Here is a 72,089-nt window from a genome sequence, read left to right on the forward strand (position 1 = left end):
AGATTTTTGAAAAAATGAGGAGAGAGAAAGTGGTTAGGAAGTTTTGAAAAAGATATGATTTTTTTTTTGAATTTAATGAGGAAAGAGAAAAACAATAAAATAACACAAGATCTAAAATTTTTAGATTTAATGCTCCTTGTTTTCGAAAATTTTGGAGGGAAAACACCAAGGAACACCAAACTTAAAAATTTTAAGATCAAGACACAGGGAAAACTCAAGAACGCCTTGAAGACTCACAAGAACAACAAGAACATGAAGAAGGAACACCAAACTTAAAATTTTTAGAAAACCAAACTAAAATTTTCGAAAAACAAAGGAAAATCAACAAGAAAACACCAAACTTAAAGTTTGGCACAAGATTTAATAGAAAAATTATTTTTGAAAAAGAAGATTTTGAAAAGAAAATTAAAGACTCTGACCCAAAAGACAAAAATTTCCTAATCTAAGCAACAAGATTCACCGTCAGTTGTTCAAACTCAAACAATCCCCGGCAACGGTGCCAAAAACTTGGTGCACGAAATTGTGATGTCAATGTTCACATTACTCTCTTACAACTTCGCACAACTAACAAGCAAGTGCACTGGGTCGTCCAAGTAATACCTTACGTGAGTAAGGGTCGATCCCACGGAGATTGTTGGCTTCAAGCAAGCTATGGTTATCTCGTAACTCTTAGTCAGGATATAATATCAATAATAATTTTTAGTTGAATTGTAAAAAGTAAAAAGGGCAGAACACAAATTATACTTGTATGCAGTAATGGAGAATATGTTGGAGTTTTGGAGATGCTTTGTCTTCTGAAATTCTGCTTTCCTCTGTCTTCATGTTCACGCACGCACGTCCTCCTATGGCAAGCTGTGTGTTGGTAGATCACTGTTGTCAATGGCTACAATCCTCCCTTTCAGTGAAAAGGGTCCAGGTGCGCTGTCACCGCATGGCTAATCATCTGCAGGTTCTCAATCGTACCGGAATAGGATTTACTATCCTTTTGCGTCTGTCACTACGCCCAGCACTCGCGAGTTTGAAGTTTGTCACAGCCATCCAATCCCCGAATCCTACTCGGAATACCACATACAAGGTTTAGACTTTCCAGATTCTCATGAATGTCGCCATCAATCTAGCTTATACCACGAAGATTCTGATTAAGGAATCTAAGAGATACTCATTCAATCAGATGTAGAACGGAGGTGATTGTCAGACACACGTTCATGGATTGAGGAAGGTGATGAGTGTCACAAATCATCACCTTCTCCATAATTAAGCGTGAATGGATATCTTAGATAGGAACGCGCATGTTTGAATGGAAAACAGAAATACTTACATTAATTCATCGAGACACAGCAGAGCTCCTCACCCCCAACAATGGAGTTTAGAGACTCATGCCGTCAAAGAGTACAAAGTTCAGATCTAAAATGTCATGAGATGCAAAATAAATCTCTAAAAGTTGTTTAAATACTAAACTAGTAACCTAGGTTTACAGAAAATGAGTAAACTATGATAGATAGTGCAGAAATCCACTTCTGAGGCCCACTTGGTGTGTGCTGGGGCTGAGACTAAAGCTTCTCACGTGCCTGGGCTGTTTTGGGCATTCAACGCCAGGCTGTAACCTGTTTCTGGCATTGAACTCCAACTTGTAACGTGTTTCTGGCGCTGGACGCCAGACTGCAACATGGAACTGGCGTTGAACGCCAGTTTACGTCGTCTATCCTTGAACAAAGTATGAACTATTATATATTTCTGGAAAGCCCTGGATGTCTACTTTCCTACGCAATTGGAAGCGTGTCAATTGGACTCTTGTAGCTCTAGAAATTCCATTCCGAGTGCAGAGAGGTCAGGATCCAACAGCATCAGCAGTCCTTTTTCAGCCTGAATCAGATTTTTGCTCAGCTCCCTCAATTTCAGCCAGAAAATACCTGAAATTACAGAAAAATACACAAACTCATAGTAAAGTCCAGAAATATGAATTTTTCCTAGAAACTAATGAAAATAAACTAAAAACTAACTAAAACATACTAAAAACTATATGAAATTAACCCCAAAAAGCGTATAAAGTATCCGCTCATCACACTAGTACAAAATCCGGCTCCTCCGTGATAACTTCCACCTCTTGACAACTTTCTTCAAGGGTCTCTCCTACCTCTATCTTTCGGGCCTCCTCTTGCTTCTTTTGAAGTATGAATTTGTGAAACCGATCTATTACGTCCCTAAGACAATCCCTTCTCTCTTGTTCCATGTCACTAGCATAATTGGGATCGTGTTGCTCTTGGATTGATGGATATGGGTATTTTTGCACGGAGGGTGGTGGTGTGGTAAAGCTTGAGGGTTGAATATTGGAGGTAGAGGGTTGGTCCACGTGGGATATAAGATTTCGGAGTTTAGAGGCGAGACCAATGAGAGTAGAGATAAGTATGGTTTGACGCTCTCTTTGCCCTTGGCAAATAACATTAAAGGTATCATTTATGGGAGCTTGGGGTGGATAGGAGGGTTCATTTGTTGAGAGAAAGGGATCATGATAGGAAGGTGGTTCATCTTGATAAGGATATGGAGATGGTGTATATTGAGGTGGTGGTTCTTAGAAATATGGCTCGTAAAGCTCTTGGTATGGTGGGTAAGGATTAGGGTCATATGGGGGTGTTTGGTAGTAAGGGGCTTGTGAGTATGGTCATTCAAAATTATGTTGAGGAGGGGGCTCATAGGTATAGTGTGACTCATAACCATTGTCCTAGTATGTCTCTTGGAATGGCTCTTGGTCATAGTATGTTGGTGGAGGTTGTTGCCAAGAGGGTTGATCAAATCTTTGTGGCTCCTCCCATCTTTGAGTCTCCCATCCTTGATGCATATTCTCATTGTAGCTTCCATTCCCTACAACATAATTTGAACTAAACTCGTAGCCAAAGGGGTGAGAATTCATGGTAACAAAAGAAAATAAAAACAAAAACTAATAAAAATTAAGCAACAAATTCCTAAAACTAACAAAAACTAACAAATAAGCAAAAAGCAAATATTTATAATAATCAATAATAAGGCACACGTTTGCAATTCCTTGGCAACGACGCCATTTTTGACGAACGAATTTTTTTTAGTAAAGAATTCACAAAATAAACTCTCGTTGCTAATATAGTTTCTAAACCAACAAAGAATCCTTTCGTACAAAAATTTGGTTGTCACTTTAGCAAACCCAATAAAAATAATAACCGAAGTATTCAAACATCGGGTCGTCTCTTAAGGAATTGCAGGGAGGTGTATTTATTATTGGTTATGGAAAAGTATCTTTTTGGGTTTTTGAATAAGGAACAAGGAAGGTAAATTGGCAAGAAGTAAATTAATAACTAGAAAATCTCTTGGAAAGGTATGAAAACTAGACGTCCTATCCTAGTTATCCTTATCAATTGTGATGAGAATTGTTCATTGCTCCCACTTAGTTAACCTCTAACTATGGAGGAAAGTCAAGTGGACTAATCAATTTGATTCCTCAAGTCCTAGTTAACTCCTAAGGAAAGACTAGCTTTAGAGGGATCCAAATCAACCAGCAACTTTCAATTAACAATCAACAAAGGAGTTTGATAACTCAAGAGTCTCTAATTACTCAACCAAATCCAAGAATATAAAAACCTAACTTAACAAATAAACATAAAATACCTCAAATTGCATTAAATATAAGAAATCAAATCTAACATGGAGTTCATAAACCAAATTGGAAAAATAAACAAATCAACAAGAGAAATAAGTAAACTAAAGTGCTAGACTAAATAAGAGTAGAAGTGAAACTAAATTAAAGGAACATTGAACCTGGAATTGGGAAGAAATAAACCTAAAACTAAGAGAAATCCTAAAACCTAGAGAGAAGAGAGAGCCTCTCTCTCTAGAAACTACATCTAAAACCTAAAATTTTGTGAATGATTGTTGTGTATTGAGTCTCTGCTTGTCCCCTGGCTTTAGTCTGCGTTTCTAGGCCGAAAAATGGGTCCAAACTCAGCCAAAAATTGCCCCCAGTATTTTCTGCGATTTCTGCAGGTAGCGCATGTCACTCGTACGCGTCAGTCATGCGTACGCGTCGATTGACAAAAATCCTGGTTACGCATACGCGTCAGTCACGCGTACGCGTCGCTTGTCTTCTGCGCTAGTCACGTGTACGCATCAGGTACGCGCACACGTCATCGTGCAAACTCCAATTCATGCGTACGCATCAGGTACGCGCACGCGTCGATCCTCGCTGGTTGTCTCCTTTATTTCTTGTGTTCCTTCCATTTTTTGCAAGCTTCCTTTCTATCCTCTAAGCCATTCCTGCCTCCATAAAGCCTGAAAACACTTAACGCACAGATCACGGCATCGATTGGTAATGAGAAAGGATTAATAATTAACAATTTTAAGGCCAAAGAAGCATGTTTTCAATCATAGCACAGAATTAGGAAGGAAAATGTAAAACATGCGAATTATATGAATAAGTGTGAGTTTAGTGGATAAAATCCACTCAATTAAGTACAAAATGTACCACGAAATAGTAGTGCATCATCCACCCTTGCATCTAGTTCTTGAAGTATCAACCTTGATGAGCCTTGATTTGCAACTCCAACCACTAAACATCCTTCTCTTACGCTTTATGCCACAAAGCTTCCTAAGTTGGCCATCCGTTTCAAGAATACCATATTCAAGTGGAATAGTAAAGCGAATAGAGATAAGGCTTACCCACTTAAATGAAGGACTAGATGGCCACCTAGGTGGAGAAGTCTCCAATGTTCTTGACAAAGTGTACTCAACTCCCGTCCAACCCTTGCGAAGGACTTCCACTATCAGAGAAGAGTCTTCATATTCAAGGAGTTCATTTGCGGATGTAGATTCATCACTAGGAGGACTTTATTCATGATCCTCATCACCAAGGGAGCTTGCTTCTTGATCTATCCTATCAAAGTCTTCATAAGGAATATGCCATGGAGGTTGTGCACTGGCCTCCTTGACATCAATTTCAATCTTCTTGGAGGAATACTCTGCAACTCTAGATTCCCATGGAGGTTTAGCATCTCCTAGGTCTTCAACCACTTCTTCCTCTTCAACTATTACGACTTCCTCCACTTGTTCCAATACAAAGCCACGTTCCTCATTGTCCACCGAAGTTTCTAGTGTCTCCTTCATGCTACGCTCTTCTAATGATTCTCCACATGTAGCCATGGGAGTGCTTTAAGTATCAAAGCGCAGAGAGGCTAAATTACCTACTACCTCGATCAAGGTAGCTACGAACTCTTGTGTTGTCCTTTGCATCTCTCTTTGCCCTTAAAGAAGAACACTTAGAGTGTCATTCATTGAAGATTGGGGTGGATATGAGTGTTCATTACTTGGGAGGAAAGGTTCATGATAAGAGGCTGGTTCATCATAATAAGGATGTGGTGGGTCAACACTCTCCATCTTTTCTACTTGTTGCACAACACACTTCAATTTCTTGTTCTCAGGTTAAGATGCTTTAGCCATGGGAGCTTCATGTACTTTCCGGATTTCCACTTGCTCTAATTGATGAAGGGTTGCTTGAAATTTTTCCAGTGTTTTCTTGAGACGATCCCTTGACTCTTGTTCTGCTTGGATAAAATGATTAGGATCATATGCCTCTTGGGTTGATGGATATGGACAAGGAGTGTATGGAGGTGGTGGTTCTTGGAAGTAATTGGGGTGGTTCTATATATGGTTCATATGGCTCATAAGGTGGTTGGTATGGTGGATAAGGGTTAGAATCATATGAGGGTGTTTGGTAGTAGGGGGCTTGTGAGTATGGTAGTTTAAAGCTATGTTGAGGAGGGGGTTCATAGGCATATGGTGGGGCTTGTTGGTAATTACAAAGGGGTCTACCATATCCATTGTCTTGGTATGCACCTTGGAATGGCTCTTACTCATAGTAAGTTGGAGGGGGTTGTTGCCAAGAGGGTTGATCGAATCCTTGTGGCTCCTCCCATCTCTGATTATTCCAACCTTGATGTATGTTCTCATTATAGCTTCCATTTCTTACAACATAATTTGAACTAAACACATAGCCAAAGGGGTGAGAATTCATAGTAACAAAAGAAAGTAAAAACGAAAAGTAATAAGAAAATAATGAGAATAAACTCCTAAAACTAGAAACAACTAACAAAGAAATGAAAAAGCAAAATTATTCACAATATTCACAATAATCAATAATAAGGCACATGTTTGCAATATCCCCAGCAACGGCGCCATTCTGATGAACGGATTTTTGCCAGTCAAGAATTCACAATAAATCCTCGTTGTTAGTATAGTTTCTAAACCAACAAAGAATCCTTTCATACAAAAATTTGTTTGTCACTAAAGCAAACCCAATAAAATCAAACCGAAGTATTTAAACCTCAGGTCGTCTCTCAAGGAATTGCAGGGAGGTGTATTTATTATTGGTTACGGAAAAGTATCTTTTTGGGTTTTTGAAAGGTTGAACAAGGAATGTAAATGATAAGAAAATAAACTAATAGTTAAGAAAGGCTCTTGGCGAGGTATGAGAACTAGAAGTCCTATCCTAGTTATCCTTATCAATTGTGATGAGAATTGTCCATTGCTCCCACTTAGTTAACCTCTAACTATGGAGGAAAGTCAAGTAGATGAATCAATTTGATTCCTCAAGTCCTAGTCAACTCCTAAGGAAAGACTAACTTTAGAGGGATCCAAATCAACTAGCAACTTTAATTTATCAATCAACAAAGGAGTTTGATAACTCAAGAGTCTCCAATTACTCAACCAAAGCCAAGAATATAAAAGTCTACCTTAAAACCCTCCCAAGAATTTTGTCAAACACTTGGAAGGTATAACATAAAAACATAGAAAACTAGCAAGGAATATTAAATCCAAACAACCAATTTCAAACATCAATAGCTCAAAAGTAATAGAAGAAGCAATAAATATGAAATACCTCAAATTGCATTAAATAGAAAATCAAATCTAACATGAGAATTCATAAACTAAAGTGGCAACATAAAGTAATCAATAAGGGAACCAAATAAACCAGGATGCTAGAACAAATAAGAGTAGAAGAGAAACTAAATTAAAGCAAAGTAGAAATTTAAAATTGAAAATAGCTAAACCTAAGAATCCTAAAACCTAGAGAGAGGAGAGATCTCTCCTCTCTCTCTAGAAAACTACATCTAAAACCTAAAATTATGTGAATCAATGTTGTATGAATGAATGAATGCTTTCCCCTACTCTGCAGCCTCTAGTCTGTGTTCTCAGGATTGGAATTAGGCCAAAAAGGAGCCCAGAAATCGCTCCCAGCGCTTTCTGCAATTTCTGCACGTGGCGCATGTCACGCGTACGCGTTGGTCACGCGTACGCGTCGCTTGGCAAAATTTTTTGTCACGCGTACGCATCAGTCACGCATACGCGTCGCTTGTCTTCTGCACTACTCACGTGTACGCGTCGCTGCCAGCTTCTCAAAACTTCATTTTCTTATGTTCTTTCCACTTTTTTATGCTTCCTTTCCATCCTCCAAGCCATTCCTGTCCTATAAAGCCTGACAACAATTAACACAGATCACGGCATCAAATGGTAATAAAGGGTAATTAAAATTGACAGTTTAAAGGCATAGGAAACATGTTTTCAACTATATCACAGAATTAGGAAGGATTTGTAAAACCATGCAAATTATATGAATAAGTGTGCAAAGAATTGATAAAAACCATTCAATTTAGCACAAGATAAACCATAAAATAGTGGTTTATCAATGAGCAAAGGGGTACGGCGACTTGCCGGATAGCCACCTTCAGCTGGTGGATCAACCGGTTGCTGCGTGTTTTTTTTTTTCGCTTCCATTTTTGCTTATGGTGCATCCTCCAGAAAAGTAGAAATCAGATAAGAAAACAAGTAAATGCAAAAGCAAGGAAGCATAAATTGTTGGAATGAGGTAATAATCACTAGAATCAAGTGAGTGACCCAATGTGTGACATTAATGAAACAAGTGTGTGAGTTCAAAGATGCATGCGGTCTAGAACACACACTAGCATAAAAAGAACTATGTCACGTTTACACAAAAAGGAACATGCACTTCACTCATCCTAATGTGCTTGAGATGCTCTAAACTCGTAGGTTAAGATAACCAAACAAGCAATAAAGAAGCATGAAAGCATTCAAGCCAAAAACATATGAATGCATATGATTAAGAAATACAACGCATTAAGGTAAATGCTCAACATCCATCAAGAAATTGTCTAATCAAAGGAAAGAATTCAAATCACATGGTGGCCAAATCATGCAATTCAAAATGATCAAGAAGCTTGAAGGTAATATCATTCACTTGGTGTTCACAAACATTAAGCATGAAAAAATTCAAAACTAAGCAATGAATTATAACCTCAACAAATAATCCAACAATGACAAATAACAACAACGATGTTAAACTAACATCGCATCAACAATCAGCAGCAAGAGATAGTAAATAAGATTAATAATCCAACATTTATAATAAAAAACAGAAAATTGAAAAAAATTAAACTAACTAAACAACTAATTATCTAAAAGGAATGGTTATAAATGGTGTTTGGAAGTGTTGGATCATGGAAAGAGAAGGGGAAGAAAAGAGAAGAAGACAGAAGAGGGAAAGAAATGGAAAGAAGAGAAGAAAAGAAGTGTGTGAAGCAAGGCTTTCCATGCGTGCGCGTGCAGCGACACGTGCGCGTGGAATGGTGAAATGGAAGCGACGCGTACGCGTGGGTCACGCGTGCACATTGATGGGTTATTTAGAGAGCGACGCATACGCGTGTGTCACGTGTACGCTTGGGTGAAGGCATAAAGTTGGCACACTTCACGCACAACTCTCAGGTTTTCGGCTGGGAGGTGAAAATTTTGAATCCATGCGTACGCGTGGGTGACGCGTGCGCGTGGATGATTGAAAAAGCTTGGGTCACGCGTGCGCATGGAGCACGCGTACGCATGGGTTGGTGTTCTGTTTATCAAAATTTTTCTATGTTCTTGCACCAAACCAAGCATTCCAAACCTCCAAACAGCTACCAAAACACCATAAAACCTTATTTAACATACTAGACTATCAACAAAACTCAAAAAATCAATAAAAACATGAAATTAAACTAATTCTACCAATATTTACAAAAGAGAAAAAGGAAAGATGTTACCATGGTGGGGTGTCTCCCACCTAGCACTTTTGTTTATTGTCTTTAAGTTGGACTTATGGGGAGCTCCTCATCAAGGTGGCTTGTTCTTGAAGCTATCCTTGAACATCCACCAATGCTTGAGTCTCCAATAAGCTCCATTCTTCAAAATTAATGCCGTCAAGCTTTGATGGAGTTCTTCCCAAACCATGACTCCCAAAATTGATTATCCTTGTGCGATCCGGGATCCCACACTTTGTTTTGACACCCGTCTTCAAGTTGATCATCATTAGTCTATCTGGGTGGTGAGTAAGATGAAGAAGTGCCAAACATCCTTCTAGACCCCTCTAATTGAGCACTAATCCAACCTTTGTATCTCATCTTTGATATGTCAACCAAAATGAGCCTTGATTTGCAACGCCAACCACGAAACATCCTTTTTTTACGCTTCATCCCACGAAGTTCCCTAAGTTGACCATCTGTTTCAAGCAAGCCATATTCGAGTGGGACAATAAAGCTAATAGAAATGAATTTCACCAACTCAAATGTAGGAGTAGATGCCAACCTAGTTAAAGAAGCTTCCAAGGATCTTAACAAAGCGTATTCAACTCCTGTCCTCCTTTTACTAAGGACCTCCATTTCTCCACAAGAGTTTTCAAATTCAATCCTTTGTTCATCAATTCCATCCAACTCTTCTCCCTTATTAAAACCATCATTGGGAGGATGAGAGAAGTCTAACTCCACTTTGCTTTCTACTTCACCGGGAGAAGGTTCTTTAAGTTCAAAGGATTCTTCACCACTAAGATTTGATGCATGATCTTCCTCCCCAAGGGAACTCAATTCTTGCTCTATCCCATCCAATTATTCATATGGAATATGCCTTGGAGGTTATGCACTTTCCTCCTCAACGTCAAATTCAATCTTCTTGGAGGGGTTTTCTATGATTCTAGATTCTCATGGAGTTTTCGCATCTCCTAAGTCTTCAACAAATTCTTCCTCTTCTTCAACAATCATAGCTTCCTCCAATTATTCTAACACAAAGCAACATTCTTCATTTTCCACCGGAGTTTCCAATCTCTTTTTCATGCTATGTGCTTCAATTGATTCTCCACATGTGGCCTTGGGAGTGCTTTGAGGGTTAAAGCATTGGGAGGCTAATCGGTTTACTACCTCATCTAAGCGGCCGTGAATCCTAACACCTACCTTTGCATTTCTTCTTGCCCTTGACGTAGCAAAGTGAGATAATCATCCATTGGGCCTTGGGGTGGATAGGAGGGTTCATCAGTTTGGAGAAAGGGTTCATAATAGAAAGATGGTTCTTCTTGATAGGGGTGTGACGGTTCAACACTCTCCAATTTTTGCACTTGTTGCACAACACACTCCACGGTTGCTCCTCCACAATCATCCTTGAACATGTTTTGCTTGTGGCATGAATCCCATGAGTCTATCTTTTGACAGATAGATGCTTGAAGCCGGTCCATTGTTTCCTTAAGGCGATCTCTTGATTCTTGTTCCAAATTTCTAGCATAAGTAAGATCATGTTGCTCTTGGATCGATGGACATGAATATTCTTCCATGGAGGGTTGTGGTGGGAAGTAAAAATTCATCTTGTGGGTGAAAATTTGCATACATTAGAGGTGGTTCATCTTGATAATAGTATGGAGGAGGGGGGTCTATGTGTGGTTCATATGGCTCATATGGTTGTTGGTATGGTGGGTAAGGATTAGGTTCATATGAAGGTGTTTGGTAAAACGGGGCTTGTGAGTATGGTTAAGGGTTTTGTTGAGGATGAGGTTCATAAGCATATGGTGGGGCTTGTTAGTAACTACAAGGAGATCTATCATAGCTGTTGGATTGATATGCATTAGGAGTGAAATTATACCTATAAGAGACCGAAGGAGGTTGTTGCCAAGAAGGTTGACCATAAGCTTGAGACTCCTCCCAACCTTGATTGTTCCATCTTTAATGCATATCCTTATTGAAGCTTTCATTCCCTACAACATAATTGTAACCAAACTCATAGCTAAAGTGATGAGAATTCATGATAGCAAGAGCAAATGAAAACAAAAGCAAATAAGAAACAAAGAAAACTAAATCCTAAAACTAGCAAAAACTAACAAAGAGACAAAAAGCAAACATATTCATAATATTCACATATATACAATAACCAATAACAAGCACATATTTGCAATTCCCCGGCAACGAAGCCATTTTGATGAATGGATTTTTCGTGGTTTAGAATTTCACAAATAAATTCTCATTGCAAGTATAGTTTATAAACCAACAAATAATACTTTCATGCAAAAAATTGTTTGTCACAAGTACAAACCTCAATAAAAATAATCGAAGTATATATTCAAACCTCGGGTCATCTCTCAAAGGAATTGCAGGGAAGTATTCTTGTTATTGGTTATGGGACAAGTATTTTGGGGTTTTGGATAAGAAACATGAAAGATAAATTGCAAGAAAGTAACTAACAACTAAGAAAGCTCTTGGCAAGGGATGAGAACTAGAAGTCCTATCCTCATTATCATCATCAATTGTAATGAGAATTGTCCATTGCTCCACTTAGTTAACCTCTAACTATGAAGAAAAGTCAAGTAGAGATAATCAATTTGAGTCCACAAGTCCTAGTCAAATCCTACGGAAAGATTAGAGTCAGTGTCATTCAAATCAATTAGTAATTTCCAATTATCAATCAACAAAAGAGTTTGATAACTCAAGAGTCTCTAATTACTCAACCAAAGCTAAGAGGAGAAGAATCTACTCTAACATCCTTCCAAGCATTTTATCAAACACTTGGAAGGCATAAAAGGAAAGCAAGATAAAATTGCAAGAAATATAAATCTACACTATTAATTGCAAGGAAATTTACAACAATAAAGCAAATCAACAATAAAGGAAATCAAACATAAATTTTATTAAAAGGAAAATAGGAGAAACAAGAGTGCATCAACAACAAAGTAACCAAATACATGGAATGAAATACAAAACTAAGAAAGCAAGAGTAGAAGAACAAGAATTTATAAAGGAAAAATGAATCAAAGCATGAATTAAACCTAGATCTAAAAAATCCTAATCTACATCTAACCTAATCCTAGAGAGAAGAGAGAGCTTCTCTCTCTAAAAACTAACTAAAGCATGGTGTAAACTAAACTATGTCTTCCCCCCCCCCCTTTGACTCCTCTTGATTTCTGCATGTAATAGGCTTAGAAATGAGTTAGATTTGGGCTTGGGAAGCACATAAATCACCCCCAGCGTTTTCACTTTAATGAGGTTACATGCGAGCATCGACGCGTACGAATGGGTCACGCGTACGCGTCGTTTGGCATTTTTTGCTATCCACACGTACGCGTCATTGATGAGGGAAAAACAAATTTCCACACAAACTCACCGGCAAGTATACCGAGTCGCATCAAGTAGTAATAACTCACAAGAGTGAGGTCGATCCCACAGGGATTGATGGATCAAGCAACTTTAGTGAATGGTCAGTTTAGTCAAGCAGACATTGATGAATTGAATGAAAATTGGAGCAACAGAAAGTAAATTGCAGAGAATTGTAAATTGCAGAATGTAAATTGCCAGAAGCTTAAAGAACAAGAAAAATAAATTGCAGTAAATGTAAAGGGAATTGGGTGCAGGGAATTTAAAAAAAGCAGTAAATCAGAACTTAAAACAATTGCAGAATAATTAAATTGCATGAAAAGTAAATTCAGATCACAACAAACTCAAATGTATAGTTGCAGAAAGTAAAATTGCAGAAAAGGAAATTGTAGCAGAGGATTGCAAAAACTGAAATTTCATAAACAACACTGAAATATAGAAAGTGCAGAAAAATAAAAGTGTATCAAAGATAGCCTTCTATTCTACTCCTACTCCTACTCCTACTGCTGCCTACCACTACTGCATCCTAATATCCGCGTCCTAATGAAATGAAACTGATGCCTTTATATAACCTTTACAAAATGAAAATGAAATTTCAAACATATTACAAATCAAATGAAATTCCTAATCTAACTATCTCTTGTGCCTTTGAGTGATGATACTGGGCTCTACTTGCTTTGAATTTTCAATTGGGTTTGGAATCAGACAAATTGAGCAGAGTTGCAGCTTCCAGGAGAGCGTAGCGTTCATTTAGAGAACGGAGCGTTCGGGCACCCACTGATGACAAGTCATCTTAGCCTAGTTTCACTAGCCTTTTTCTTTTGTTTTCAATTGATTTATGCACTTTCTTGAGCCATAAGCAAGCCAATTGGGTAGATTTCCATGTTTCCTTTGATTTAATCAACCATGGATGAATTAATGCAATTTCATGAGATTTTATGCTATAATTGTCATATAATATGAAAGAATAACAAACTCATGATTTTGAGCAAAGCTTTGATGTGTTTGGTTGATTGATGATAGGTGAAAAGAGTTTTGAAGAAGGTTGAAGAAAGAAGGAATGGCTAGGAGCAAGAGAGAACAAAAAGTTTGAGCCAAAGTTTGCCTCAAACATTAGCTCAAACTTTTAAAAGAGTTGAAAACATACCAGAGGAAAAAAGCTTGAGCCAAAGTTTGCCTCAAACTTTAGCTCAAACTTTTGGAAGAATTGAAAACACTCCAGAGGAAAAAAAGCTTGAGCAAAAGTTTGCCTCAAACTTTAGCTCAAACTTTTGGGAGAAAAGCTTGAGCCAACGTTTGCCTCAAACTTTTTGGCAAATGTTGGCATCACAAAACCAACACCCTGGAGGAGAAAAGCTTGCGCCAACGTTTGCCTTAAACTTTTTGGCAAACGTTGGCACCACACTTGCACACCCTGGAGGAGAAAAGTTTGCGCCAACGTTTGCCTCAAGCTTTTTGGCAAACGTTGGCGCCACACACATTTACAAGGGGGCCAACGTTTGAGCAAAAGTTTGACCTCAAACTTTGGCTCAAACGTTGGTAGCAGCAAGCTTAAGCCATCTGGTATAAAAAGTTTGAGAAAAAGTTTGCCTCAAACTTTTACTCAAACTTTTACTCAAACTTTTATGATTTCAACCCGGTTCACAATGGATCTTTCTCCAACTCCAAGAGCAATCAACCAAGGCCTTTATCAACCCAATTCCATCAAGAACAAAGGCCCAATTCAAGGCTTGAAGACCATTTGAAGAAAGTGTATAAATAGCTTAGGATTTAAGTTTTAGGAAAGTTTTTTTTCCTTGGGGGAGCTTTCCTTTTAGTTTTGCTGAGTAGTTTTTGGAGAGCTTTTGGTTTTGAATTATTTTGAGTTTCTGAGTTTCGGAGAGGAGAATTGAATTCTCTTCCTCTTAGTTTTCTTGTTTTCAATTTCAATTACACTTGTCTTGAGTCTTGGGTGATTAGAATTGGGGAAATTCTGTCTCAATCTCACCTTGAGATCTCTTTCTGTTTCTTTTACTGCACCATTGGAGAATTGAGATCTACATTCAAGCTTTCTTCTGTTTTGTTCTTTAATTTCTTGCAATTGAATTCTACATTTGGATCTAGGAAGGCATTGAGATCTAGACTCGGTTATCTAGTCTCTTGGGTCCTGAGATCTGGAGTTTGCATTTTAAATTCTCTGTTTAAAGCTTTTCAAGTTCATTTACATTTCCGTTTGAGATCCGGTTCAATTCAAGTCACTTTCTACTTGTCTGATTAATGCAATTTACTTTTCTTTGTTTAATTTCTGCAAATTCACTTCCCAATTCCCTTTACCATTCAAGCCATTTACATTTCTTGCACTTTAAGATTCTGCAATTTACATTTCTTGCAATCTAAGTTTCTGCAATTTACATTACTTGTTCTTTAAGATTCAGCTTATTTACTTTCTTTGCTCTTTAATTTTCTGCAATCTACCCTTCTCCCTTTTAATTTCATGCAATTTAGCTTCTGTCGAATACAAACCACTCAAATCAACTCTCGATTCGCTTGACTAAATCAACCACTAAACTAAAATTGCTCAATCCTTCAATCCCTGTGGGATCGACCTCACTCCCATGAGTTTTATTACTTGATACGACCCGGTGCACTTGCCGGTTAGTTTTGTGTGTTTGGAATTCATTTTTCGTTTTCCGAAAATACGCATCAAGTTTTTGGTGCCGTTGCCGGGGATTGAAATAGATTGACAATGATTACGTGAAGTGGAGATCTAGATCAAGCACTTTTTATTTTTTGTTTCTCTAACTTTGGACTAACCCACTAACTGTTTGAATTTTTGCTTAAGCTAACTAAAACTTCATTCTAGCAACAGATCGAAGTGTTACTGGTGGTGTTTCTTTTGTTTTGTTTGTATGTCAGGTACAGGGAGAACCACTTCTGTTTTATCTGAAACTGACCAGAGAACTCTTAGAAGGCTAAGAAGAGCTGAAAGAGGGAAAAATATTGTTGGAGAGGAAGAATCTGAGGAAGAATATCACGAGATGGAAGGAGATCCATCTAATCCTGAAGGAGCAGCCAATAACAACAATAATCCACCACAGAGAAGAGTTTTGGCTTCCTACACAAGTGCAGATCCTAGACATTGTGGGAGTAGCATTCTTACCCCAAATGTTAATGCAAATAACTTTGAACTAAAGCCACAACTCATCACCTTGGTTCAAAACAATTGTTCCTATGGAGGAGGATCACTTGAAGACCCTAACCAACACTTATCCACCTTCCTAAGGATTTGTGACACTGTCAAAACCAATGGTGTGCACCCTGACAATTACAAGCTACTGTTATTTCCATTTTCTCTCAGAGACAAGGCCACTCAATGGTTGGAATCCTTCCCAAGAGGCAGCATCAACAATTGGGATGATCTAGTAACCAAGTTCCTTGCCAAGTTTTACCCACCTCAAAGGGTTATTAGATTGAAGACTGAAGTGCAAACATTCACACAAATGGATGCTGAACCCTTGTATGAGGCATGGGAACGATACAAAGCGCTAATCAGGAAGTGTCCACCAGGAATGTTCAATGAGTGGGACAGATTACAGAATTTCTATGAGGGTTTGACACTAAAATCTCAAGAGGCTTTGGATTATTCAGCAGGAGGTTCTTTACAATTGATGAAAACAGCAGAGGAAGCCCAAAATCTCATTGATATGGTGGCCAACAACCAATATTTCTTTGCTCACCCAAGGCAACGCCAACCGTCACAGAGGAAGGGAGTGATGGAGTTGGAAGGAGTGGACTCAATTTTAGCTCAGAACAAAATGATGTAGCAGCAAATTCAACAACAATTTGAGCAGATGGCCAAGAGGATTGATAGCCTCCAAGTTGCAGCAGTTAACACAAGCCAACCATCATCCACATGGGGGCAGAATGAGGAGAACCAAGAAGAACAACAACAAGAGCAAGTGCAGTATATGCACAACCAAGGACCAAATGAAGTGTATGGTGATACATACAATCCATCCTGGAAGAACCACCCAAACCTCAGATGGGGAGATAATCACACCCAAAACCAACAACAATGGCAGAGGAATTCAAACCAAAACACTTCAAGAAACAACCAAAACCACAACCAGCAGCAAACTAACCAAAACCCCTACAGAAAACCTCAAAACAACTACCCTAACCCCAACCATTACCAATCTAATAACCAACCCACCAACCAAAATGCCTACCATCCACCATCCACATCTCACAACCCACCACAAGCATCACCTGAATCTCAAAGACTCACCAACTTGGAAACCTTGATAGACAAAATGTGGAAACACCAAGAAATGACAACCAATAACCATGAAGCCTCCATGAAGAGCCTAGAGAGGCAAATTGGGCAAATCTCCAAACAGATTTCTGTTGAGAGACCTTCAAGCTCACTGCCGAGTGACACAATCCCAAATCCTAAGGAAGAATGCAAGGCAATACAATTAAGGAGTGGGAGAACATTGATGAGCAACAATGACACTACAAAGAAGCAAGTAGAGAGCAGCAAAAGACCAATAGAAGATGAAAAGAAACAAAGGCAGATGAAGCCAAGGATCAAGTTGTGATGCCAAACAAGAGCACTGAGAAACTCAAAGAGAAGAACAACCAACCACACACACACAGTTCAAAAGAAGTGATTCAAGGACGGCAGCAAATAAGAAAGAGCATCACACCTCTACTGCCATATCCCCAGAGATTCAGCAAAGAGACTAAGGACCAACATTTTCATAAGTTCCTTGAGACGTTCAAAAAGCTTGAGATCAATATTCCCCTGGCTGAAGCACTTGAGCAAATGCCTCTGTATGCCAAGTTTTTGAAGGAGCTTATCAACAAGAAAAGAAGTTGGGATGAGAAAGAGACCATACTGCTTACTGAGGAATGCAGGGCTTTGATTCAAAAAGGGCTTCCTCTTAAGCTTAAAGACCTTGGGAGCTTTTTGCTGCCCTGCACCATTGGGGAATTAACCATCACTAAGGCAATGTGCGATCTAGGAGCAAGTATTAACTTAATTCCCTCCTCTTTGGTGAAAAAGCTGCGTATAGAGGAAGTTAAACCGGTACAGATGTCTCTAGAGCTGGTAGATAAGTCAATGGTATACCCCAGGGGTGTAATTGAAAACCTTCTAGTCAAGGTGGACAAATTCATATATCCTGCAGATTTTGTAGTTTTAGATTCAGATGAGGATGAAAGTGACTCCATCATACTTAGGAGACCGTTCTTGGCCACTGCCAGGGCTATCATAGACGTAGAGCAAGGAGAATTAACTCTCAGAATGCATGATAAGAGTGTCACTCTGAAAGTATTACCAGAAGCGCAGTTTAGTGATGAGAAGAAAGACTATACGGAACTCGACAAGGAAGAATCACAGTTAAAGGAAGAAAATAACAAGGTGATTCACAGCAACATCCCAAGGCAAAAGATTGTGCAGAATGATGAAGAAGTTGGTACGCGGAATCGTGATTACACTTTAATTATGTAAAATTCATTGCTCTTTCTTTCCCTGGTAATGGCGCCAAAAACATGATGCCAAGACCATGGTTCACAACTCCGTGTAACTGACCAGCAAGTGCACTGGGTCGTCCAAGTAATACCTTACGTGAGTAAGGGTCGAATCCCACGGAGATTGTCGGTATGAAGCAAGCTATGGTCACCTTGCAAATCTCAGTTAGGCAGATATAAATTGATAATGGTGTTTTCGAATAATAAATAATAGAATAGGGATAGAAATACTTATGTAATTCATTGGTGAGAATTTCAGATAAGCGAATGGAGATGCTTCCGTTCCTCTGAACCTCTGCTTTCCTGCTATCTTCATCCAGTCAGTCTTATTCCTTTCCATGGCTGGCTCTATGTGATACATCACCACTGTCAATGGCTACTTTCGGTCATCTCTCGGGAAAATGATCCAATGCCCTGTCACGGCACGGCTAATCGTCTGGAGGCATCACCCTTGTCAATGGCTTCATCTTATCCTCTCAGTGAATAATATGCTCACGCACCCTGTCACGGCACGGCTATTCATCTGTCGGTTCTCGATCATGCTGGAATAGGATTTACTATCCTTTTGCGTCTGTCACTAACGCCCTGCAATCGCGAGTTTGGAGCTCGTCACAGTCATTCATTCATTGAATCCTACTCGGAATACTACAGACAAGGTTTAGACCTTCTGGATTCTCTTGAATGCCGCCATCATTCTAGCTTACGCCACGAAGATTCTGGTTAAGAGATCTAAGAGATATTCATTCTAGCTTGTTGCATGTAGAACGGAAGTGTTTGTCAGGCATGTGTTCATAGGGGAGAATGGTGATGAGCGTCACACATAATCATCACCTTCATCACGTTCTTGGGTGCGAATGGATATCTTAGAAGTGAAACAAGATGAATTGAATAGAAAACAGTAGTACTTTGCATTAATCTTTGAGGAACAGCAGAGCTCCACACCTTAATCTATGTAGTGTAGAAACTCTACCGTTAAAAATACATAAGTGAAAGGTCCAGGCATGGCCGAGATGGCCAGCCCCCAAAACGTGATCACAGGATCAAAATACAATCCAGGATCCAGGATGGTCAAAAAGACGTCTAATACAATAGTGAAAGGTCCTATTTATAATAAACTAGCTACTAGGGTTTACAGAAGTAAGTAATTGATGCATAAATCCACTTTTGGGGCCCACTTGGTGTGTGCTTGGGCTGAGCTTAAGTGTTACATGTGTAGAGGTCCTTCTTGGAGTTGAACGCCAGCTTTTGTGCCAGTTTGGGCGTTCAACTTTGGTTTTGGCTCCTTTTCTGGCGCTGGACGCCAGATTTGGGTAGAAAGCTGGCGTTGAACGCCAGTTTACGTCGTCTATTCTTAACCAAAGTATGGACTATTATATATTTCTGGAAAGCCCTGGATGTCTACTTTCCAACGCAATTGGAAGCGCGCCATTTCGAGTTCTGTAGCTCCAGAAAATCCACTTTGAGTGCAGGAAGGTCAGAATCCAACAGCATCAGCAGTCCTTCTTCAACCTCTGAATCTGATTTCTGCTCAAGTCCCTCAATTTAAGCCAGAAAATACCTGAAATCACAGAAAAACACACAAACTCATAGTAAAGTCTAGAAATGTGAATTTAACATAAAAACTAATGAAAACATCCCTAAAAGTAACTAGATCCTACTAAAAACATACTAAAAACAATGTCAAAAAGCGTATAAATTATCCGCTCATCACAACACCAAACTTAAATTGTTGCTTGTCCCCAGGCAACTGAAAATCAAATAGGATAAAAAGAAGAGAATATACTATAAATTCCAAACTATCAGTGAAACAGAGCTTCAATCATATGAGCGGGACTTATAGCTTTTTGCCTCTTGAATAGTTTTGGCATCTCACTTTATCCATTGAGGTTCAGAATGATTGGCATCTATAGGAACTCAGGGTTCAGATAGTGTTATTGATTCTCCTAGTTCAGTATGATGATTCTTGAACACAGCTTTTTTATGAGTCTTGGCCGTGGCCCTAAGCACTTTGTTTTCCAGTATTACCACCGGATACATAAATGCCACAGACACATAATTGGGTGAACCTTTTCAGATTGTGACTTAGCTTTGCTAAAGTCCCCAATTAGAGGTGTCCAGGGTTCTTAAGCACACTCTTTGTTTTTGCTTTGGACCTTGACTTTAACCGCTCTGTCTCAAGTTTTCACTTGACACCTTCACGCCACAAGCACATGGTTAGGGACAGCTTGGTTTAGCCGCTTAGACCAGGACTTTATTCCTTTTAGGCCCTCCTATCCACTGATGCTCAAAGCCTTGGGATCCTTTTTATTGCCCTTGCCTTTTGGTTTTAAGGGTTATTGGCTTTTTGCTCTTGCCTCTTGGTTTTAAGAGCTTTTGGCTTTTTCTGCTTGCTTTTTCTTTTTTTTTTTTTCTATTTTTTTCGCCTATTTTTTTTTCTGCAAGCTTTGTTCTTTGCTGCTTTTTCTTGCTTCAAGAATCATTTTTATGATTTTTCAGATTATCAAATAACATGTCTCCTAGTCATCATTCTTTCAAGAGCCAACATATTTAACATTCTTAAACAACAACTTCAAAAGACATATGCACTGTTCAAGCATACATTCAGAAAACAAGAAGCATTGTCACCACATCAATATAATTAAGCTAAGTTCAAGGATAAATTCGAAACTCATGTACTTCTTGTTCTTTTGAATTAAAACATTTTTTTATTTAAGAGAGGTGATGGAGTCATAGGACATTCATAACTTTTAAGACATAGTTACTAACTACTAATGATCATGTAATGAAGACACAAACACAGATAAGCACATAACATAGAAACGAAAAACAGAAGAAACAAGAACAAGGAATGAATCCACCTTAGTGATGGTGGCGTTTCCTTTTTGAGGAACCAATGATGTCCTTGAGCTCTTCTATGTCTCTTCCTTGTCTTTGTTGCTCCTCCCTCATTGCTTTTTGATCTTCTCTAATTTCATGAAGCATGATGGAGTGCTCTTGATGTTTCACCCTTAGTTGTCCCATATTGGAACTCAATTCTCCTAGGGAGGTGTTGATTTGCTCCCAATAGTTTTGTGGAGGAAAGTGCATTTGAGGCATTTCCGGGATCTCATGGTGATGAGCTTCATACGCCTCTTGAGCTCCATGAATGGGCTCTCTTGCTTGCTCCATCTTCTTCTTAGTGATGGGCTTGTCCTCTTTAATGAGGATATCTCCCTCTATGTCAATCCCAGCCGAATTGCATAGGTGGCAGATGAGGTGAGGAAAGGCTAACCTTGCCATAGTGGAGGACTTGTCAGCCACCTTGTAGAGTTCTTGAGGTATAATCTCATGAACTTCCACCTCTTCTCCAATCATGATGCTATGGATCATGATGGCCCGGTCTATAGTAACTTCAGACCGGTTGCTAGTGAGAATGATTGAGCATTGAATGAACTCCAACCATCCTCTAGCTACAAGCTTGAGGTCCAATCTTCTTAGTTGAACCGGCTTGCCTTTGGAGTCAATCTTCCATTGAGCTCCTTCTACACATATGTCCATAAGGACTTGGTCCAACCTTTGATCAAAGTTGACTCTCCTTGTGTAGGGGCGTGCGTTCTCTTCCATGTTTGGCAAGTTGAACACCACCCTCACATTTTCCGGACTAAAATCTAAGTATTTCCCCCGAACCATTGTAACATAGTTCTTTGGATCCGGGTTCTTACTTTGATCATGGTTCTTGGTGATCCATGCATTGGCATAGAACTCTTGAACCATTAGGATGCCGACTTGTTGGATGGGATTTGTTAGAACTTCCCAACCTCTTCTTTGAATTTCATGTCGGATCTCCGGATACTCATTTCTTTTGAGTTTGAAAGGGACCTCGGGGATCACCTTCTTCTTGGCCACAACATCATAGAAGTGGTCTTGATGGGCTTTGGAGATGAACTTTTCCATCTCCCATGACTCGGAGGTTGAAGCTTTTATCTTCCCCTTCCCCTTTCTAGAGGATTCTCCGGTCTTAGGTGCCATCAATGGTAATGGAAAAACAAAAAGCTTATGCTTTTACCATACCAAACTTAGAATATTACTCGCCCTCGAGCAATAAAAGAAAGAATAAATGAAGAAGAAGAAGAAATGGAGAGGGAGAGGGAGATGTGGTTTCGGCCAAGAGGAGTGTAGAGGGATGTGTTGTGTGAATTTGATGAAGAATGGAGGTCTTTATATAGGGAAGGGAGGGGGGAAGGTTTCGGCCTTATGGGTGGGTTTGGGTGGGAAATTGGTTTTGAATTTTGAAGGTAGGTGGGGTTTATGAGGTAGGTTTATGGGGAAGAGTGGATGGATGTGAGTGGTGAAGAGGTGATGGGGAAGAGAGTTTGAGGTGATTGGTGAAGCGTTTTTGGGGAAGAGTGTTTATGTGGTTGTGTGAAAGAAAGTGGTGAGAAGAAGTGAGTGGAGGTAGGTGGGGATCCTGTGGGGTCCACAGGTCCTGAGTGGATCCTGTGGGGTCCACAGATCCTGAGGTGTTCAAGGATTTACATCCCTGCACCCATTAGGCATGTAAAAATGCCTTTGCACCCAACTTTGGGCGTTCAGCGCCAGGTTGGTGGCCATTTTGGGCGTTCAACGCCCATTTGTGTGCCATTTCTGGCGTTGAATGCCAGAACCATGCCTGTTCTGGCGTTCAGCGCCCAGAAGCTGCCCATTTTGGGCGTTCAGCGCTAGAACCATGCTCTGTTCTGGCGCTGAACGCAGACAGATGCTCCTCCAGGGTGTGATTTTTCTTCTGCTGTTTTTGATTCCATTTTTAATTTTTATATTTATTTTGTGACTCCACATGATCATGAACCTACAAAGACATATAACTAAGAAAAATATAGTTAGATAAATAAAATTGGGTTGCCTCCCAACAAGCGCTTCTTTAATGTCAATAGCTTGACAGTGGGCTCTCATGGAGCCTCACAGATGTGCAGAGCTTTGTTGAAACTCTCCAACACCAAACTTAGAGTTTGGATATGGGAGTTCAACACCAAACTTAGAGTTTGGTTGTGGCCTCCCAACACCAAACTTAGAGTTTGACTGTGGGGGCTCAGGTTGACTCTGCTTTGAGAGAAGCCTTTTCTGCTTCCTCTCCATGGTTGCAGAGGGAGATCCTTGAGTTTTAAACACAAGGGAGTTCTCATTCCATTGAAGGACTATTTCACCTCTGTCAACATCAATCACAGCTCTTGCTGTGGCCAGGAAAGGTCTTCCTAGGATGATGGATTCATCCTCTTCCTTTCCAGTATCCAGGACTATGAAATCAGCAGGGATGTAAAGGCCTTCAACCTTTACCAACACATCCTCTACTTGTCCATAAGCCTGTTTTCTTGAATTATCTGCCATCTCTAATGAGATTCTAGCAGCTTGCACCCCATAGATTCCCAGTTTCTCTATTATAGAGAGGGGCATGAGGTTTATTCCTGAACCAAGGTCACACAGAGCCTTAAAGATCATGGTGCCTATGGTACAGGGTATTATGAACTTTCCAGGATCCTGTCTCTTCTGAGGCAATGTCAGTTGATCCAGATCACCTAGTTCATTGATGAACAAGGGAAGTTCAACTTTCCAAGTATCAATACCAAATAATTTGGCATTCAGCTTCATGATTGCACCAAGGAACTTGGCAGCTTGCTCTTCAGTAACATCCTCATTCTCTTCAGAAGAGGAATACTCATCAGAGCTTATGAAGGGCATAAGGAGGTTCAATGGAATCTCTATGGTCTCTAGATGAGCCTTAGAGTCCTTTGGTTCCTCAGAGGGAAACTCCTTATTGATCACTGGACGTCCCAGGAGGTCTTCCTCCTTGGGATTCACGTCCTCTCCTTCCCTTACAGGTTCGGCCATGGTGCTTATGTCAATGGCCTTGCACTCTCCTTTTGGATTCTCTTCTGTATTGCTTGGGAGAGTACTAGGAGGGATTTCAGTGATCCTTTTACTCAGCTGGCCCACTTGTGCTTCCAAATTTCTAATGGAAGACCTTGTTTCATTCATGAAACTCACAGTGGCCTTAGAGAGATCAGAGACTAAGTTTGCTAAGCTAGATGGATTCTGCTCAAAATTCTCTGTCTGTTGCTGAGTGGATGATGGAAAAGGCTTGCTATTGCTAAACCTGTTTCTTCCACCATTATTAAAGCCTTGTTGAGGCTTTTGATCCTTCCATGAGAGATTTGGATGATTTCTCCATGATGAGTTATAGGTGTTTCCATAAGGTTCACCTAAGTAATTCACCTCTGCTATTGCAGGATTCTCAGGATCATAAGCTTCTTCTTCATAAGAAGCCTCTTGAGTACTGTTGGATGCAGCTTGCATTCCATGCAGACTCTGAGAGATCATATTGACTTGCTGAGTCAATATTTTATTCTGAGCCAATATGGCATTCAGAGTATCAACTTCAAGAACTCCCTTCTTCATAGGCGTCTTATTACTCACAGGATTCCTTTCAGAAGTGCACATGAACTGGTTATTAGCAACCATGTCGATGAGTTCTTGAGCTTCTGCAGGCGTTTTCTTTAGGTGAATGGATCCACCTGCAGAAGTGTCCAGTGACATCTTTGATAGCTCAGATAAACCATCATAGAATATATCCAGGATGGTCCATTCTGAAAGCATGTCAGAAGGACACTTTTTGGTCAACTGTTTGTATCTTTCCCAAGCTTCATAGAGGGATTCACCTTCTTTCTGTCTGAAGGTTTGAACATCAGCTCTAAGCTTGCTCAGCTTTTGAGGAGGAAAGTACTTGGCTAAGAAAGCCGTGACCAGCTTATCCCAAGAGTTCAGGCTGTCTTTGGGTTGAGAATCCAACCATAATCTAGCTCTGTCTCTTACAGCAAAAGGGAAAAGCATGAGCCTGTAGACTTCAGGATCTACTCCATTAGTCTTAACAGTATCACATATCTGCAAGAATTCAGTTAAGAACTGAAAAGGATCTTCAGATGGAAGTCCATGAAACTTGCAGTTCTGCTGCATCAGAGAAACTAATTGAGGTTTCAGCTCAAAGTTGTTTGCTCCAATGGCAGGAATGGAGATGCTTCTTCCATGTAAATTTGAATTAGGTGCAGCAAAGTCACCAAGCATCTTCCTTACATTATTATTATTTTCGGCTGCCATCTCCTCTTCCTGTTCGAAAGTTTCTGAAAGGTTATCTCTGGATTGTTGTATTTTAGCTTCTCTTAATTTTCTCTTCAGAGTCCTTTCAGGTTCTGGATCTGCTTCCACAAGAATATTCTTATCCTTGCTCCTGCTCATATGACAAAGAAGAGGGCACAGAAAAATAATAATAATAATAGAGATCCTTTATACCACAGTATAGGGATCCCTGTGTGAGTAGAAGAAGAGGGGGAGACAAAGAATGTAATATAATGGAAGAAACACAACTGTGAGGATGGCAGAGATGTGAGATGAGATGTTAGTAGATGAATAAATAAATAGAATAAGATGAGAGAGAAGGAATTTTCGAAAATGATTTTTGAAAAAGAGTTAGTGATTTTTGAAAATAGTTTTTGAAAAATGTTAGTAATTTTTGAAAATTAAGATTTAAAAATTTAAAATTAAAATAATTAATAAATTAAAAAGAAATTTTGAAAAAGGGGGAAGATATTTTCGAAAATGAGAGAGAGAGAGTTAGTTAGGTAGTTTTGAAAAAGTTAAGAAACAAACAAAAAGTTAGTTAGTTGGTTGAAACAAATTTTGAAAACCACTTTTGAAAAGATAAGAAGTTAGGAAGTTAGAGAAGATATTTTAAAATCAAATTTTTGAAAAAGATAAGAAGATATTTTTGAAAAGATATGATAGAAATTAGTTTTCGAAAAAGATTTGATTTTTAAAATCTCAATTAATGACTTGATTCACAAGAAATCACAAGATATGATTCTAGAACTTAAAGTTTGAATCTTTCTTAACAAGTAAGTAACAAACTTCAAATTTTTGAATCAAAACATTAATTGATTATGTTATTTTCGAAAATTTGATATAAAAATAAGAAAAATATTTTTGAAAAATATTTTTGGAATTTTCGAAAATAACTAAGAATTTTGAAAAAGATTTGATTTTTGAAAAAAAAAGATTTTGAAAAAGATAAGATTTTCAAATTGAAAATTTGATTTGACTCATAAGAAACAACTTGATTTTAAAATTTTTGAAAAAGTCAATCCAAATTTTTGAATTTGATGAGAGAAAAAGGGAAAGATATTTTTTTGATTTTTTTGAATTTTTTTATGATGAGAGAGAAAAACAACAAAAAGACTCAATGCATGAAAATTTTGAATCAAAACAATGAATGCATGCATGAATGATATGAGTGTCAAGATGAACACCAAGAACACTTTGAATGTCAAGATGAACATCAAGAACATATTTTGAAAAATTTTTGATGCAAAGAAAACATGTAAGACACCAAACTTAGAAATCTTTCATGTTTAGACTCTAAGAATTCAAGAATGCATATGATAAACATGAAAAGACACAAAACAAAAAATCATCAAGATCAAACAAGAAGACTTACCAAGAACAACTTGAAGATCATGAAGAACACTATGAATGCATGAAATTTTTGAAAAATGCAAGATGCACATGCAAATGACACCAAACTTATGACATGACTCATGACTCAAACAAGAAACACAAAAAATGTTTTTGATTTTTATGATTTTCTAATTTTTTTGGATTTTTTCGAAAATTATATGAAAAAGAAAAAATAAGGATTCCAAAATTTTTAACATGAATTCCAGGAATCTTGCATTCTTAGTCTAAAGCTTCAGTCCAGGAATTAGACATGGCTCATGAGCCAGCCAAGCTTTCAATGAAAGCTCCGGTCCAAAACACTAGACATGGCCAATGGCCAGCCAAGCTTCAGCATGTAATCCAGACATGACACGCCTGACATACTCATTCCCAAAGGATTTAGACATGGCTGTAAGCCAGGCTTCAACATGCTTCATGAAACACTCGAATTCATTCTTAAAAATTTTGAATAAAATTTTTGAAAACATTTTTATATTATTTTCGAAAACAGATGAGAAAATTTTAGAAATATTTTTGAAAAAAATTTTTGAAAATAAAATAAAAAGAAAATTACCTAATCTGAGCAACAAGATGAACCGTCAGTTGTCCATACTCAAACAATCCCCGGCAACGGCGCCAAAAACTTGGTACGCGGAATCATGATTACACTTTAATTATGTAAAATTCATTGCTCTTTCTTTCCCTGGTAATGGCGCCAAAAACATGATGCCAAGACCATGGTTCACAACTCCGTGTAACTGACCAGCAAGTGCACTGGGTCGTCCAAGTAATACCTTACGTGAGTAAGGGTCGAATCCCACGGAGATTGTCGGTATGAAGCAAGCTATGGTCACCTTGCAAATCTCAGTTAGGCAGATATAAATTGATAATGGTGTTTTCGAATAATAAATAATAGAATAGGGATAGAAATACTTATGTAATTCATTGGTGAGAATTTCAGATAAGCGAATGGAGATGCTTCCGTTCCTCTGAACCTCTGCTTTCCTGCTATCTTCATCCAGTCAGTCTTATTCCTTTCCATGGCTGGCTTTATGTGATACATCACCACTGTCAATGGCTACTTTCGGTCATCTCTCGGGAAAATGATCCAATGCCCTGTCACGGCACGGCTAATCGTCTGGAGGCATCACCCTTGTCAATGGCTTCATCTTATCCTCTCAATGAATAATATGCTCACGCACCCTGTCACGGCACGGCTATTCAACTGTCGGTTCTCGATCATGCTGGAATAGGATTTACTATCCTTTTGCGTCTATCACTAACGCCCTACAATCGCAAGTTTGGAGCTCGTCACAGTCATTCATTCATTGAATCCTACTCGGAATACCACAGACAAGGTTTAGACCTTCCGGATTCTCTTGAATGCCGCCATCATTCTAGCTTACGCCACGAAGATTCTGGTTAAGAGATCTAAGAGATATTCATTCTAGCTTGTTGCATGTAGAACGGAAGTGTTTGTCAGGCACGTGTTCATAGGGGAGAATGGTGATGAGCGTCACACATAATCATCACCTTCATCACGTTCTTGGGTGCGAATGGATATCTTAGAAGCGAAACAAGATGAATTGAATAGAAAACAGTAGTACTTTGCATTAATCTTTGAGGAACAGCAGAGCTCCACACCTTAATCTATGTAGTGTAGAAACTCTACCGTTAAAAATACATAAGTGAAAGGTCCAGGCATGGCCGAGATGGCCAGCCCCCAAAACGTGATCACAGGATCAAAATACAATCCAGGATCCAGGATGGTCAAAAAGACGTCTAATACAATAGTGAAAGGTCCTATTTATAATAAACTAGCTACTAGGGTTTACAGAAGTAAGTAATTGATGCATAAATCCACTTCCGGGGCCCACTTGGTGTGTGCTTGGGCTGAGCTTAAGTGTTGCACGTGTAGAGGTCCTTCTTGGAGTTGAACGCCAGCTTTTGTGCCAGTTTGGGCGTTCAACTCTGGTTTTGGCTCCTTTTCTGGCGCTGGACGCCAGATTTGGGTAGAAAGCTGGTGTTGAACGCCAGTTTACGTCGTCTATTCTTGGCCAAAGTATGGACTATTATATATTTCTGGAAAGCCCTGGATGTCTACTTTCCAACGAAATTGGAAGCGCACCATTTAGAGTTTTATAGCTCCAGAAAATCCACTTTGAGTGCAGGGAGGTCAGAATCCAACAGCATCAGCAGTCCTTCTTCAACCTCTGAATCTGATTTCTGCTCAAGTCCCTCAATTTCAGCCAGAAAATACCTGAAATCACAAAAAAACACACAAATTCATAGTAAAGTCCAGAAATGTGAATTTAACATAAAAACTAATGAAAACATCCCTAAAAGTAACTAGATCCTACTAAAAACATACTAAAAACAATGTCAAAAAGCGTATAAATTATCCGCTCATCAGAAGTCCAAGAGGATATTGGAGTATTGGCCACTGAGAAGAGAGATCTCCAAAGTAAGCCTACGGCCAGAGAAGAAAGATCACCAAAAGAAAGGAAGAAACACAGAAACAAAACAAAAAGAGGTTGGAAGAATAGAAAGATTCCAACAGAAGGGCTTTCCAAAGGTGATAAAGTGCAATTGATTTATCAACAACTAGGAGCAAGCCAACAGACTGATGATTGCTACACTGTCAGCAATATACCCTCATTAGAGCATGCTGAAATTGAACACCAAAGAACAAAGAGGAGGATCACAGTCAGGGGAGACAAGTTGAGGCACTACAATCATCAACCACCATAAAAGAAAGCCCCAGTGTCAAGCTAGTGACAATAAAGAAGCACTTGTTGGGAGGCAACCCAACCTGAGGTAATTTTCTTTTCATAGCTATTTCAATAAAAAGGTTAAATGATTGGTATGTATTGCAAGGAGCTAAGTTTGGTGTTTCACACCAAAACAAATTAAGGGAGAATAAAGGATTCTAAGTTTGGTGTTCTACCAAAATCTCATTTAAAAGCACATTCTCACCTTCTGCACAAAGGGTTACAAGCTCCAAGCAATCTGATAAATCATTTAATCATTGTCTGTTTCTAGTTTTTAGTTTATTACCTTTAGCAAAGACTTAGGTTTTCACATATGGTTATTGTAATGCATAAGAAACATGGCAAGGGACTAAGTTTGGTGTTCACACACCAAAGTAAGTTCAAACGCCTACAAGAAAGTCTTGCACACTAACCAGTCACCTAAGGGCTTGAGAAATAAGCAACTTCCATTAACACTGCAGGAATTCAATCACTCTCTTGGGAGGACTACACACCATTAGCTGAGAGAAAGAAGAAGAAGCCACTAAGAGGTTGTATTGTCACTTAACTCCATCAGCATTGAATTGCTCTAAATTGGAAGTGTGAATATGCCCATCTTAATAGTAACTGTTAGTTTAGTAGTCTTTGCATCATTTCTGTTTCAATTTAAAATAAGTAAGCTAGCCTAAGTGTGTGCTTGTGTGTTTACTTTCACTTAACAAAAAGCATGCTTTGTCCCCTGCATCTTTGATTCAATAAAAGAATGTTTGAATGTGAAGTAAGATAGTTCTCTGTTAGATAGAAGTACAATAAAAGTAAGTGGTGGTATGTATGTGTGATTGTATGATAGCTCACTTTTAGTGAATAAGAGAACTAGGATGTCTCCTTCTAAGTAGAAAGTGGCCTACTGTCTATGAATCTCAATCAAATAAAAGTCCTTGGTTAAAAAGAAAAACAAAAAGAGAAAAGAAATAGCCAAAAAGTGGCAATAAGACAAAAGAAAATAAAAAAGAAACAAAGCTAGACACCAATAGCTTGAACCTTAGAATATATGCCTATGGTGTCTTTGTACTAGGATCTGCTTGGATTATTAAGTTCTTTGGAGTGCATCAACACTTGGTGACTTAGGTTAACTAACCCGGGATCATCAGCTGAAAGTCCACTATCAAGAGCAACCTAACTACAAGGCATTTAGTAACCCAAAGAGGTGCTGGGCATCAATGTTTTAAGAAGGAATGTGAGCCAAGTGTCTATAGTGAATAATGTGTCAAGTATAAAGAAAGAAAAGAACTTGTTACACATGACACTGAACTAAAGCTTATAGAAAAAAAAATAATAGTCAAGGACAAAGGAATAATGAGAGGTCATAGCAGTGTGTTGCTTGATGCTTGAAGGAGACTTTCTAGGCCTAAAAGTCAATAAGAAGTGAGTGTTTACATATCCACAGAAAACCCCATGAACTACCAATAATACTCTGCTAGCATGAACATCCTCTTCCATTTTATTCTTTCCTCTCAATAATTCTTTTCTTGCTTGGGGACAAGCAAGCTTTAAGTTTGGTGTTGTGATAACAAGTCATCTTAGCCTAGTTTCACTAGCCTTTTTCTTTTGTTTTCGATTGATTTATGCACTTTCTTGAGCCATAAGCAAGCCAATTGGGTAGATTTCCATGTTTCCTTTGATTTAATCAACCATGGATGAATTAATGCAATTTCATGAGATTTTATGCTATAATTGTCATATAATATGAAAGAATAACAAACTCATGATTTTGAGCAAAGCTTTGATGTGTTTGGTTGATTGATGATAGGTGAAAAGAGTTTTGAAGAAGGTTGAAGAAAGAAGGAATGGCTAGGAGCAAGAGAGAACAAAAAGTTTGAGCCAAAGTTTGCCTCAAACTTTAGCTCAAACTTTTAAAAGAGTTGAAAACATACCAGAGGAAAAAAGCTTGAGCCAAAGTTTGCCTCAAACTTTAGCTCAAACTTTTGGAAGAATTGAAAACACTCCAGAGGAAAAAAAGCTTGAGCAAAAGTTTGCCTCAAACTTTAGCTCAAACTTTTGGGAGAAAAGCTTGAGCCAACGTTTGCCTCAAACTTTTTGGCAAACGTTGGCATCACAAAACCAACACCCTGGAGGAGAAAAGCTTGCGCCAACGTTTGCCTCAAACTTTTTGGCAAACGTTGGCACCACACTTGCACACCCTGGAGGAGAAAAGTTTGCGCCAACGTTTGCCTCAAGCTTTTTGGCAAACGTTGGCGCCACACACATTTACAAGGGGGCCAACGTTTGAGCAAAAGTTTGAGCTCAAACTTTGGCTCAAACGTTGGTAGCAGCAAGCTTAAGCCATCTGGTATAAAAAGTTTGAGTAAAAGTTTGCCTCAAACTTTTACTCAAACTTTTATGATTTCAACCCGGTTCACAATGGATCTTTCTCCAACTCCAAGAGCAATTAACCAAGGCCTTTATCAACCCAATTCCATCAAGAACAAAGGCCCAATTCAAGGCTTGAAGACCATTTGAAGAAAGTGTATAAATAGCTTAGGATTTAAGTTTTAGGAAAGTTTTTTTCCTTAGGGGCGCTTTCCTTTTAGTTTTGCTGAGTAGTTTTTGGAGAGCTTTTGGTTTTGAATTATTTTGAGTTTCTGAGTTTCGGAGAGGAGAATTGAATTCTCTTCCTCTTAGTTTTCTTGTTTTCAATTTCAATTACAATTGTCTTGAGTCTTGGGTGATTAGAATTGGGGAAATTCTGTCTCAATCTCACCTTGAGATCTCTTTCTGTTTCTTTTACTGCACCATTGGAGAATTGAGATCTACATTCAAGCTTTCTTCTGTTTTGATCTTTAATTTCTTGCAATTGAATTCTACATTTGGATATAGGAAGGCATTGAGATCTAGACTCGGTTATCTAGTCTCTTGGGTCCTGAGATCTGGAGTTTGCATTTTAAATTCTCTGTTTAAAGCTTTTCAAGTTCATTTACATTTCCGTTTGAGATCCGGTTCAATTCAAGTCACTTTCTACTTGTCTGATTAATGCAATTTACTTTTCTTTATTTAATTTCTGCAAATCCACTTCCCAATTCCCTTTACCATTCAAGCCATTTACATTTCTTACACTTTAAGATTCTGCAATTTACATTTCTTGCAATCTAAGTTTCTGCAATTTACATTACTTGTTCTTTAAGATTCAGCTTATTTACTTTCTTTGCTCTTTAATTTTCTGCAATCTACCCTTCTCCCTTTTAATTTCATGCAATTTAGCTTCTGTCGAATACAAACCACTCAAATCAACTCTTGATTCGCTTGACTAAATCAACCACTAAACTAAAATTGCTCAATCCTTCAATCCCTGTGGGATCGACCTCACTCCCGTGAGTTTTATTACTTGATACGACCCGCTGCACTTGCCGGTTAGTTTTGTGTGTTTGGAATTCATTTTTTGTTTTCCAAAAATACGCATCACCCACGTGTACGCGTCCCTCACGCGTGCGCGTGCTTTTGCATTTTTCTCCTACCGACGCGAATGCGTCATGTACACGTACACGTCATTATCAATCTTCAGCTTCCAAAGATCGCGCGCTCCTTTCACGCGTACGCGTCATTGATAGCTTTTTCTTATCGAGCGCTACATTAGCTTAGTAAAAGCTACTCCACACGTGCGCGTCATGTAAGTGCGCGTGGGTAGCAAAATCTCAATTCAGGCTTCAGTGCCAGCCATGCATGCGCGTGCTTTGTCCCAGGTGCACCATCGACGCGTGCGCGTCAACCACGCGTGCGCGTCGACTGCAAAACTTTGCCTCCAAATTTTAACCTGCCCGAAAATGCTGGCTTAGTGAACATAGCGTTCTCTTTGCAAATGAGCGCTAGTCATTTCCACGCGTACACGCATACGCGTGGTTCTTCAGAATTCCTTGCCTAATGCGTGCGCGTCTTGGATGCGTGCGCGTCGTGACGTTTTTGCGCCAAGAGCCTTTTCTTTGTTTAAATCATGGGCCACGCTTTTAAAAGAGTGGCTTAAGGCTCCAAAGTGTGCCCAAGTTCTAAAATGTGCCCCAGAATTCCTCTTTTCTACTTTTTAGCTTATTTTGTGCTTCTTTTGCTTCTTTTTCCACTTATTTCCTACAAAGTTTGTAAAATCAAAAGATCAAAGCAATATACTATTTAAGCACAATATTACTCAATAACTAAGCATTAATCATTAATTTCTTGTATGAAAAACATGACATGTTGACATGTCATCACAACACCAAACTTAAACTTTGCTTGTCCCCAAGCAAGAAAAGAATCATGCAATAAGCTTTGACAAAACGAGGTGAGAAGAATAGCAAGTTAAATGTTCATGGTTGGCTAGTTTTTTATGCATGCTTCAATCACAAAAGAAATGTAAATGATTGATGCTTCTATCTAGCTCATTTTATGAAATCTTCTCCTTATATTTCTTCCTTGAAACAAGCTTTTCATTCTCTTATTAGCTTCTCCTTTTGGGTGCTTTGCCCCATGAGTTGATAACAAAGCTACGACTCTAAATGCTTTATTTTCAAGTATTACCACTTGATACATAAGCACCACAAGCATTTAATTAGAGGACTTCTTTTAAGCTCATTTGTTTCTTTTCTTTACTCTCTAATTATTGATGCTCAGAGCCTTGAGCTTTGAGGGAGTGCTTTTGCACTTGAGCCTAACCTTGACTCTAAGTGTTTTGTTTTCAAGCTTTTTGCCTGATACATCAACACCACAAGTACTTAACAATTAAATTGTCATTGGTACTCAGAGCCTTCAGCTTTCTCATTCTTTCCCTTTTGCTTTTATTCCTTTAATTTGTACTTGCTTTTTCAAGGTTTTCATGATTTCAAAAATTTCATAAAATGTCCTAGATGAAAACTTCAATTAAATAAAATCTAATGCAATTGAGCAATAGTTAATCATTCTAGCCTTCCAATACTTGTATGCACATGCTAAGTTCTTCTTTAATTCCTTGTTTGTTTATGATCATGATACTTTATTGCTTTTGAACTCACAGAATTCAAGTTGGTAGTCATAATGTCACAGCAAGATGTTACAAATCAAAATTCAAGCTATGCTTATTCATACCACACATGCACACAGAGAAGATAAAGACAATCATGCTCTTTAAAGTACTGGAAGCAAATAAGAGGAAAAAGAAATTTACCACCTTGTAGTTCATCTTTACTATCATGTAAGAGTGTTTGCTCATCCTCAAGCAACGGTTAGAACAATGGTGATAGGGTCTATGATGGATCATGAGTGTCTTACACAATAAAATGTTAGTAGTACATGTGTTTAAGCAAGCAAAATGAAAAATAACAATGAAGGCACAGGAAACAGAGACATTGTGATTGTAAAAACAAGTGGGGTGTGCATGATACATGGCATAAAAGATAAGTGGCACACCAAACTTAGTGTGACACTTTCACTTGGAATTGATGCAAGTATCTAGTAAAGATTGGAACCAAATTTTGTTGCATAGCAACACCAAACTTAGAATGCAATCACATGTCAATTTATTTGAACTAAAATTAAACAAAGAAAACTGTTATATGTTAAATACAATTACCAAGGGAAGAATCTGTCATGAATAAGGATTTCTTGGTTAGGTATTTAACAAAAACAGTTAAGGAGAAAAATAAATGAAAGCATTAAAAATAAAGAAATGAATAAAACAAAGATAATAATAAAAAGTGTTAAACCAAAAGAAAGATAACTTTGTAGAGGCATTATGATTATGCAGACAAGTGGTGTTGCTGAATAAATTGCATAGAAAAATAAGTGGCACACTAAACTTAGAATCTTAGTGTGACACTGTCAGTTTAGAATTGATGCAATCATCCATAAAGATTGAAAACAGATTGTTGCAGGGCAACACCAAACTTAGAATGTAATCATATGCCAATTTATTAAAATTTAAACAAAGCAAACAGAAAATAAACAAAGCAAAGGAATGAAATGTTACCTAAGGTTGGGTTGCCTCCCAACAAGCGCTCTTTTAGTGTCATTAGCTTGACATGTTGTTCTTCACTTTCTTCCTCTTCTTCCAGTTTGTTAAGAGGAATGACCTCAAGGGAGGAGAAAAGCCAGTCAGTGTCCCCTTTCTTGGTCTCCTCTCAGCAAGCTTCCTTTTGTAAGTGGCTTGATTGAGCTTGCTTGTTGGATCAGGGGTAGGATTGTTTGCAGTTGACCTTTTCTTCTTCATGGATATGATCATTTGTGGCTTGGTCACAGTCCTCTCTTCGGTGTTGTTGTTGATTGCCTTCACTTCTTTGATATCAAGACATGGTTGCTGTGTGATTGTTGGAGTATCATCTTCATCAAAAGCCTTTTGAATTGGTGGTTCCATGAGCTCTTCTTCTATGCAACTTTCTTCCTCTCTTGAGTATGGACTTCTTTGATTGTCTTCCTCACTTTCTTGTTCGTCCACTTCCTCCTCTGCACTTAACATTCGTTTTAATTGCACTTTTATGGAGGAGGTTTGTTGTTCTTCCCAAGATTTCTTCATCTCATCTTCATATTTTTCAATCACAGATTCAAGTGTTGAGAGTCTTTGGTTCAGGGAGGTATGTGAGGGTTGTGAGTTTTCATGTTCCTTTGTCATCTTAAGTGGCTTTTGTGGATTTGCAGTTTCAAGTTCAAATGCCTCCACCACCTCCTCCTTCCTTGAAATTTCACTTGCTACAGTAGCCTCTTCATCTTGCTTTCCCACTTCCTCCTTCACATCCACCAATTGATCTTCATCTTCCTTGCTCAGCAGTTCTAAGTTTCTCCTCATTTGCTCTAAGTGCCCATCCATCTTCTTGAAGAGGATCTCTTACTTTTTCCAGGATTGTTCTTGTCTTTCCAAGAGTTCTCTAGTTCTCTCCTTAGAGTCTATGGCACTTTGCAGGTATTGTTCTGCTTGTAGCAAGAGAGAAGTAGATTGGGGTGGATTTTGTAGGCTTGTGGGTATTGTGGTGAAGTTGTGTTGAGGGATATGAAATGGATTTCATGAGTAATCAGGTGTGTCTTGTGGTTGGTGAAATAAATTGTATGGATCTCAGAGGAAACTTTGTGTTGAGGTATAGTCAAGTGATGAAGGATTTTCAAATGAAAAATGGGGAGGTGAAGTTGGACAACTTTGCATAAATGAGTTGAAGGTTTGCTCAAGTGATGATGGCTCTTGATTAATGGAGTATGAACTATTGAATGCTGTTTGGTTTTGATCCTCCCACCCACAACTTGAGTGATTGTTGAATTCATCACAGTGTGAATTATTTTGTGGCATAGAGGAGCAATCTTCCATGTATGTATTGGCAGCATAGTCAAGTGATAATGTCTTTGAATGATTAGAATGTGAATTATTGCAATTCCCTTCCCAGCCATAATTTATGTCAGTGTCATAACAATATGAGTCACTTTGTGGCTCTGGAAAATAGTTTATTTCACTTGATTGTTCATACTCCCTCATTCCTTGTTGATATTCCCAATCACCATGAGGATAATGGCCTAAATCATCTTGAGGTGGTGGGCAATATCTCATGGAATTGTCTTTATCATTTTCTGAAGTATATCCTCATTGATTGGGTTGCTCAGAATCTGTTAATTCTTGGTGATACTCCTAGCCACCATATGAATTATTTTGTGGTGTTGGGTAATATCCTATGAATTTGTCTTGCTCATCTTGTGGTTCTGAAGCATATCTCCATTGATTGGAGTGCTCAGAGTCTATGATTTCTTGGTGATATTCCCAGCCACCATTAGAATAATCAATTGGTGATGGTGGGTAATATCCCATAAAATTTGTTTGATCACAAGATGAGTTGAAATCCATTTGAATTTTGTAAAATACATCACCAATGAAAATTGAAATTCATGTAACAGAGAAAAATTTCTTAGTGAGGCAATAACTCAAACACCTTGGTATCAGTTTAAAACAAAAAATTAAAAGGACAAGAATAAAGAAAATGCTTAATCTAGACTTCTCACCCACTTAATCATTGTCGATCTATATCAATCCCCGACAACGGCACCAAAAACTTGATGAGGGAAAAACAGATTTCCACATAAACTCACCGGCAAGTGTACCGGGTCGCATCAAGTAGTAATAACTCACAAGAGTGAGGTCGATCCCACAGGGATTGATTGATCAAGCAACCTTAGTGAATGGTCAGTTTAGTCGAGCAGACATTGATGAATTGAATGAAAATTGGAGCAACAGAAAGTAAATTGCAGAGAATTGTAAATTGCAGAATGTAAATTAGTAGAAGCTTAAAGAGCAAGAAAAGTAAATTGCAGTAAATGTAAAGGGAATTGGGTGCAGGGAATTTAAAGAAAGCAGTAAATCAGAACTTAGAACAATTGCAGAATAATTAAATTGCATAAAAAGTAAATTCAGATCACAACAAACTCAAATGTAAAGTTGCAGAAAGTAAAATTGCAGAAAAGGAAATTGTAGCAGAGGATTGCAGAAACTGAAATTTCATAAACTGAATTCAACACTGAAATATAGAAAGTGCAGAAAAATAAAAGTGTATCAAAGATAGCCTTCTATTCTACTCCTACTGCTACATACTACTACTGCAGCCTAATATCCGTGTCCTAATGAAATGAAACTGATGCCTTTATATAGGCTTTACAAAATGAAAATGAAATTGCAAACAAATTACAAATCAAATGAAATTCCTAATCTAACTATCTCTTGTGCCTTTGAGTGATGATACTGGGCTCTACTTGCTTTGAATTTTCAATTGGGCTTGGTATCAGATAAATTGAGCAGAGTTGCAGCTTCCAGGAGAGCGTAGCGTTCATCTAGAGAACGGAGCGTTCGGGCACCCACGCATACGTGTCCCTCACGCGTGCGCGTGCTTTTGCATTTTTCTCCTACCAACGCGAACGCGTCATGTACGCGTACGCGTCATTATCAATCTTCAGCTCCCAAAGCTCGCACGCTCCTTTCACGCGTACGCGTCGTTGATAGCGTTTTCTTATCGAGCACTACGTTAGCTTAGTGAATGCTACTCCATGCGTGCGCGTCATGTACACGTGTGCGTGGGTAGCAAAATCTCAATTCAGGCTTCAGCGCCAGCAACGCGTGCGCGTGCTTTGTCCCAGGTGCACCATCGACGCGTGCACATCCATTGCAAAACTTTGCCTCTAAATTTTAACTTGCCCGAAAATGCTAGTTTAGTGAACGTAGCATTCTCTTTGCAAATGAGCGCCATTCATTTCCACGCGTACGCATCATACACACGTACGCGTGGTTCTTCAGAATTCCTTGCCCGACGCGTACGCGTCGTGATGTTTTCGCGCCAAGTGCCTTTTCTTTGTTTAAATCATGGGCCACGTTTTTAAAAGCGTGGCTTAAGGCTCCAAAGTGTGTCCAAGTTCTAAAATGTTCCCCAAAATTTCTCTTTTCTCCTTTTTAACTTATTTTGTGCTTTTTTTGCTTCTTTTTCCACTTATTTCCTACAAAGTTTGTAAAGTCAAAAGATCAAAGCAATATACTATTTAAGCACAAAATTACTCAATTATTAAGCATTAATCATCAATTTCTTGTATGAAAAAGCATAGAAAAACATGACATGTTGACATGTCATCTGCCATGTACGCATACACGTCGCCATGCGACTTCATATTCCACGCGTGCGCGTCTGCTGCGCATGCGCGTCGATGAATGCATCCCAAATCCTTGATTTTCCATGATTTCTCCACTTTGTATGCTTTTCTCTTCATTCTTTTGATCCATTCCTAGTCTTTTCATCCTGAAATCACTAACACACACATCAAGGCATCTAGTAGAATCAAATGTGAATTAAAATTAACCAATTAAAGGCCTACAAAGCATGTTTTTACATTTAAGTACAAATTAGGAGAAATACATGAAACCATGCCATTTCATGGAATAAATGTGGGAAAAGGGTGATAAAATCTCCTAAATTCAGCATAGAATGCACCACGAAATAGTGATACATCAAGAGACTGGCAGGTCATGCATTCTACTGCTTTTTGGATGGCTATTCAGGCTATAATCAAATTGCAGTAGATCCTCAGGACCAAGAAAAGATAGCATTTACATGCCCATATGGCGTGTTTGCTTATAGGTGGATGCCATTTGGCCTGTGCAATGCACCTGCCACCTTTCAGAGGTGTATGCTCTCCATCTTCTCTAATATGGTGGAGAAATTCCTTGAAGTATTCATGGATGACTTTTCCGTCTTTGGAGACTCATTTGACTCCTATCTTGACCATCTGGCCCTAGTTCTCAAACGATGCCAAGAGACAAACCTGGTTTTAAATTGGAAAACGTGCCACTTCATGGTGGCTAAAGGGATTGTTCTTAGGCATCAGATTTCGAACAAGTGAATAGAAGTGGATCAAGCTAAGGTAGAGGTAACTGAGCAATTACCACCACCCACTAATGTCAAAGGAATCAGAAGTTTCCTGGGACATTCAGGGTTCTACAGGAGGTTTATAAAGGATTTTTCCAAAATTGCAAAACCCCTGTGCAACTTATTAGCAACTGACACTCCGTTTGTCTTTGACCAAGAGTGCCTGCATGCCTTTGAAACTCTGAAGGCTAAGCTTATCACTGCACCAGTCATTTCTGCTCCCAACTGGGACTTACGATTTGAACTAATGTGTGATGCCAGTAACCATGCCATTGGCGCAGTTCTGGGGCAGAGACATGACAAGCTTCTGCATGTCATTTATTATGTCAGTCGTGTTCTAAATGACGAATAAAAGAACTACACTACCACAAAAAAAGAATTGCTTGCAGTGGTTTATGCCATTGACAAGTTCAGATCCTATTTAATAGGATCTAAGGTCATTATCTACACTGATCATGCTACTCTTAAATATCTACTCACTAAGCAGGATTCTAAGCCCAGGCTGATAAGATGGGTACTACTCCTGCAAGAGTTTGATATAGAAATCAGAGACAAAAAAGGGGGTCATAAAATCAAGTGGTTGATCACTTATCCCGGATTCAACTAGTAGAAGGGACATCTCCTCCCTCTACTGAGGTATCTGAAACCTTCCCGGATGAGCAACTCTTTGCCATTCGGACAACACCTTAGTTTGCAGACTTTGCGAATTACAAGGCTATAAGGTTCATCCCCAAGAAATACAGTAGGTAGCAAGCTCAAAAACTCATTCATGATGCAAGATACTACTTGTGGGATGAACCATATCTCTTTAAGAGATGCTCGAATGGTATCATCTGCCACTGTGTGTCTGGGGAAGAAACACAGAAAATCCTATAGCATTGCTGGTGCACGAATTGTGAATCACACTTTTCACAACTCGTACCACTGACCAGCAAGTGCACTGGGTCGTCCAAGTAATACCTCACGTGAGTAAGGGTCGAATCCCACAGAGATTGTTGGTTTGAAGCAATCTATGGTTATCTTGTAATTCTTAGTCAGGAAGTCAATTATGTTTATGAGTTGGATTGCAAATAAACAATAAAGCATGGATCAAAGGTTACTTGTTATGCAGTAATGGAGAATATGTTGGAGTTTTGGAGATGCTTTGTCTTCTGAATCTCTGCTTTCCTCTGTCTTCTTGTTCACGCATGCACATCCTCCTATGGCAAGCTGTGTGTTGGTGGATCACCGTTGTCAATGGCTACCTTCCATCCTTCCAGTGAAAACTACGCTCACGCGCTCTGTCACAGCACGGCTAATCACCGGTTGGTTCTCGATCCGGTTGGAATAAGATTTACTATCCTTTTGCGTCTGTCACTAACGCCCAGCCTTCAGGAGTTTGAAGCTCGTCACAGTCATTCAATCCTTGAATCCTACTCGGAATACCACATACAAGGTTTAGACTTTCTGGATTCTCATGAATGCCGCCATCAGTTCTAGCTTATACCACGGAAATTCTGATTAAGGAATCTAAGAGATACTCATTCAATCGTATATAGAACGGAGGTGGTTGTCAGGCACACGTTCATGAATTGAGGAAGGTGATGAATGTCACGGATCATCACCTTCATCACAGTTAAGCGCGAATGAACATCTTAGATAGGAACAAGCGTGTTTGAATGGAAAACAGAAATACTTGCATTAATTCATCGGGACACAGCAGAGCTCCTCACCCCCAACAATGGGGTTTAGAGACTCATACCGTCAGAGAATACAAGGGTTTGATCTAAAATGTCATGAGATCCAAAATAAGTCTCTAAAAGTTGTTTAAATACTAAACTAGTAGCCTAGGTTTACAACAAATGAGTAAACTATGATGGATGATGCAGAGGCCCACTTCTGGGGCCCACTTGGTGTGTGCTGGGGCTGAGAATTAAGTAATCCACGTGTAGAGGCCATTTGTGGAGTTGAACGCCAGTTTTTGTGCCAGTTTGGGCGTTCAACTCCAGCTTTTGATCCTTTTCTGGCGCTGGACGCCAGAATTGGGCAGAGAACTGGCGTTGAACGCCAGTTTACGTCATCTATCCTTGTGCAAAGTATGGACTATTATATATTGCTGGAAATCCCTGGATGTCTACTTTCCAACGCCATTGGAAGCATGCTATTTCGAGTTCTGTAGCTCCAGAAAATCCATTTTGAGTTCAGGGAGGTCAGAAGCCAACAGCATCAGCAGTCCTTTTTCAGCCTGAATCAGATTTTTGCTCAGCTCCTTCAATTTCAGCCAGAAAAATACCTGAAATTACAGAAAAATACACAACTCATAGTAAAGTCCAGAAATATGAATTTTTCCTAAAAACTAATGGAAATAAACTAAAAACTAACTAAAACATACTAAAAACTATATGAAATTAACCCCAAAAAGCGTATAAAATATCCTTTCATCACAACACCAAACTAAAATTGTTGCTTGTCCTCAAGCAACTAGACAAATAAAATAGAAGACTAATAGGTTGAGAAGTAATAATATCTCAGAGTTTTTTTTTTTTTTTGCATGAAGCTCAGATTCTAATTAGATGAGCGGGGCTAGTAGCTTTTTGCTTCCGAACAGTTTTGGCATCTCACTTTATCCATTGAAGCTCAGAGTGATTAGCATCTATAGGAACTCAGAATTCAGATAGTGCTATTGATTCTCCTAGTTCAGTATGTTGATTCTTGAACACAGCTACTTTATGAGTCTTGGCCGTGGCCCTAAGCACTTTGTTTTCCAGTATTACCACTGGATACATAAATGCCACAGACACATAATTGGGTGAACCTTTTTAGATTGTGACTCAGCTTTGCTAAAGTCCCCAATTAGAGGTGTCCAGAGTTCTTAAGCACACTCTTCTTTTTGCTTTGGACCTTGACTTTAACCGCTCAGTCTCAAGTTTTCACTTGACACCTTCACGCCACAAGCACATGGTTAGGGACAGCTTGGTTTAGCCGCTTAGGCCAGGTTTTTATTCCCTTAGGCCCTCCTATCCACTGATGCTCAAAGCCTTGGGATCCTTTTTATTACCCTTGGCTTTTGGTTTTAAGGGCTATTGGCTTTTTGCTCTTGCCTTTTGGTTTTAAGAGCTTTGGCTTTTTCTGCTTGCTTTCTCTTTTTCTTTATTTTTTTTTTCTGCAAGCTTTGTTCTTTGCTGCTTTTTCTTGCTTCAAGAATCATTTTTATGATTTTTCAGATTATCAATAACATGTCTCATGTTCATCATTCTTTCAAGAGCCAACATATTTAACAGTCTTAAACAACAAATTCAAAAGACATATGCACTGTTCAAGCATTCATTCAGAAGACAGAAAGCATTGCCACCACATGTTACTAATTAGAATTTTTCTTATTAAAAACTCGAAATTTTATTGCCTCTTATTCAAAAGATCTACTATTTTATTCATGTTTTCTGATGATGAGAAAAATAGACTATAACTTAATTGGGGATAAAATCAAACTAGACACTAATTACTACTAATGATCATGTAATGAAGACACAAACATAGATAAGCACTTAACATAGAGAAAACGAAAAATAGAGAAAGTAAGAACAAGGAACGAGTCCACCTTAGTGATGATGGCATTTCCTTCTTGAGGCACCAATGATGTTCTTGAGCTCTTTTATGTCTCTTCCTTGCCTTTGTGGCTTGATTCCTAGTGATTTTTGGTATTTCTATCCTCAGTTGCTTCCAATAATTATGTGGAGGGAAGTGCATCCCCTGAGGTATCTCTTGATTTGCAGCCACATGTTCTACCACTGAGCTATATATCCTTCACATAATTGTTTTACCACACCAAACTTAGAATGTTGCTCGCCCTCGAGCAAAAGAAGAGGGAATAGATGAAGAAGAAGATGTGAAAAGAAAAAAAACTAGGATTATGAGGAGGGAAGGTGGGGATCCTGTGGGGTCCACAGATCTTGAAATGATCCTGCGAGGTCCACAGATCTTGAGGTGTCAAGGCATTTACATCCCTGCACCAATTTGGGCATGCAAAATGCCCTTGCACACAACTCTGGGCGTTCAGCGCCAGATTGGTGCCCATTTTGGGCGTTCAACGCCCATTTACTAGCCATTTCTGGCGTTGAACGCCAGAACCATGCTTGTTTTGGGCGTTCAGCGCCAGGATGTTGCCCATTTTGGGCGTTCAGCACCAGAACCATGCTCTGTTCTGGCGTTGAACGCCAGACAGGTGCTTCCTCCAGGGTGTGATTTTTCTTCTGCTATTTTTGATTCCGTTTTCAATTTTTAATATTTATTTTGTGACTCCACATGATCATGAACCTAATAAAACATGAAAAACCATGAAAATAAATAAAAGTTGGGTTGCCTCCCAACAAGCGCTTCTTTAATGTCCTTAGCTGGACTTTGCTGAGCTTTTAATCTAGCTTTAGCCTTGAGCATTCTTGCTCAATGTTGCCTTCAAGATAATGCTTGATTCTCTGTCCATTGACAATGAACTTCTTATCAGAATCAATATCTTGAAGCTCCACATAACCATATGGTGATACATTTGTAATCACGTATGGTCCCCTCCACCGGGATTTCAGTTTCCCAGGGAATAGCCTGAGTCTAGAGTTAAACAACAGAACCTTCTGTCCTGGTTCAAAGATTCTAGATGACAGCTTTCTATCATGCCACTTTTTTTATTTTTCTTTATATAGCTTGGCATTTTCGAAAGCTGTGAATCTGAACTCCTCTAGCTCATTTAGCTGGAGCAATCTTTTTTCTCCTGCTAATTTGGCATCAAAGTTTAGGAATCTGGTTGCCCAGTAGGCCTTATGTTCCAGTTCCACGGGCAGGTGACATGCCTTACCATACACCAGTTGGTATGGAGAGGTCCCTATAGGGGTCTTGAATGCTGTTCTGTAAGCCCACAGAGCATCATCCAAGCTCCGTGCCCAATCCTTTCTACGGGTATTTACTGTCCGTTCCAGGATTCTCTTTAATTCTCTGTTAGAGACTTCAGCTTGCCCATTGGTTTGTGGATGATATGGAGTGGCCACCTTGTGGCGAATTCCATACCGAACCATGGTAGAGTAAAGCTGTTTATTGCAGAAGTGAGTGCCCCCATCACTGATTAGTACTCTAGGAACACCAAACCTGCTAAAGATATGTTTCTGGAGGAACTTCAGCACTGTTTTAGTATCATTGGTGGGTGTGGCAATAGCCTCAACCCATTTTGATACATAGTCAACTGCCACCAGAATATAAGTGTTTGAGTATGATGGTTGGAAAGGTCCCATGAAGTCAATTCCCCATACGTCGAACAACTCAATTTCCAAGATTCCTTGTTGAGGCATGGCGTAACCATGAGGCAGATTACCAGCTCTTTGGCAACTGTCACAATTACGTACAAACTCTCGGGAATCTTTATAGAGTGTGGGCCAATAGAAGCCACATTGGAGGGCCTTGGTGGCTGTTCGCTCACCTCCGAAATGGCCTCCATATTGAGATCCGTGGCAATGCCACAGGATCCTCTATGCTTCTTTTCTAGGTACACACCTACGGATAATTCCGTCTGCACATCTCTTAAAGAGATAAGGTTCATCCCACAAGTAGTACTTTGCATCAGTGATTAATTTCTTCTTTTGTATCCTGTTGTACTCCTTGGGTATGAACCTTGCAGCTTTATAGTTTGCAATATCGGCAAACCATGGTGCTTCCTGAATGGCGAATAAATGCTCATCAGGAAACATCTCAGAGATCTCAAGAAAGGGGAGGGACGTCCCTTCCACTGGCTCTATCCGGGACAGATGATCAGCCACTTGGTTCTCTGTCCCTTTTCTGTCTCTTATTTCTATATCAAACTCTTGCAGAAGCAATACCCATCTGATGAGCCTGGGTTTTGAATCCTGCTTTGTGAGTAGATATTTAAGAGTGGCATGGTCAGTATACACAATCACTTTTGATCCTACTAAGTATGATCTGAACTTGTCAATGGCGTAAACCACTGCAAGTAATTCTTTTTCTGTGGTTGTGTAATTTTTCTGGGCATCATTTAGAACGCGACTGGCATAATAAATGATGTGCAGAAGCTTGTCATGCCTCTGTCCCAATACTGCACCAATGGCATGATCACTGGCATCACACATTAGCTCAAATGGCAACGTCCAGTCTGGTGCAGAAATGATTGGTGCTGTGACCAGCTTAGCTTTCAGCGTTTCAAACGCCTGCAAGCACTCTGTGTCAAATACAAATGGCGTGTCAGCAGCTAGCAGATTGCTTAGAGGTTTTGCGATTTTTGAAAAATCCTTTATAAACCTTCTATAGAATCCTGCATGCCCCAGAAAGCTTCTGATTGCCTTAACATTGGCAGGTGGTGGTAATTTTTCAATTACCTCTATTTTTGCTTGATCCACCTCTATTCCCTTATTTGAGATTTTATGCCCAAGGACAATCCCTTCAGTCACCATGAAGTGACATTTTTCCCAGTTTAAAACTAGGTTGGTCTCTTGGCATCTTTTCAGAACAAGTTTCAGGTGATCAAGACAGGAGCTGAATGAGTCTCCATATACCGAGAAGTCATCCATGAAGACTTCCAGAAATTTTTCCACCATATTAGAGAAAATAGAGAGCATGCATCTCTGGAAGGTTGCAGGCGCATTACACAGCCCAAATGGCATCCTTCTATAAGCAAACACTCCAGATGGACATGTGAATACTGTTTTCTCTTGATCCTGGGGATCTACTGCAATCTGGTTATAGCCTGAGTAGCCGTCCAAAAAGCAGTAATACTCATGACCTGCCAGTTTTTCTAGCATCTGGTCTATGAATGGTAAAGGAAAATGATCCTTTCTGGTGGCTGTATTGAGTCTTCTGTAGTCAATACACATGCGCCATCCTGTAACTGTTCTTGTAGGAACCAGTTCATTCTTTTCATTATGAATCACTGTCATGCCTCCCTTTTTTGGGACGACTTGGACAGGGCTCACCCAGGGGCTATCAGAAATAGGATAAATGATCCCAGCCTCCAGTAATTTGGTGACCTCTTTCTGCACCACTTCTTTCATGGCTGGATTTAGCCGCCTCTGTGGTTGCACCACTGGTTTGGCATTATCCTCCAATAAGATTTTGTGCATGCATCTAGCTGGGCTTATGCCCTTAAGGTCACCTATGGACCACCCAAGAGCTGTCTTGTGTGTCCTTAGCACTTGAATAAGTGCCTCCTCTTCCTGTGAATTTAAAGCAGAGCTTATAATCACTGGAAAAGTGTCACCTTCTCCCAGAAACGCATATTTCAAGGATGGTGGTAATGGCTTGAGCTCGGGTTTAGGAGGTTTTTCCTCTTTCAGAAGAAAGTTCAGAGGCTCTTTCATGTCCCCTGAATCCTCCAAATCAGGCTGAACATCTTTAAAGATGTCTTCCAACTCTGATTCGAGACTCTCAGCCATGTTGATCTCTTCTACCAAAGAGTCAATAAGATCAACTTTCATGCAGTCTGTTGATGTGTCTGGATGTTGCATGGCATTGACAGCGTTCAACTTGAACTCATCATCGTTGACTCTCAGGGTTATTTCCCCCTGTTGGATGTCAATGAGGGATCGTCCAGTTGCTAGGAAGGGTCTTCCTAGAATGAGAGTAGCACTCTTGTGCTCCTCTATTTCCAGCACAACAAAGTCAGTGGGAAAGGCGAATGGCCCAACTCTGACAATCATGTCCTCAATCACGCCTGATGGGTATTTAGTGGAACCATCAGCAAGTTGGGGACATATCCGGGTTGGTTTAACTTCTTCAGTTAAGCCAAGCTTCCTGATAGTGGATGCAGGTATTAGGTTGATGCTTGCCCCAAGATCGCATAAAGCTGTCTTGGTGCAATTATCTTCTAATATGCATGGTATCAGAAAGCTCCTAAGATCTTTAAGCTTTTCAGGAAAGCTCTTCAGAATGACTGCACTGCATTCTTCAGTGAGGAGAACTCTTTCTGTTTCTCTCCAATCCTTTTTATGACTCAAGATCTCTTTCATGAACTTGGCATAAGAAGGTATTTGCTCAAGTGCTTCTGCAAATGGAATCTTTATTTCAAGAGTCCTGAGATAATCTGCAAAGCGAGCAAATTGCTTATCCTGCTACTCTTTCCGGAGTTTTTAAGGATAAGGTATCTTGGCTTTATATTCTTCAACCTTAGTTGCTGCAGGTTTATTGCCTACAGAAGTGGTTAAAGAAGCCTTTTTAGAGGGGTTGTTATCAGCATTTGTGTGTGTCTGATCCCTCACTGGCACTTGAGTGCCAGAGTTAGAACCTGGAGTGACGTTAGACGCCAGCTCCCTGTCTGTTCCTGGCGTCTGAACGCCAGAATTGTGCCTATTTTGGGCGTTCAGCGCCGGATCCTGCCCATTTTGGGCGTTCAACGCCAGATTCTTGCCCATTTCTGGCGTTGAACGCCAATCCTGCCTTGTTTCTGGCGTTGAACGCCAGTTGTGGGCATGGTCTGGGCGTTCAGCGCCAGCCTTCCACCAATTTTTTGGCGTTTTAGCGCCAGAATTATTTTTCCCTGGGCTCTTACTGTCCTCAGGTGAATCTTTGGTGGGTTGCTCATTTCTTGACTTTTTGCTGCCTTGAGGTGAGATATTTAATGTCTTCCCACTTCTTAATTGAACTGCTTGGCATTCTTCTGTTATTTGCCTTGACAGCTGCTGCTTTGTTTGCTTAAACTGTTCTTCCATATGTATATTAGCCATCCTTGTCTCTTGTAGTCTATCTTTGAATTCGGCTAACTGCCTTGTTAGGAAGTCCAATTGCTGATTGAATTCAGCAGCTTGTTCTACAGGACTGAGTTCAGCAGTTACTGTTTTAACCTCTTCATTCATGGAAGGGTTGCTACTTAGGTACAGATGCTGATTCCTGGCAACTGTATCAATGAGCTCTTGAGCTTCTTCAATTGTCTTTCTCATGTGGATAGATCCACCAGCTGAGTAATCTAAAGACATCTGAGCTCCTTCTGCAAGCCCATAGTAGAAGATGTCTAACTGAACCCACTCTGAAAACATTTCAGAGGGGCATTTTCGTAGCATCTCTCTGTATCTTTCCCAGGCATCATAAAGAGATTCATTATCTCCTTGTTTAAAGCCTTGGATGTCCAGCCTTAGCTGTGTCATCCGTTTTGGGGGAAAGTACTGATTCAGGAATTTTTCTGTCAGTTGTTTCCATGTCTTTATGCTGGCCTTAGGTTGGTTATTCAACCACCTCTTAGCTTGATCTTTTACAGCAAATGGAAACAGTAATAGTCTGTAGACATCCTGATCTATTTCTTTATCATATACTGTGTCAGCAATCTGTAAAAACTGTGCCAGAAACTCTGTAGGTTCTTCCTGTGGAAGACCGGAATACTGGCAACTTTGCTGCACCATGATAATGAGCTGAGGATTCAACTCAAAGCTACTGACTCCAATGGAAGGTATGCAGATGCTACTCCCATATGAAGCAGTAGAGGGGTTAGAATATGACCCCAGAGTCCTCCTGGACTGTTCATTTCCGCTTAGATCCATGATGGAGAAAGGGAGATGATGTAAAATAGAGAAAATATTTTTATTTATTTAATTTATTTATTTATTTCGAAAACAAAATAAATTAAAATAAAATAAATAAAAATGGGTGAAGATTTTCGAAAAAATGAGGAGAGAGAAAGTGGTTAGGAAGTTTTGAAAAGGATATGATGATTTTTGAAAAAGGTTTTAAAATTTAAAAAAAATCTGAATTTTAAAGGAAATTTTCGAAAAATTGCTTAAAAATGGAGAGAAAAAATATTTTTTGAATTTAAAGAGGAGAGAAAAAAAATAATAAGATAGCACAAGATTTAAAATTTTTAGATCTGATGTTCCTTGTTTTCGAAAATTTTTAAAGGAAAAACACTAAGGAACACCAAACTTAAAAATTTTTTAGAAAACCAAAATAAATTTTCGAAAAAAAAAATTTTTTTTTTTTGAAAAATCAACAAGAAAACACCAAACTTAAAGTTTGGCACAAAATTTAATAGAGAAAATATTATTTATGAAAAAGATTTTAAAAAGAGTGTACCCAACTGCCACGGGCTTAGACTAATGCTCTAGCCAACTGGGCAGTAAATATAACACTTGTTTTAAAGAAGGATATTTTTAACCAAGAACAATAATAAGAGACTCTAAACCAAAAAGAAAAATTTTCCTAATCTAAGCAACAAAATAATCCGTCAGTTGTTCAAACATGAAAAATCCCCGGCAACGGCGCCAAAAACTTGGTGCACGAATTGTGAATCACACTTTTCACAACTCGTACCACTGACCAGCAAGTGCACTGGGTCGTCCAAGTAATACCTCACGTGAGTAAGGGTCGAATCCCACGGAGATTGTTGGTTTGAAGCAATCTATGGTTATCTTGTAATTCTTAGTCAGGAAGTCAATTATGTTTATCAGTTGGATTGCAAATAAACAATAAAGCATGGATCAAAGGTTACTTGTTATGCAGTAATGGAGAATATGTTGGAGTTTTGGAGATGCTTTGTCTTCTGAATCTCTGCTTTCCTCTGTCTTCTTGTTCACGCACGCACATCCTCCTATGGCAAGCTGTGTGTTGGTGGATCACCGTTGTCAATGGCTACCTTCCATCCTTCCAGTGAAAACTACGCTCACGGGCTCTGTCACAGCACGGCTAATCACCGGTTGGTTCTCGATCCGGTTGGAATAAGATTTACTATTCTTTTGCGTCTGTCACTAACGCCCAGCCTTCAGGAGTTTGAAGCTCGTCACAGTCATTCAATCCTTGAATCCTACTCGGAATACCACAGACAAGGTTTAGACTTTCCGGATTCTCATGAATGCCGCCATCAGTTCTAGCTTATACCACGGAGATTCTAATTAAGGAATCTAAGAGATACTCATTCAATTGTATATAGAACGGAGGTGGTTGTCAGGCACACGTTCATGAATTGAGGAAGGTGATGAATGTCACGGATCATCACCTTCATCACAGTTAAGCGCGAATGAACATCTTAGATAGGAACAAGCGTGTTTGAATGGAAAATAGAAATACTTGCATTAATTCATTGGGACACAGCAGAGCTCCTCACCCCCAACAATGGGGTTTAGAGACTCATACCGTCAGAGAATACAAGGGTTTGATCTAAAATGTCATGAGATCCAAAATAAGTCTCTAAAAGTTGTTTAAATACTAAACTAGTAGCCTAGGTTTACAACAAATGAGTAAACTATGATGGATGATGCAGAGGCCCACTTCTGGGGCCCACTTGGTGTGTGCTGGGGCTGAGACTTAAGCAATTCACGTGCATAAGGCCATTTTGGGCGTTCAACGCCAGGTTTGGATCCATTTCTGGCGTTGAACTCCAACTTTTAATCCTTTTCTGGCGCTGGACGCCAGAATTGGGCAGAGAACTGGCGTTAAACGCCAGTTTACGTCGTCTATCCTTGAGCAAAGTATGGACTATTATATATTGCTGGAAAGCCCGGGATGTCTACGTTCCAACGCAATTGGAAGCATGCCATTTCAAGTTCTGTAGCTCCAGAAAATCCATTTTGAGTGTAGGGAGGTCAGAAGCCAACAACATCAGCAGTCCTTTTTCAGCCTGAATCAGATTTTTGCTCAGCTCCTTCAATTTCAGTCAGAAAAATACCTGAAATTATAGAAAAACACACAACTCATAGTAAAGTCCAGAAATATGAATTTTTCCTAAAAACTAATGGAAATAAACTAAAAACTAACTAAAACATACTAAAAACTATATGAAATTAACCCCAAAAAGCGTATAAAATATCCGCTCATCAATTGCCATGGCTCCGATTATGGAGGACATTTTGGAGGTGAGTGAACAGCCGTAAAGGTTTTTCAAAGTAGTTTCTATTGGCCTACACTCTTTAAGGATTCCCAAGAGTTTGTTCATCGCTGTGACAGTTGCCAAAGGGCTGGCAATCTCTCTCATGGTCACGACATGCCTCAGCAAGGAATCCTAGAGTTTGAGCTGTTTGATGTATGGGGTATAGACTTCATGGATCCCTTCCTACCTTCATACTCAAACACCTATATCCTCATGGCAGTGGCTTATTTGTCTAAATAGGTTGAGGCAATCGCATCACCCACGAATGACACTAGAGTAGTGATGAAGTGCTTCCAGAAGAACATCTTCAGTATGTTTAGTGTCCCTCGGACACTGATCAGTAATGGAGGAACTCATTTCTGCAACAAATAGTTTGACTCTGTTCTGAACCGATATGGAGTTCGCCATAAAGTGGCTACCCCATATCATCCATAGACAAATGGACAAGCTGAGGTTTCAAAGAGAGAACTGAAGAGAATCTTGAAAAGGACGGTGAATACCTCTAGAAAGGATTGGGCAAGGAAGCTTAATGATGCTCTCTGGGCATACAAAACAGCTTTCAAAATCCCTATAGGAACATCACCATATCAATTGGTGTTTGAGAAGGCATGCCACCTGCCAGTGGTGCTGGAACACAAGGCTTATTGGGCAACCAAATTCCTAAACCTTGATGCAAAGGCAGCAAAAGAGAAAAGGTTACTCCAGCTAATGAGTTGGATGAATTCCGACTAGCTGCATTTGAAAATGCAAAAATTTGTAAAGAAAGAGCCAAGAAGTGGCATGATAGAAAGATATCCTCCAGAGTCTTTGAACCTGGACAAAGGGTTCTGCTCTTCAATTCTAGATTGAAGCTCTTCCCTGAAAAGCTCAAGTCACGTTGGACAGGACCTTATCTGATCACTAATGTATCACTCTATGGTCATATAGAACTCCAGAGTAACTACTCTGATAAAAGATTTACTGTTAATGGCCAGAGAGTGAAACATTACCTGGGTGGTGAAGTTGAGCAAGAGAAATCCACCCTGTTGCTGACATGAGCACAGTAAAGTCCAGCTAAATGACAGTAAATAAGCGCTTGTTGCGAGGCAACCCAACCATAATGAAAGTTATTTCTGTTTTTCATTAAGTCCATTTTAATTATATCAGTTTAATTTTCATAATTTTTTCTTTAGGTTTGTGATCATGTGCAGTAGTTAAAACAGAAGCAGAGACAGTCAGAGCTAAAAACAGAGCACCCTGGAGAAAGCCCCTTATTGGCGTTGAACGCCAGGCAAGAAGGAAGGATGGTCGTTCAACACCCTTAAGAAGCAGCAAGACTGGCGTTGAACGCCAGCCAGGGACACTAGCTGGGTGTTTAACGTGCCCAAGGAGCAACAATTCTGGCATTGAACGCCAGCCAGGAGGCACTGGCTGGGCGTTCAATGCCCTGAAGGGGGAAGAAAAGCTGGCGTTGAATGCTAGCCAGGGAGCACTGGCTGGTTGTTCAACGCCCTGAAAGGAGTAGCAAGCTGGCGTTGAACGCCAACCAGGAGGTACTGTCTGGGTGTTCAACGCCCAGCAGGAGAACACAGCTGGCGTTGAATGCCAAAATAGGGGCATTCTAGGCGTCCAATGACCAACAAGGGTTGGGGAAGTTTTTGACTTCATAAAAACATATCTTTTTCAAATCTTATCTTTCTAACCACATCTTTTAAACAAAATTCTTTCATCCATCATCTTTCAATTTCAAATTCCTTTCAAATTTTAAATCTTTTCAAATCTTTCTCAATTCTTTTTAAAATCTTTTTCAAAATTTTAAATCTTTTGCAATTCTTTTTCAAATCTTTTATTAAAACTTTAAAATCCTTTTCATACCTTCTATCTTATCTTCTTATCTTTTTCATATCTTTTTATGAGTCAACAAATTTTAAAACTTATCTTTTTCTATCATTTACCAAAGTGTGAATCGTATCTTCTTTATCTTTTATCTAATTAATTTCGAAAACCCACCCTCCCCTCCCTATATATCACATTCTCCCCACACACTCCCTCATCCATATTCCATTCGAATTCTTCTCCTCCTCTTTGTCTTCTTTATCTTCTTTTTGCTCGAAGATGAGCAAACCTTTTAAATTTGGTGTGGAAAGAGCCTTGTCTTCTCACTCCATTCGAATTCCATGACTCCAAAAAGTGGAAAACCCACTTCAAGAAGCAAGAAAGAAGACAACCAAATAGTTGTTTTCAAACCTTTCATATTCTATACCAAGCAGCATGAAGAACATTTTATAAAATAATGTACAAGAGGGCAGTGATCCCGGAAGCCAGATTCAAATTAAAAAAAGATGAGTACCCGGAGATCCAAGAGCATATTCTAAAAAGAGGCTTGGAAACCCTAGCCGACCTTGAGGCCAATGTTGGATCAACAATGATCCATGAATTTTATACGAATCTGTGGATGACAGATAAGCAAGATGGATAAGGGTTCCATACTTTTCGCACCATGGTCACGGGTAAGACTCTCTATTTTCATCTTGATAAGGTGAGAGAGATTTTTAAATTACCTCCACAAAGGGATGATCCAGAATCCTTTAATTGGGGTTGGCTATATTTCATTGGGTGTTCCATACTTCCTACTAGCAACCACTCTGAAGTCACCATCAGAAGGGCTGTGATTATTCACTGCATCATGATGGGGAATGAGGTGGAAGTCCACCAAGTAATCCCTATTGAGCTATACAAGGTTGCAAATAGGATGTCAACTTAAGCCAAGTTGGCCTACCCAAACCTTATCTTTTGCTTGTGTAAGGAGGCTGGAGTCCTAATTAACAGAGACTCATGAATCCCAGCAGATGGCCCAATCACCAAGCAAGTGATGAAAAGTGCCAAACTACCAGATGATCATCCCAAAAGGAAGACACTTGAGCCTCTTCAAGCACAAGAGATCCCTCCAATTATGTATTGGACCCAGCTGGAAGCATCTGTTGCACAATTACAAACCACCTTGGATCAATTAAGAGAGAAACAAAAAGACCAAACTAGCATGCTTTGCAAACTAGTCAAGGAACAAGAGAAGCAGGGGCGTGAACTAGAAAAGTTGAAGCATCAGAAGTTATCCCCTGAAGAGCCTAACATCAACCATGATTAAGGTGGTTGAGTTCCACCTCCCTATTTATGTGCCTATTCTAATTGTTGTTTCTTATGTTTAGATTTACATGATCACTAGTAGTATTTAAGTTTTTATTTAAGTTTCTATTCTCTAATTTAAGAATTGCATAAGCATTATTAAGATTTAAGTTTCTATTTTCCTTTTTCCAATTAGGTATAAAATGTTCCTCTTATCATCTCATTGAACATAAATAAAATGTTGATTTTGTTTAGAAGCAGTAAAGATGCATGAATTTTGAGTTATATTATAAGAATAGTTCAATTAATTTGATGTGGTGGCACTGCTTTTACTTTCTGAATGCATGAATGAATAGTGCATTTTTTATGTTGGAGTTAAGAATGTTAGCTCTTGAAATAATGATGATAAAAGAAAAGTATTATTGGTAATTTGAAAAATTCAAAAATTGATTCTTGAAACAAGAAAAAGTAGCAAAAAGAAAGAGAAAGAAAAAGAAAGAAGTGAAAAAAAAGAGAGAGAAGCAAGCAAAGAAAGAAAAAGAAAAACCCAATAGCTCTTTAAACCAAAAGGCAAGAGCAATGATCCAAGGCTTTGAGCATCAATGGTTGTGAGGGCCTAAAAGAAACAAAATCTTAGCCTAAACAGTTCAAATGAGCTGCTTCCCTAACTATATGCTTGTGGTGTGAAGGTGTCAAGTGAAAAGCTTGAGACTGAGCAGTTAAAGTCATGATCCAAAGCAAAAGAGTTTGCTTAAGAACTTTGGACACCACTGGCTGGGGATTCTAGCAAAGCTAAATCACAATCCTAAAGGGTTCACCCAGTTAAGTGTCTGTGGCGTTTATGTATCCGATGGTAATACCGGAAAGCAAAGCGCTTAGGGTCACAGCCAAGACTCAAAAGAAGCTGTGTTCAAGAATAAAAAATAACCAAACTAGGAGAATCAATAGTATCATCTGGATTCTGAGTTCCTAAAGATGCCAATTATTCTCAGCTTCAAAGGAAAGTGAGATGCTAAAACTATTCAAAAGTGAATAGCTACTAGTCCTACTCATCTAATTGAAACTGAGCTTCATTGAAAACTCTGAGATTCATTGTATCCTTCTCTTATTTTTAATCCTATTTTGTTTGCTTGGGGACAAGCAACAGTTTAAGTTTGGTGTTCTGATGAGCGGATATTTTATACACTTTTTGGCATCATTTTCATATAGTTTTTATTATGTTTTGTTTAAGTTTTATTATATTTTCATAGGTTTTAGTGCAAAATTCATACTTTTGGATTCTACTTTGAGTTTGTCTGATTTTAACCTCCATGCACTCGAAAGAGCATTTCTGGAGCTACAGAAGTCCAAATGGCGCGCTCTCAATGGCTATGGAAAGCTAGAATTTCTATACTTTGCTTTGGAAATGGAGGCCCAAAACTGGCATTCAACGCCAGCCACCAACCACATTCCTAGCGTCCAACGCCCAAAAGGGAGCAGCTGGTGTCCAACACACATTCAAGAGTCCCAAGCTGGCGTCCAACCAGAGGGAGCACCAACTCGTGGCTTCACTCAAGCTCAGCCCAAACACTCACCAAGTGGGTCCAGAAAGTGGATTTTCGCACTACAAGACTAGTTTATCTTATTTCTATAATTCTGAGTTATCAGATTAGTATATATAGGAGGAGATCACCCTTGTTTAGGATCTTCTTCCCCCACTTTACATTCAAACATTACCTTTTGTAAGCTATGAGTCACTAACCTCCTAGGTTAAGGTTAGGAGCTCTGCCGAATCTTATGGATTAATAATATCACTATTCTATTTCAATCTTTGCTTGATTCCATTCTAAGATGTATCTTCGTTCGTCATCCTAATGAATTGGGAGTGTAACTTAACCGTCATCCCTATTCACATGGGTTCTTGCGAGTCCTTGACGTGATAGTATTAAACCACAAGCTTGACTATACATCTCTTAAACGGCTAATCCACGACTTCGTTGGGTACTTGGAGACATCAGTGCAGCCGAGGTATAGGGCGATTAGGGCCTTTATGGTATAGGCTAGAACCAAGACGCAGCATTCTCTGATCCAGAAGATTCGACCTTGTCTGTGGCTCTTAGAGTAGAATCACCAAGGGAATGGACTGTAGGAGCTTCACCCTCGTTCAGATTATATGACCGCTGACCCGGCGTTTGATCTGAAGCAGAGGAGATTAATGACCGCTGACCCGGCGTTAATCATTTACAGCCTACCATGGAATGAATCAATCAGAAGTTGGAGTAGATGGTGAGAAAAGTTGATCTAGAAGGAAAAAGAATCTCCGAAGCCTTAACCGTTCTGTCATCACTGATTTCACACCTATCTAGTAACGTTTTATTTATTTATTCTGTTTTATGCATTTTTCGTGACAACTATATTTTCTATCCGCCTGACTAAGATCTACAAAATAGCCATTGCTTGTTCAAACCAATAATCTCTGTGGGATTGATGCGTGAGAATCTTGTCTATCTTTTCCTAGTGAATTTGCATCTAATTTGTTGAGTTTAATTAAGAATTAATTATATTTTAGCCACTATGGATGCTATTTTGAGTTTTGTGCAATACTGTTTATTTTAGGTAGCATTTGGCGGAATTTGATGGAGTTTCTGCAGAGAAAGAGAAGAAGCCAAGGAGATGACCAGCGAATACCGACGCGGACGCATAGCTCACGCGACCGCGCGGAATAGAGGAAATCACAATGACACGATCGCGTGCCTGACGCGAACGCGTGGACTGGAATCTGCACAAATGACGCGAACGCGTGGACGACGCGGACGCGTCACATGCGCCACATGCAGAAAACGCAGAAAAATGCTGGGGGCGATTTCTGGGCTGTTTTAACCAAGTTTCCAGCCCAGAAAATACAGATTAGAAGCTGCAGAATGGACAAATCAAGTGGTCCCCATCCATCCATTGAAGACTTGATTATTTTAATTAATTCGAATTTAAATTCAAATCTTAAATTAGGAAAAGATATTATTTTAAGTTTAATTTTAAATATTAGATTTTAAATTTATTAGGATTAGATATAAAAAGGGATCCAATGCCATCAGATTGGAACTCTGTACATTTTTACCTGAATCCTTATTTTCTCTTTTCTATGAGCAACTAAACCTCCACTATTAAGGTTAGGAGCTCTGTCTATTTGTATGGATTGATTTTATTGCTTTTTCTATTTTAATTTATGTATGGATTTATAATTTAAGAATTGTTTTCGCTCTTTATTTTATGAATTTGGGTGGAACGGAAGTATGACCCTCTTTCTATTTGAGTTCCTATAAAACTTGGAAAAGCTCTTTACTTGAACAACAGCTTGAAAACAATTTCACCTAAATTTTAATTATTTGGATTTAACGGGATACGTGACATATAATTCTTTTATTTTTGGGTAATTAGAATTTTTGTGGCATATAAACTAGAAATTGGTTATCACCCTCTAATTGGAATTAATTGACCAAGGAATTGGCTGTTGATGAATTTTAGAGGAGACTAGGAAGGTCTAAGGAATTAGGGTCTAGTCACATATAGTTTGCCATAAATTAAATCCTACATGATTAAAATAGTTAATAAGAAAAATTAATCAGGAAAAATAGATAACTCTGAAACCTTAACTATTTTCTCCATATTTTCTTCCCAATTTATTTACTTTACTATTTTAATTTCTGCACGATTGAATATTCAAATACTCTTTTCTGTTTGTCTAACTAATCCTATGAAACACTATTGTTGCTTAATCCATCAATCCTCGTGGGATCGACCCTTACTCACGTAAGGTATTACTTGGTACGACCGGGTGCACTTGCTGGTTAGTAAGTGTGGTTGTAAAATACCGCACCAAAGTTTTTGGCGCCGTTGCCGGGGATTGACTGTGATTAACAACTATTCGTTGTTTGATTGTTTAGATTAGATAATTTTTTTTACTTTTTATTTTAGTATTAATTTTTATTTTGCAATTTTTTTTACGTTATTTTTTTTTCTTTTTTTTCCTTTACGTACTTTTTTTCTTTTTTTCCTTTACGTTTACTTCCACCCCCCTCCGCTTTACACCGTACTTCTTTTTTTTACTTTTATTAAATAAAAAAAATAAAAATAAAAATAAATATATATATATATATAATTATATTTAAATAAATAAAATAGCACTAAAAATTTATTTTTTTTATTTCTGAATTTAAGTTTGGTGTTACCAGTTAATTTTATTTTAATTTTCCTGTTTATTTTTCCTTTTTAATTTTCAAATTTTTATTTATTTATTTAGTATTTTTATTTTATTATTTTACACAGGTTACCTCATAGGGACTTCTCTGCACTCTGACGTAGAGAGTCCCATTTTTTCTTATTTTCTGCTTGTGTATGCACAGGAATAGAGACAAAGAATATCTCTTAGACTTTGATCCTGAACCTGAAAGAACTTTCAGGCGACGTTTACAACAAGCAAGACTTTGTAAGACTGCAGAATCCACTATCGCAAATAATAACGCTAATGCTAATGTGGTAAATCCGAATGAGAATGATCAACAGAGGAGAGTGCTTGGCTCTTATTTTGCCCCTACTGCGGATCTTTATGGAAAAAGTATTGTGGTGCCTCCTATAAATGCAAACAACTTTGAGTTGAAGCCACAATTGGTCACCCTGGTGCAACAAAATTGCCAGTATCATGGACTTCCTCATGAAGATCCAAATCAGTTCATATCTAATTTTCTGCAGATATGTGATACTGTGAAGACAAATGGAGTGAATCCAGAGGTGTACAGACTTATGCTTTTCCTGTTTGCTCTGAGGGATAAAGCAAAGATATGGCTAGATTCCCAACCAAAGGAGAGTCTGAATACTTGGGAAAAGGTCGTTACTGAATTTCTCACTAAATTTTTCCCACCAAAGAAGCTTACTAAGCTTAGGTTGGAGGTTCAGACTTTCAGACAGAAGGAGGGTGAAACTCTTTATGAAGCTTGGGAGAGATACAAGCTACTAACTAGGCAATGCCCTCCAGACATGTTCTCCAAATGGACCCAACTGGATATCTTTTATGAAGGCTTAGGTGAGATGTCCAAGATGAGCTTAGATACTTCTGCAGGCGGTTCATTGCATAAGAAGAAGACACCAGAGGAGACTATTGAGCTGATTGAATTAGTTGCAAGCAACCAATATCTCTACTCATCTAACAGGAATCATGTGAACTCTGAGACCTCTCAAAAGAGAGGTGTGTTGGAAGTAGAAGCTGTTAATGCTCTTCTTACTCAGAACAAGCTTATGTCTCAGCAGATAAATCTACTTACTCAACAGATGGGTGGCATGCAAGTCTCAGCTATCAACACTTAAAATCCACCCCAAGATACCTCCTATGACATGACAGGTAACTTTATGCAAAATGATAATTATGATTATGCTCAACCCTCTTCTGAATAGGTGAATTACATGGGGAGTGGCCCTAGGAATCCCAACAATGATCCATATTCTAAGACATACAACCATGGATGGAGAAATCACCCAAATTTTGGGTGGAGGGACCAACCTCAGAAATCTCAGAACTTCAACAATAGTTCTCAGGGCAGTCTCCAGCAGAACAATGATTTGGAAGCAATATTGACAGGTTTTAGACAGGAAACCAGAGCATCCATCAAGAACCTGGAGATTCAAATGGGTCAATTAGCCACAAAGGTTAATGAAATTAATCAGAGGACCACTAATAGCCTTCCTGGTAACACAATTCCAAATCCAAGAGAGGAATGCAAGGCTATCACCGTAATAAGTGAACAAGTGGCAAGTACGGAAGCACAAGTTATACAGGAAACCAAATCCTCTATTAGAAACTTAGAGGTACTAGTGGGCCAACTGAGCAAGCAATTACTTGAGAGGTCTGCAAGTACATTTCAAGGTGATACAGTGGTGAACCCAGGAGAAGATTGCAAGGGTATTCAATTGAGAAGTGGTAAAGTAGCTGGCTCTGAGACCAAGGTCAATGAAGATATAGTTGAAAAAGAAACTCCAGATGAGAAGAAAGAAGAAGTAGAGCACGCCCCTCCAAAGCATGCAGACAACCCATTCCCAAACTCTCTTGACACTTATCCTACACTGCCAAAGGCTCCTGAGTACAAGCCTAAGATGCCGTATCCTCAGAGACTTCAAAAGGAGACCAAGGACAAGCAGTTTTCAAAGTTCTTGGAAATCTTCAGAAAGTTACAAATCAATATTCCTTTTGCTGAGGTTTTGGAGCAAATGTCTATCTATGTCAAGTTCATGAAGGAGCTGTTGTCAAAGAAAAAGCGTTTAAAGGGAGATGAGACAGTAGTCCTGACTAAAGAATGTAGTGCTGTCATTCAGAATAACTTGCCAAGGAAGATGCCAGATCCAGGAAGCTTTCAAATTCCATGCACCATTGGGAGCACAACCTTTGAGAAAGCCCTATGTGATCTAGGTGCAAGCATAAATCTAATGCCCTTATCTGTGATGAAGAAGCTGCAAATCCAAGAGGCACAACCCACAAAGATAGCATTACAGATGGCAGACAAATCTATGAAGCCTGCATACGGATTAGTGGAAAATATCTTGGTTAAAGTGGGTAAGTTCTTCCTCCCAGCAGACTTTGTGATTCTTGACACAGGGGAGGATGAGAATGCCTCTATAATTCTAGGAAGGCCATTCCTAGCCACTGGAAGAGCTCTAATTGATGTAGAAGTGGGTGAATTAGTGCTTAGAGTGCATAATGAGCAATTGGTCTTTCATGTCTTCAAAGATATACATTCAACAGGTGAAGAAGAGAGGTGCATGCAGGCCGAGCTTATTAATCCAAACCTTCAAGAACCCCCTGATGATGCACAGCAGAATTTACAACTCAAACCTCCTGTGGTGACAACCGATAAAATTCCGCCTGACATCAAACCTAAGTTTGGTGTTGGAACTGCATCATCCACCAAGGAGGAGGTCCCCAAAAAGAAAAAAATACCCAGAGGATGGAGAAACAAAAAGATCCCCACTGAAGGTTTCTCTCCAGGAATGAAGGTGGTGTTGACCAGCAATCCAGCATGGGTTTATACAGTAATCAGAATCCTCTCTCTGGAGCATATTGAGCTACGTTATGGAGACACAGGAAAGAAGTTCAAAGTAAGGGGTGAAGAGCTGAGCCCCTATGATCCTCCTCCTTAGAGGAGCTGACCATCAAGCTAGTGACGATAAAGAAGCGCTTGTCGGGAGGCAACCCGATAATTTCGTATCCTTAGCTATTTTTTATAGTAGTAGTTTTCTTAGTTATTTTATTTTATTTTTTGAGTTCTCACTAATTTTCTGATCATGCAGCTATGTTCTTCCAGGAACCGAACACCTCAAGCTATATTTCAAAAAAAAAAAGAAGAAGCACCCGACGCGCCAGCGTCGCTGACGCGAACGCGTCATCTAGGGGTGCGAGAAAAAAAAATAAAAAATAAAAAGTTACAGAGAGTTGCGCGGGAGTGGCACCAGAATGGAGCCTTTCGCACAAACGATCCCACGCGATCGCGTACCTCACGCGTTCGCGTCGTTTGTGATTTTCGTCATTCACGCGGTCGCGTCACCGACGCGATCGCGTGACCTGCAAATTCAACGTAAAAGAGCGTTTGGGCAGAGAGTTGTGCCAGCTTGGGGCAAGAAGTGTGCTAAAAGCACAAATTTGGTCACGCGGACGCGTGATTGACGCGTTCGCGTCAGTTGCATATATGGCCATCCACGCGAACGCGTGCCTGACGCAATCGCGTCATTATGAAGAATGCGCGACGTACGCGATCGCGTCATTGACGCGAACGCGTCGCTTGCGCCACCCAGTTTTCTTTCTCTCTCTCTCCCAATCCTAATTCTCTCTTTTTCTCTTATCCTTTTATTTCTTTTTTCATTTTAATATTTGTCTCTTCTATTTTCAGTTCTTCTTTGCTTGAGGACAAGCAAACCTTTAAGTTTGGTGTTGACGCTGCGCTTATAGGTTTTCTAGTACAAAAGGGAGGCGAATCAACTTCGCGAAGGAGCACAACCTGAAGAATAAAGCGACCGCTAGGATAATTAAGGTGGTTGAGTTCCTTTCATTTTTTATTCCTCTCCTCTTTTTCTATGTTATGTTCCGGTTTCCTATTATTTTGCTTTGTTTGCTGCATGATCCTTTATTAGTTAGAATTATAGGACTAGTTTAGTTCTCCCTATTTCTTTAATTCTGAAAAGATGTCTCATGTATTACTCATTGAGCTTAAATTCAGATAAAAAAATACAGGAGTGATATATTACATGAGAAAGTGGGTCTATATTGAATAATAGTCTTATTTACTTAATTGTGGTGGTATTTTCTGTGATTCTGAATGCATGACATGAACAGTGCATAATTTTTGATAGTGAAGTTTATGAATGTTAAAATTGTTAACTCTTGAAAGAATGATGAAAAGAAAAATGTTATTGATAATTTGAACAATCATAAAATTGATTCTTGAAGCAAGAAAAAGCAGTGAAAAACATAAAGCTTGCGAAAAATAAATTTAATAAAATAAAGAAAAACAAGAAAAAGAAAAAGAAAGCAGAGAAAGCCAATAACACTTTAAACTAAAAGGCAAAGGGTAAAAAGGATCCAAGACTTTGAGCATTAATGGATAGGAGGGCCCTAAGGAATAAAATCCTGGCCTAAGCGGCTAAATCAAGCTGTCCCTAACCATTTGCTTGTGGCGTGAAGGTGTCAAGTGAAAAGCTTGAGACTGAGCGGTTAAAGTCGTGGTCCAAAGCAAAAAGGGTGTGCTTAAGAACTCTGGGCACCTCTAACTAGGGGCTCTAGCAAAGCTGAGTCACAATCTGAAAAGGTTCACCCAGTTATGTGTCTGTGGCATTTATGTATCCGGTGGTAATACTGGAAAACAAAATGCTTAGGGTCAGTAAAGTAGCTGTGTTCAAGAATCAACATACTGAACTAGGAGAGTCAATAACACTATCTGAATTCTAAGTACCTATGGATGCCAATCATTCTGAACTTCAAAGGATAAAGTGAGATGCCAAAACTATTTAGGATTGCAGTTGTAAACCCCACTATAAGAAGAGACATGAGCTTAACCGAACTCTCATTCTCATGCAAATTCACATCCTAAGCTTATATTAGTTTTGGTTGCTGGAGGACAAGCAATAGTTTAAGTTTGGTGTTGTGATGCGTGAGCATCTTGTCTATCTTTTCCTAGTGAATTTGCATCTAATTTGTTGAGTTTAATTAAGAATTAATTATATTTTAGCCACTATGGATGCTATTTTGAGTTCTGTGCAATACTGTTTATTTTAGGTAGCATTTGGCGGAATTTGATAGAGTTTCTGCAGAGAAAGAGAAGAAGCCAAGGAGATGGCCAGCGAATACCGACGCGGACGCATGGCTCACGCGACCGCGCGGAATAGAGGAAATCACAATGACACGATCGCGTGCCTAACGCGAACGCATGGAATGGAATCTGCACAAATGACGCGAACACGTGGACAACGCGGACGCGTCACATGCGCCACATGCAGAAAACGCAGAAAAATGCTGGGGGCGATTTCTGGGCTGTTTTAACCCAGTTTCCAGCTCAGAAAATACAAATTAGAAGCTGCAGAATGAACAAATCAAGTGGTCCCCATCCATCCATTGAAGACTTGATTATTTTAATTAATTCGAATTTAAATTCAAATCTTAAATTAGGAAAAGATATTATTTTAAGTTTAATTTTAAATATTAGATTTTAAATTTATTAGGATTAGATATAAAAAGGGATCCAATGGCATCAGATTGGAACTCTGTACATTTTTACCTGAATCCTTATTTTCTCTTTTCTATGAGCAACTAAACCTCCACTGTTAAGATTAGGAGCTCTGTCTATTAGTATGGATTAATTTTATTGCTTTTTCTATTTTAATTTATGTATGGATTTATAATTTAAGAATTATTTTCGCTCTTTATTTTATGAATTTGGGTGGAACGGAAGTATGACCCTCTTTCTATTTGAGTTCCTATAAAACTTGGAAAAGCTCTTTACTTGAACAACAGCTTGAAAACAATTTCTCCTAAATTTTAATTATTTGGATTTAACGGGATACGTGACATATAATCCTTTTATTTTTGGGTAATTAGAATTTTTGTGGCATATAAACTAGAAATTGATTATCACCCTCTAATTGGAATTAATTAAACAAGGAATTGGCTGTTGATGAATTTTAGAGGAGACTAGGAAGGTCTAAGGAATTAGGGTCTAGTCACATATAGTTTGCCATAAATTAAATCCTACATGATTAAAATAGTTAGTAAGAAAAATTAATCAGGAAAAATAGATAACTCTGAAACCTTAACTATTTTCTCCATATTTTCTTCCCAATTTATTTACTTTACTATTTTAATTTCTGCACGATTGAATATTCAAATACTCTTTTCTGTTTGTCTAACTAATCCTATCAAACACTATTGTTGCTTAATCCATCAATCCTCATGGGATCGACCCTTACTCACGTAAGGTATTACTTGGTACGACCCGGTGCACTTGCCGGTTAGTAAGTGTGGTTGTAAAATACCGCACCAGGGATCGACCCTCACTCACCTGAGGTATTACTTGGACGACCCGGTGCACTTGTCGGTCTATCTGTGCGAATATTGCGGAGTCAATTTCGTGCACCAATGGTGAAGGTTAGGTTGCTCCAAGTATGGTGGTTGGTAAGGTGAATGAAGGGGAGTTGGTGGTTGGAATGACAAAGGGGCTTGAGAGCTTAGTGGTTGTGGCTCATGTAGAGGGTACGGAGCATGAACATGTGGAGGGAAAAGATTATAATGATGGTGTATTCCACTAGGTATGAGAGGTTGATAGGCATTGGGATCATAGGGTCCATTCGAAGGTCCTTGTTGCCAAGAATTGCTTGCTTGCGACCCTCTCTCAGTTTGGCCTCTCATACTTTGAGGCGACCCAATGTTGATATTGTCATCCCCTACAACATGATAACAACCAAACTCCAAGCCAAAAGGGTGATAGCTCATGGTGAAAAGAAAATATAAGGTTCAATTGTATTAACAAAGGTAATAAACAAATCAATATATGTCCTAACTATCACTACTTACATAAAACTATACAAGTAAAAACAATAGTTACAACTACTAGTTAGATAGAGGTGCCATCTACTAATTAGTGTCAAATGACAAAACAAAAATCAAGTATTCACACTATTTACATATTCATAACAATCAAAATTATAGCACTCATTACACTTGTGTCCCCGGCAATGGCACCAAAAACTTGATGGATGAGAATTACAATGGTTTAGAAATTTTGATTGTGATCAACTTGCTTTCCCTTTCTCCTTGGAAGGAAAGGAGAAAGAATGGTTTTACACCCAATCTGAGGAAGTGATTTCTAATTGGGATTTGTTGCGCAAGGAGTTTCTTGAGAAGTATCTCCCACCTCAAAAGACGGATCATCTAAGGAAAGAAATTTTATGTATTATGCAAAGGGATGGAGAAACCCTTTATGAATATTAGGAAAGGTTTAAGAAGTTGTTAGAATCTTGTCCTCACCACCGCGTTAATGAATTGGAGCTCATAAGCTATTTTTTCCAAGGTTTGGTCCCTTAAGATAAGCTCCTCATTGATGCCTCAAGTGAAGAATCTCTTACTAAGAACAAAACCGCAGAAGATGCTTGGGAAGTCATTGCGGACTTGGCGGACTCAACCCAACATTTAAGGAAAAGGAATACCCAATCGAAGGCCATAAGTGAAGTCTCGCTATCCACCATATCAACCATAAAGCCCTCCTCATGCCCAACCCAATCAATAACCACATTCCCAACCTCAACCAAATCCCAAGATATCAACCACTAGACACTAGGACTACCCTCCTTCAAAATAGTCAACCTTCCTCTTCAAACCAATCTCCTATGAATGCTGCACTTCAGAGTTTCATGCAAGAGCAAAGGGAGTTTCATAAGAAGCAAGAAACGTACATGGCAACCATTGCCGACGCTTTATCCCGTTTGATTCTTTCTCCTTCAAACACTCACAATAGCCACCAAGCTTCCACATCTAGTGGTCTACCTTCTCAACCTCAACCAAGTCCCCAGGAAATCATCAATGCTATCACCCTTCGGAGCGGTACCAAATTAGATGAAGTTAGTCTTGAGCCTACAAGTTTGAGCAAGGAACCCCACAATGAAAAAATGGAAGAAAAAGTGGAGGTGGTTCGGGGTGAGATGGAGGTTATTGCAAAAGAAGAGAAGGATCTATTGAAGGTCAAGGAGCCCAAAAGGAAGAACCCTCTTGAAGAGCCTACACCAATCCCTTTCCTAACGGTGGCTAAAAAGGCTAAGAAGCATGAAGACTTTGAGCCCAATATGGTGGAGATCTTCAAGAATGTGGAAGTTACCGTTCCTCTTTTTCAAGCCATCAAACAAGTTCCAAAGTATGCCAAATTCCTAAAGGATGTTCGCACTCATAAGGACAAGATTGGTGAGCTAAACAGAAGTCCGGTGAATGACTATATTTCCTCTCTCATTCTGGAAAAGTATAATGATCACAGTCCTTGTTTGGTAACCTGTGTGATTGGTGGGATGGAGTTCATAGATTGCATGTGTGATTTGGGAGCTTGTGTAAGCATTATGCCCCCTTCCTATCTATAAAAAGTGGAACTTGTCACCATTAAAGAGGTCCAGAGCGAGATTTGTGTTGGCGGACACGAGTATTGTGTCGGTTGTAGGAATTACAGAGAATGTATTGGTCAATATTTAAGGGTTGCTATTTTCGGTAGATTTTCACATTTTGGAGACTCCTCCAATTGATTCGGACAAGCCATCCTCTATTCTCCTTGGGAGACCATTTTTGAAGACGTCTCGATTCAAGTTGGATGCATTTTCGGGGGCTTACTCTTTTGAAGCCAATGGAAAAGTAGTGAAATTCACTTTGGATGGATCTAAGAAGCCAGCACTTATATATTCTATCTTTGGTTGTGACCTAATTGAAGAGCAAATAGATGAGCCTGATGAGGGACATGAAGAAGAAGAAATTGTCAAGGAGCCTAAGTCATTGGACCACTCACAACCCAAGCATCCCAAGGAGTTAGAGATCTTCCTCCTTAGGGAGGTCCTGATGCACTACTATTTGGTGGTGCATTCTATGCTGAATTTAGGGAATTTTATCACCCTTTTCCCACATTTATTCCATGAAATGGCATGGTTTCATGTATTTCTCATAATTTGTGCTTAAGAGTGAAAACATGCTTTTTAGGCCTTTAATTGGTTAATTTTAATTCACCTTTGAGTCACTAGATGCCTTGATGTGAGTGTTAGTGATTTCAGGTTGAAAATGCTAGGAATGGATCAAAGGAGTGAAGGGAAAAGCATGCATAGTGGAGAAATCAAGAGGAGTGAAGGGGGGAAGTCATAATTGAATTTTGGAGGGATCAGCTCATTCTTTTCGTTATGAACCACTGTCATCCCTCCCTTCTTAGGAACAACTTGGACAGGGCTCACCCAGGGGCTATTAGAAATGAGATAAATGATCCCAGCCTCATAGAGCTTAGTGACTTTCTTCTGTACCACTTCCTTCATAGCTGGATTCAAACACCTTTGTGGTTGAACTACTGGTTTGGCATTATCCTCCAGCAGAATTTTATGCATGTATCGGGCTGGGCTAATGCCCTTAAGGTCACTTACAGTCCACCCAAGGGAAGTCCTATGTGCTTTGAGTACTTTAATTAGTGCTTCTTCTTCCTGTGGCTCTAAGTCAGAGCTTATGATCACAGAATAGGTGTCTCTTTCTCCCAGAAATGCATATTTCAGGGAGGAAGGTAATGGCTTAAGCTCAAGCTTTGGAGACTTCTCCTTTTCCTCAGAGGTTTCCTCTGAATCAGGCTGGATATCATCAAGGATATCATCTAGCCATTCCTTAAGGCTTTCAGCCATGTTGACCTCTTTCACCAGGGAATCAATGAGGTTAATGCTCATGCATTCCTCAGGAATGTTGGGATGCTGCATAGCCTTGACAGCATTCAGTACGAACTTTACCTCATTGACTTTCAGGGTTACTTCCCCTTTTTCAACATCAATGAGGGTCCGTCCTGTAACTAAGAAGGGTCTTCTGAGGATAAGGGATACACTCTTGTGCCCTTCCATGTCCAATACCACAAAGTCAGTGGGGAAGGCAAAGAGTCCAACCCTGATAATCATGTCTTCAATTACTCCTGATGGTATCTTAATGGACCCATCAGCAACTTGAAGGCATATGCGGGTTGGTTTGACTTCATCAGTCAAGCAAAGCTTCTTTATTAAAGAAGCATGTATTAGGTTAATGCTTGCTCCAAGGTCACATAGAGCTGTCCTTGTACAAGCATCACCTAGAGAGCATTGTATCATGAAGCTTCCAGGATCCTTAAGCTTCTTTGGTAAGCTATTTTGTATGATTGCACTGCACTCTTCAGTGAGGAGGATTGTTTGTGTCTCTCTCTAATCCTTCTTATGACTTAGAATGTCCTTCATGAACTTTGCATAAGAAGGTATCTTTTCAAGCGCTTCTGCAAAAGGGATCTTTATCTCTAATGTTCTGAGGTTCCCCGCAAAGCAGGCAAACTGTTTATCCCTTTTCTCTTGACAGAGTTTCTGAGGAAATGGCATCTTAACCTTGTATTCATCAACCTTGGTTGATGAAGGCCAAATGCCATATGAGTTAGAAGGAGGATTACTAGCTTACTTAGGAAGGTTGTTATCAGTGACTAACTGACCTCCTTTGCATGGGCATTCAACGCCCATGCTACTGTCCCCTTGGACATTTGAACGCCTAATTTCTGCCCTCTCCTGGCATTCAACACCAAGAGGGGTACCTTCCTAGGTGTTTGAACGCCCATTCTCTGCCCTTTCCTGGTGTTCAATGCCAAGAGGGATACCTTCCTGGGCGTTTGAATGCCCGGAACTATCCTGTGCAGAGACCTAGGTTCCCTTCTTATTGTACTGAGGTTGGGTGTTTAAAGATCTCCCACTCCTTAGTTGAATGGCCTTGCATTCTTCTGTTATCTGCTTAGATAATTGCTACCTTGTTTGACTCAGCTGGGCTTCTACATTCCTATTAGAAGCCTGAGTTTCTTGCAAAGCCTCTTGTAAGTCCAGTAGTTGCTGGGCAAAGGCATGCAGCTGCTGAGTCAATGTACCATCCTGTTCTAGAGGGTTAGGTTCAGTAGCTACTGCCTTAACCTCTCCTTTTATAGAAGTCTCAGTGGCCGAGTACAGATGCTGATTAATGGCAACTATTTCAATAAGCTCTTGAGCTTCTTGAATGGTCTTTTTCATGTGTAAGAAACCACCAGCAGAATAGTCCAAAGACATTCTAGCCATGTCAGAAAATCCATAATAGAAGATGTCTAACTGTACCCATTCTGAAAATATTTCAGTGGGACATTTTCCTAGCATCCTCCTATACCTCTCCCAGGCATCATAAAGGGATTCACCATCTCCTTGTTTGAAGCCTTGGATGTCCAGCCTCAGCTGGGTCATCTTCCTTGAGGGGAAGTATTGGTTTAAAAACTTGTCCACTAACTGTTTCCAAGTTTTTAAACTAGCTTTAGGCTGGTTATCCAACCACCTTTTTGCTTGGTCCTTTACAACAAAAGAAAAAAGCAACAATCTATAGACATCTTGGTCTACTCCCCCACTGTGTACTGTGTCAGCAATCTTTAAGAAATCTGCCAGGAATTCTGTAGGTTTTTCTTGAGAAAGTCCAGAATACTGGCAGTTCTGCTACACTAGAGTAATGAGTTGAGGGTTCACTTCATAGCTACTAGCTCTGATGTGAGGTATACTGATAATTCTTCCATAGAAGTCAGTAGTGGGACTTGTATAAGATCCCAGAGTTCTTCTGAACTCTTCATTCCCACTTGGGTTCATAGTGAATGAAGATAGAAGAAGAGGAAGAAGGAATAAAAATAGAAGTAGAAATATAAGTAGAAGAGATGAATAAGAGTTAAAAAAATATTTTTGTTTTCATTTTATTTATTTATTTAAACTGAAATTAAAATTACTTTATTAAAAAGAATTTAAACTTTAGTTATTAAATTTCGAAAATAGAAGATAGAGAAGAAGAGGAGAATTTTCGAAAATTAGAGAGAAGTTAGTTAGGAAGTTTTGAAAAAGAAGAGAGAGAAGATAAGTAATTAAGAAGAGATTTGAATTTAAGATTTGAAAATATCAAAATTTGAAACTTGAAATGTGAAATTTAAATTTTAGATTTTGAAATTTGATTTTGAAAAAGATTAATTTTTTTTTAAGTTTGAATTTTGAAAAAGATAAGATTTTGAAATTTGAAGTTTGAATTTTGAATTTTTAAATTTTGAAGTTTAAAATAAGATAAGATAAAATTTTGAAAAAGATAAGATTTTTTATTTTGAAAAGATTTGATTTTTGAAAATTGAAAGCTAAGATAAGATAAGATGAAAAGTTTGATATTGAAATCTGAATTTTTTTTTTTTAAATTTTGAAAATCAAGTTAAGATAAAAATAGAAAAGATATTTTTTTTTATTTTTTAATTTAATGATGAAAGAGAAAAATAACTAAAAGACATAAAACATAAAATTTTTAGATCTAGCACCCCTTATTTTCGAAAATTCTTTGAGGGAAACACTAAGGGACACCAAACTTAAAAATTTTAAGATCAAATACAAGGAAGATTCAAGAACACTTTGAAGATTGACAAGAACACAAAGAACAAGACTCAAAGACTCAAAGAACACAAGAACTTAAACAGAACACCAAACTTAAAATATTTTTTAGAAAACCAAAAAGAAATTTTTGAAAATCAAAATAAAATAAACAAGAAAACACCAAACTTAAAGAATTGAAGCAAGAAGAAACTATAGGGGACGAAAATTTTGACCAAGAACAAAATAAAAAGACTCAAACCAAAAATAAAGATTGAACAAAGAAAAGATAAATATTTCTTGTAAAAGGTTTATGAAGAAGTTTTAAAATTTTTGGAATTGAAAAACAAGAACATGCAAGACTCAAATAAAATATAAAGAAAAAATCAATTAAAAATGATCAAGAAATAAAGTATCTGATCTAGGGAGCAAGACAATCCGTTAGTTTGTCCAAACTCAACAATCTCTGGCAACGGCACCAAAAACTTGGTAGCACGAATCCCCACACCTTCGTATTATTGTACCAACAAGTTCACTGGGTCGTCCAAGTAATACCTGAGCGAGTCAGGGTCGATCCCACGAGGATTGAGGCTTGAAGCAAGCTGTGGTTATCCTGCAGGTCTTAGTCAGGCATATCAGAAAGATTTAAGGTGTTTTAATATTGTATAAATTACTTTTTATATCAAATAGAGTCAGTAATGGGAATAGAGAAAAAGAGTAATTAGAACTCTGAAGTCGTGTAAACTATGAAAACAGAATAGTTAAAGTTTGGAGTTGCTTAGTCTTTCTGAATTAACTCTGGCACTACCGTCTTCTTTTCTTGTGAATGATTTTTCTTCTATGGGCCGTGGTCATTGATCTCCTCTGCTACAGATTGAATGCCATTGGCCGCGGTCATCCAATCTGACGAAGG

The 72,089-nt window shown here is 39.0% G+C and overlaps 3 non-coding genes across 3 annotated transcripts; 1 reads left to right on the forward strand and 2 right to left on the reverse strand.

The window, feature by feature from the left end:
- The first annotated feature begins 24,605 nt into the window (after positions 1-24,605).
- Positions 24,606-24,713, forward strand: LOC148577868 (small nucleolar RNA R71). The gene has a single exon (XR_015903290.1). It is a non-coding gene; the product is annotated as a small nucleolar RNA R71 (small nucleolar RNA).
- Positions 24,714-59,453: 34,740 nt separating this feature from the next.
- On the reverse strand, positions 59,454-59,559 carry LOC148577869 (small nucleolar RNA R71). The gene has a single exon (XR_015904248.1). It is a non-coding gene; the product is annotated as a small nucleolar RNA R71 (small nucleolar RNA).
- A 6,420-nt stretch (positions 59,560-65,979) lies between these two features.
- On the reverse strand, positions 65,980-66,085 carry LOC148577870 (small nucleolar RNA R71). Its single transcript, XR_015903042.1, has one exon. It is a non-coding gene; the product is annotated as a small nucleolar RNA R71 (small nucleolar RNA).
- Between the last annotated feature and the right edge of the window lie 6,004 nt (positions 66,086-72,089).

This window comes from Arachis ipaensis, chromosome B1 (genome assembly GCF_059453495.1).
Source record: "Arachis ipaensis isolate K30076 ecotype BB chromosome B1, ASM5945349v1, whole genome shotgun sequence".
NCBI lineage: Eukaryota > Viridiplantae > Streptophyta > Magnoliopsida > Fabales > Fabaceae > Arachis > Arachis ipaensis.